The following is a 72,089-nucleotide window of genomic DNA, read 5'->3' on the forward strand; positions in this document are numbered from 1 at the left end:
CTCCTTCATCAATACACACCCCAATCTGACGCACGAAGCATCGTAATATACCGTATACACCCCTGAGCTAGAAGGCAACACAATAACTGGTGTTGTAGTCAAGGCTATCTTGAGCTTCTGAAAGCTCGTCTCGCAATCATCAGACCAACAGAAGGGAGAACCCTTCTGGGTCATTCTAGTAAGAGGTGATGCAATATATAAAAAGGCCTGCACAAATCGTCTGTAATAACCTGCTAACCCCAGGAAACTCCTGATCTCGGTCACCAAATTAGGATGTGGCCAACTCTGAACTACCTCAATCTTCTTGGGGTCCACCTTAATACCCTCTCCTGACATAATATGCCCCAAGAATGCCACTAACTCTAGCCAACACTCACACTTGGTGAACTTAACATGCTACTCGTACTCCCCCAGGCTACGGGAGTATATCAAGATGTTGTCAATGAAGACGACGACAAATGAATCAATGTAAGGCCTGACTAACCTGTTCATCAAGTCCATGAATGCTGCTGGGGAATTAGTCAAGCCAAAGGACATCACCAGGAACTCATAATGGCCATATCTAGTCCAGATTGCAGTCTTCGGAACATCCGAGTCCCAAATCTTCAGCTGATGATATCCTGACCTCAAGTCAATCTTGGAGAATAACCTAGCACCCTGCAAATGGTAAAAAATGTCATCGATACGAGGCAATAGATACTTGTTCTTGATGGTGACTTTGTTCAACTGGCGATAATCAATGCACATCTGCATAGTCCCATCCTTCTTCTTCTTCACAAATTACACTGGTGCACCCCAAGGAGATACACTGGGTCTAACAAACCCCTTTGCTAACAACTCCTCAAGGTGCTCCTTCAACTCCTTCGGAGCCACACAGTACGGTGGGATAGATATAGGTAGGGTGCCTGGAGCTAAATCAATACAGAAATCAATATCACGATCCGGTGGCATGCCAAAAAGATCAGAAGAAAGCACATCGGTTAACTCTTGAACTACTGGAACAGAATCAATCATCGGAGACACTGCAGTAGTGTCTCGAACATTAGCCAAATAAGCGAAACACCCCTTCTTGACCATTTTCCGAGCCTTCAGGAAAGAGATAACCCGACTAGATGTATCAACTGTGGAACCCTTCCACTCCAACCTCGGCAACCCTGGCATTGCTAATGAAACAGTCTTGGAATGACAATCTAGGACAGTGTGATATGGAGATAACCAATCCATGCCCAGGATGAGCTCAAAATCGATTATATCAAGCAATAGGAGATCCACTCTAGTCTTGAAACCACAGAATGTGACCACGTAGGACCGGTAGATCCGATCCACAACTATAGAATCGTCCATAGGAGTGGATACATGAATATGAGTGCCCAAAGGCTCAGGAGAAATAACTAGGAAACGAGCAAACAAAGATGATACATATGAATAAGTAGACCCTGGATCAAATAATACCGAGGCATCTCTACCGCCGATGGAAATAATACCCGTGATGACGACAACTGAGGCAAATGCAACTGGCCTAGCTGGAAGGGCATAGAATCTGAAAGGAGCACCCTGAGCAGGTGGTGGTGCTGAATATGGGGGCCTACTGGGCTGACCCCTCCGTAACTGACCTCTACCCTAAACCGGGGCACCTCTGAACTCTTCGGAGAATCTAGCCCTCTTGTCCTGCCGCATCTTCTCTCTACCTCTCAGACGGTAGCCCTTAATCCTCCGAGCAATCTCCACCACTAGCTGATAAGGAGTCCCAATATCCACCTCTAGGGCCATTTTGTCCCTAATGCCAGAATGCAAACCTACAATGAACCTCCGTACCCTCTCTGCATCAGTAGGATGTATCATTAATGCATGGCGGGATAACTTAGAAAACCTTGCCTTATAGTCGTTCACCGACATCTGACCATACTCCTGCTGCTCAAACTAATATCGTAGCTCTTCCCTATCAGAGGGTGGAATATACCTGTCCAGGAATAACTGTGTGAACTGACTCTAAGTGATAGGAGGAGAACATGCTGGCCTGCCAAGAACATACGACTGCCACCATCTACGGGCCCTGCCCTCAAGTTGAAAAGTAGTGAAGTCAACCCCATGCGACTCCAATATCCTCATGTTATGCAGTCTGTCCATGCACATATCTATGAGGTCCTGGGCATCCTCATGACGCTCACCCCCGAAGATAGGAGGGTGAAGTCTAGTCCATCTGTCCAATAACTTCTGCGGGTCACTGTCCGCAGCTGATCTAGGCTGGGGCGCCACTGCAGCAACTGGCTGGGCCCTATCTACGGGTAGTGCACCCGGAGTCTGATACACTGTAGCTGCATGTCCAAGAGCCTAAGTAGTAGAGCTCTGTGCTGCCCCTCCTGCCTGTGATGTAGCTGGATCCGTTGGAAATAAACCAGCCTGAGTCATAGAATCCATGAACCGCAGCATACGGCTCATGACCTCCTGAAAACCCGGTGCTGTCATAAAGTCTGCCGAGGTAGGCTCAGCTGTGGGCACCTTGCCCTGCTCCTCAACGATAGGATCTTTCGCAGGATCTGCTGGTGGTACTACTAGGATAACTTTGGGACGTCCTCGTCCCCTACCTCAGGCCAGTGCCCTCCCTTGGCCTCTGCCTCGGCCTCTTGCAATGGGGGGGGGAGCAGCTCCTCCGGGGTCTGGAACATCAGCCATGCGTGTCCTCACCATCTGTGAGAGAATAGAAGAGGGAAATTTAGTATACCAACTACTGCATGATAGAAAATGAATAAAGAGTAATTTTCCTAACACCCTATAGTCTCCGTACCGATCCGCAAGACTCTATTTGGTTTGCCCGTGACCTGTGAGACCTACGTGAACTTAGTGCTCTGATACCATGTTGTCACGACCCATTTCCATAATAGATCGTAATGGCGCCCAACACCGTTGTCAGGCAAGCCAACGCGGAAGTATTAGTAAATTCTTATTTTACTTACCCAAAACAGTTACAACATTTTCTTAATTTGCAATTAAAAACAGGTGATAATATGCAACATTCGATAATAATTATACAACCCAAAAGAAACGTCTACCAATGTGTGTGCCAAGACCTAGTGTCACAAGTTGTGGGCAACTAGTAGAATATACAAAAGAATAAATCCATCTTACTATCCGAAATAGAATAGACATCAAAAATAAATAAAGAGAGACTCCATCAAGCTGCTGAACGGCACAGGAAGGGGCATCTCACCGTGGAAGTCTAGGACTATGAATCAGGGGCGCGCACCAGATAGATAGCCAGATGTACCTGTCTCAGATCCTGTACAATTAAGTACAGAAGTGTAGTATGAGTACATAAACAATATGTACCCCGTAAGTATCCCGTCTAATCTCGAAGAAGTAGAGACGAGAGGTCGACTTGATACTTACTAAGATCAAATAATATATTGAAGTGTTATGCTAAGCATAGGAGTCACAAATAATCAACAGTTTGTAGCAAGAGGTAATAAGTCATGTTCTTAACAATTTTACAATTAGCCATTTACATTCCAAATATTTAGCAAATCAAGTCATGGATAAGATTTCATATAGATATCATGCGCACATTATGCCGAGGTCGACGGCCCGATCCAACAGGAAATAAACTGTGCACTGCCAGAGGGTCGAATGGCACAAACCATAGATGCATCTATTTCTACCGAGGCGATCAGCCTGATCCACAAATATCAATTAATATCAAGAAAACACATGAATGCGCATTTATTTTCAAACAAATCCATACAAGTGTCCAGCAAGGGTATACATCCGCTTATATTCCTTTCCAAGTCTGTAGCGTACCCTAAGTGATCACATTAGCAAGAAAATATAAAAACATTCACAAATATAGTATGGTACGTGTCCTAGACTACCCGGACAATTAACATAATAGTAGCTACGCACGGACTCTCGTCACCTAGTGCGTACGCAGCCCCCATATTTAGTAGCAATTATTCAATTATTACACCTATGGGGACAATTCCCTCTTACAAGGTTAGAAAGGAGACTCACCTTGCTCCACAGTGCACTTCCAATACCAAGAACGAGCCCAGACTCTCAATTTGGAGCCGAACGATCCAAAACTAGTTAAATGAGGTAGGAACTAGTCAATATAAGCTCACATGATCATATTCTAGCTATTTAAGCAATTTCCCAACCCTTAACACAAGTTTCCCAAAGTCCAACCCCGGGCCCACGTGCCCGGATTCCGAAATTGTTCGAAGGAAGTTGTTATCCATAACCTAAGGATCAATAATATATGATTTCTAATTCATTTCGTAACAAATTTCGTGGTTAAATCTAACTTTTGTCAAAACCCTAGGTTTTGCTCTAACCCATTGATTTCACCTTAATTCTAGTGTTTAATCTACCTAAGACACATGTATTAAACTAAGAATAGGTGGAATAAGCTTACCTCAAAATGCTAGGTGGAAGTCTTCTCTCAAAAGCTCCCAAAATAAATGGAGGAGTCAAAAGTGGCAAAAAGAGACTTAGAACCCGTATTAAATGAAGCTCACTACTTCAGCGATTTCCGCATCTGCGGTTAGAGGACCGCATCTGCGGTCCCGCTTCTGCGAGAGAGCAAACGCATCTATGGAACTGGCCAAATGGACTGCGACCGCGTCTGCGGAGCCGCTTATGCGGTTTGGGCTTGGCCTGCCCTGGGCCACATCTGCGATAGGCGGACTGCTTCTATGGTCTTGCACATATGGCCGACCAATCGTAGGTGTGGTTATGATAGAAGCATATGCTTCAGCACTTCTCAAAAATTCTAACTTCACTCGCGCCTCTTCCGATTGACGCTCGGGGCTCCCGCCCCCACCCGAATATACCGACAAGTCTGAAATCATGAAACGGACCTAGTCGAACTTTTGGAACGCCCGAAACAACGGTAAATCTAAGAATCACCCCCTAAAACCAATTGAATCAAACTTATGAACTTCAAGTTTTTAATTTTCCTCTAACGAGCCGAAACACCCTTAAACTACTCAGATTGACACCAAATTTTGCGGGCAAGTCTTAAATGTTATTTCGGACCTGTACCGGGGTCCGAAACCAACATACGAGCCCGATACCCATGGGATCAATCATTAATTAGTTTCTTTAAATCCTTAGAATTTCAGTTTAACAATTTTCAATAAAAATTCATTACTCGGGCTGGAGACCACAGAATTCGATTCCAGGCATACGCCTAGGTTCCATATTTTCCTACGGACCCTCCGGGATCGTCACAACATGAATCCGGGTCCGTTTGCTGAAAATGTTGACCAAAGTCAAACTTAGCCTTTTTAGAAAATCCTAAGCAGTCAAATGAGCATATTTCAACCCAAACTCTTCCAAATCTTGAACCAACCATTCCCGCAGATCGTAAATTAGTTAAAGCAAGCGTGAAAAATTTTATTTAAGGGAATGGGGTTCTAAAAAGCAAAACGACCAGTCGGGTCGTTACAGTTAAAATAGGACGGATGAAATACATTCCCTTCGTTCCAAAAGAAAAATGAGGTCTTCGAAGTACAAAGGTCAAACTTTTTCATTTTCAGATTCAATTCAAAAATTAATTTTTGAATATTTTTATTAATGTAAATCTCCATAATTAAAAACTACATAAAAATAATATAACTACATCTTCTTATAATTAAAATATAAATAAGTAATTGCTCGAATTTACGGTAAATATGGTGGTAACAATACTTTGTCTTGTTATTTTTTATAATTTTGCTTCTACTTAATAATTCCATTATTTCTATTGTACATCAATCCAAAATATTTGTCATTATTTTAATTCTATACAACATTCACACTATTTAAGAATTTTAATTCATTAAATTATACATAGCCTTTTATATGTTTTCTCTACCATTTAAGTTTCCAACTATTATCTCAATATGTATCTTGTATTGTTTCTGACATAATATATGAATCAAATTAACATCTTAAACAACTAGGGAAAAAAATCATAGATAAACAAAGGTACTAATAGATGTTTTATTCATTGAGTGGTTTCATTCATTAATCTAATTGACATCAAACATTTTTTTTCCAATGACATGATGAAAACCAAGCACTAACAAAGCAGGCAATTTAGGGAAACAAATCTGGTTAAAGAATGAAATAGTTGTTTCCATATTGGAACAACGTCTTATTGTTTTAAATCAGGGTGAAAGAAGAGAAATTCTAGAGAAATTTATATTGTTACATCTAAGTTTCAATGATGACAATAGTGCAAAACTAATCATATCTATTTTATTGTAGGAATCAAGGAACCACTTCAAGGAAAATCCTTCTGGTAAGGACATCAACAAAAGGAAATAAGACCGAAGAGAATTTGACGATACTAAATCAAAGGAAGTCAAGCCATCAAAAAGGAAACCAAATAAGTCTCTCCATCTCAGTCTCAATCAAAGGACATCGAGGATGTGTAACAAAGGAAACATATCAAGTACAATTCGAGAATATCATGCCTATCCTCAAGGACTATATTAGAAGATTGGCCAATCAAATCAAATCCTCAATTCACTCCGTGAAATGAGGACATGAAAGAGGAAGGACATAAAGGAATCCAGCCCATCTCAAGTGCAGGATTCAGAGGCACCCCTTGGGTCAAATCTCTTAGAGGATTTAGTACCTCAATCAAGATCAATCTGCAACGGCTCCCAGACTCTCCTATAAGAAGTCTGCCAATCTCAAGAAGAAGAATTACTCAACTACACAAACTGTTTTCTAAGCCTTTCTAGTTCTTAGTACAAACACTGTATTCTTGAGTCAATAAGTATCACAAAAGAAAAAAAGAGTTAGAACACAAAAGAGAGTTGTGTCAACATTACAAAATCACTGTTGCTGAATATCGTTGATGGTGAACGTACTAAAACCATCACTATTGTAATCCTTTATCAAAGATCTAAGAGAACCATTATGACCTAAGGGAATTGGATGTGACGACCCGACCGGTCGTCTCATGAGTTACCGCTCCATTTCTGCCATTTCTGCATCTTATTGTTGTGGTTATTGGTATTATGTGTTATCGGGTTGGTTGGCTTGGGTTAGGAAAGGTTTTGGTGAGGTTTGAGACACTTAGTCTCTTTTGATTGAGCTTAAGTTGGAAAAGTCAATCGGATGTTGATTTATGTGAAATAGAGCTCAGATGTGAATTTCGATGGTTCGAATGGCTTCGAGAGATGAGTTGGGACTTAGGAGCTTGATCGAAATGTGTTTTGGAGGTCCGGAGTAGATTTAGGCTTGAATTGGTGAAAATGAAATTTTGGCATTTTCCGGTTGGTAGGTGAGATTTTGATATAGGGGACGGAATGGAATTCTGAGAGTTCCAGTAGGTCCATAGTGTCATTTGGGATGTGTGTGTAAAATTTAGGTCATTCGGACGTGGTTTGGTAGACTTTTTGATCAAAACCGGAAATTGGAAGATTTTGGAACCTTAGGTTTGAATTCGATGTGATTTGGTTAATTCGATGTTATTTAAGGTGTTTTGAAGATTTGTATAAGTTTGGATATTGGTATGTGACTTGTTTGTGCTTTTGGTTGAGGTACTGGGGCCTCAGGGTGATTTCAGATGGTTGGCGGAAACTTTGGAATATGGAAGTTGCAGCTGAAGCTAAGTCTGTTGTCATAACCGCACTTGTAGCTAGGGGACCGCAGGCGCGGGCTCGTAGAAGCGGAGATAGAGCCGCAGATGCGACCAAATAGGGGATCAACTAGAACCGTAGAAGTGGCTAAAGGAGCGCACCTACGGTAGCGCAGTTGTGAGAATGTGATCACAGATGCAGAAATGAACCTTTACGTGGAAACCGCAGATGCAGTTGGTTGGATCGCAGAAGCGGTACCGTAGAAGCGGAAGTACGACCGCAGGTGCGGAATCCCTGGGTCAGAAGGTATATATTTCATCCTTCGCGATGTTTTAGCTATTTTTCACCATTTTCATGTGGGTTTGAGCTTGAGGGAGCTTTTTGAAGAGGGATTTCAAGGAGATTTCATAGAGGTAAGGTTTTTGGACCCTAAACTCATTCCTATGGTGTTATTTCACTTATTTGGCTTGAAACTAATGGAAATTAAGGGTTAAAAATTGGGAATTAGAGCTTGGTGTTGGAGACTTTTGAGTAAGGGTTTGAGGGGCCATTTGTGGTCGGATTTTGGTACTTTTAATATGAATGAACTCATGGAGTGATAAGGATTTCATTGATGTAAATTTTATCGGATTACGAACGTGGGCTCGGTGGTCGGGTTTGGCCAATTTCGGGATTTTTGGTATAATTTGATTATTTTTGCATGGGCTTCATTCCCTTCACATATTCTAATGTTATGATTCTGATTGTGGGTATATTCGACGCGAGTTGAGGCTGAGGCGAGAGGCAAAGGCATCGCGGAGTAGTATTTCATCCGGTTTGAAGTAAGTAACCATTGTAAATCTGGAATTGAGGGTACAAACCCCGGTATTTCGTATTGTTTTGATAAATAAGGTGACACACATATTAGGTGACGAGCGTGTGGGCGTGCACCGGTAGGGATTGTGACTTGGTCCGTCCCGTAGCGACTATTAAGCCGCGTATTTGATTTGGAATATTATGATATCCCCTATTATGGGTTGTCTGCCATGTTTGGGGCCTTGTGCCGACCTGTTGAGACCCTTAGGGTCATTTTTACTGTTTTCCTCACTCTATCCGTTTGAAAGCATATCTTCTGTCATGTTTTACCTGTTTATTTTTTAAACCTGGTTTTTATCACTCTACTTTTTAAAATGTGAAAACTGTTTGGGCTGAGTTTCCCTGATTTCCACTGTTATGCCCGAGTGGCTGTGAGGTTAATGATTGAGAGAGGTTGAGGACCTAATGGTGAAGGTTATATATATATATATATTACGGATCGGTCTGTATGCCGCATCAATATTATATGTATATATCATGGATCGGGCTGCACACCGCAGTGATATATATATATATATATATATATATATATATATATATATATATATATAGAGAGAGAGAGAGAGGATCGGGCCGCGCGCCACAGCGATATGACGATTTGGCTGTAGGAGCCCCTCCGGAGTCTGTACACCCCCAGTGAGCGTAGTCGACTGTGAACTATGGATCGGGCTGCACGCCGCAACGGTTATTATGATTATTACTATTATGAGATATTATTGAGCCTGAGTACTGAGTGACGAGAGCTGAGTCACGAGTGACTGAGAGGCTGCCCGAGAGGCCATATTTATGAGTGATACCTTGCCCGAGGGGCCCATTTATGATATCTTTACTGATTTCACTCTTCTTTTATAATGAGTCTCTGTTGAAAGCTGCTAAGCAAATGATTTCAAAGTATTTCAATTGAAACTGAAGTTTTTACGAAGTAACTGACTTTTAAACTATTGAGTTTGATTTGATACTCTGTTGTGTACTCTTATATATGATTTTTAACTACTCCTCACTGCACTCAAACCTTATTTACTTTAGTTACTTACTGAGTTGGCGTACTCACGTTACTCTTTGCTCCTTGTGTGCAGATATAGGTGCCCGAGCAGCAGAGTGAGGGTCCCCAGTATTTTTGGAGCTTAATGGAGACTGCAAGGTAGCTGCATGACGTCCACAACCCTGCTTTCCTCCTTCCTATCCTTGTTTTTCCGCATTTTTTGACTTATTATGTAATAGACAGTCGGACTAGTTATATTTAGAGGCTCTAGACTAGTGACACCAGATTGTTGGGCTGTGTTGGTTTGATGTTTTACTATTTTCCGCACATTTCAGTGATTGAAATATTTCTTATGAAAAATTGAAACTTAATTCATGTTAGAAAAATATTTTTATTAAAAGAGATTTACTGTGGATATTTGATTGGATTGGCTTGTCTAGTATTGTGATACGTGCCATCACGACCGTGTAATTAGGGTCGTGACATTGGATGTAGGTACCACACCAGTACTGAACCAGTATAAAAACTGTTGTGCCTTCTTTACCTTTCTGTTCCTTTATTTCATTCCTACTGAAATTGTTTACTGTGAAAAACCTAATCGACTAAACTCACACTTAGTCAACTAGAATTTTAATTGGCTACAATTCACCCCCCTCTTGTACTTTCAATTGGTATTAGAGCGAGACTCACAAAGTTGCTTAACATCTAGTGAGGAAAATATATAAGAGTACACAACAGAGTATCAAATCAAACTCAATAGTTTAAAAGTCAGTTACTTCGTAAAAACTTCAGTTTCAATTGAAATACTTTGAAATCATTTGCTTAGCAGCTTTCAACAGAGACTCATTATAAAAGAAGAGTGAAATCAGTAAAGATATCATAAATGGGCCCCTCGGGCAAGGTATCACTCATAAATATGGCCTCTCGGGCAGCCTCTCAGTCACTCGTGACTCAGCTCTCGTCACTCAGTACTCAGGCTCAATAATATCTCATAATAGTAATAATCATAATAACCGCTGCGGCGTGCAGCCCGATCCATAGTTCATAGTCGACTACGCTCACTGGGGGTGTGCAGACTCCTGGAGGGGCTCCTACAGCCCAAGCGCTATAACAAGCTATCTCATGGCATAATCGAACTGGCCCTCGGCCTCAATACAAGCCACCTCGTGGCGTAACAGATCAGTACAACACTTTTGCGGAGCGTAGCCCGATCCCATAGTATCCTCACAACACAGGCCCTCGGCCTCACTAAGTCAAAAATCTCTCAGGCCACTCGGGCAACAGTAAAACATAATGCTCAGCCCAAAATATCATTTAAAATATCAAAACGGAGTAAATATGGCTGAGTTATGAAAATAGTAGAATACAACATGACTGAGTACAAATATGAAGTCAAAACAGTGAGGAATAGTAGCAAAAATCCCCTAAGGGTCCAAAATAGTTGGCACGAGGCCCAAATATGGCATTCATCCCAAAACATGATAATACTTTCCAAAACACAATGATATCAAAAAGTTTCCAATCAAATACGCGACTTAACAGTCATACGGGACAGACTAAGTCACAATTCCCAACGGTGCACGACCCCACGCTCGTCATCTAGCGTGTGCGTCACCTCAAAGTAGCACAACAATGTGAAATCCGTGGTTTTATACCCTCAGGACAGCATTTACAATCATTACTCACCTCTATCCAGTCCAAACTCTAGCCCGCGATGCCTTTGCCTCTCGACTCGGCCTTTAGATGCTCCAAATCTAACCAAAAACAGATTTATACCATCATAATATGCTAAGGGAGTAAAGCCCACTCGAAAATAAGCAATGTACATCAAAAATCCTGAAATTGTCCAAACCCGACCCCCGGGCCCACGTCTCGGATTCTAATAAAAATCACAAAACTAGAATTCTTACACTCCCACGAGTTCATACATATCAGGACCTCCAAGTATCGAGTATTAACTCCATAAATCTTACCTCCAAGTGTTTCCCTTTGATTCCCTCTTCAATCCTTCTCAAAAAGCTCCAAAATCACTCAAAAATGGTGAAAGTTCGACCCAAAATCGCGGACAATGGCTATTTAATCATTCTGCCTAGGTGACCCTTTCCTTCTTCACAAACGCGGTCAAAGCCTCGCGTTCGCGAAGCACAAAAATGGTTGACCACTTAAATCCTTTTTTGCAAACACAACCTCCTGAACGCGAACGCGAAGCTTCATCTTCTCAAACCATCGCGAACGTGACCCCCTTAATGCGAACGGAAGCACAATTGACCAGGACCCTCAGCTGTTCCCATCTACTCTACGCGAACGCAGGAATCTCATTGCGTTCGCGATGAGCACTAAACCTAACCCTTCATGAACGTGGGACCAACATTGCGAACGTGAAGGAAAAACGTCCTACCACACACCACATCCCTTCGCGACCGCGAGAGCCCTCTCGTGAACGCGAAGGCCAAAAGTCTGCAACACCAACAACAGATTTTCTGCAACTTCCCATAATAAGATTTGATCCGTTCAACCACCCCAAACTCACCCGAGGCCCTCGGGACCTCATCCAAACATAACAACATATGCCATAACATCATTCAAACTTGTTCCAACCCTCGGAACGCTCAAAACAATATCAAAACACCAAATCATTATCGGATTCAAGCCTAAGAATTCCAAAAAACTTCCAAATTCCGGTTTTGATCAAAATATTTATCAAACCTCATCCGAATGACCTGAAATTTTGCACACATGTCACAAATGACAGAATGGACCTACTCCTACTTCCAGAATTCCATCCGACCCCTATATCAAAATATCCATTATCAATCGGAAAACGCCAAAATTCTAATTTCGCCAATTCAAGCCTAAATCTACTCCGGGCCTCCAAAACATATTCCGATCACGCTCCTAAGTCCCAAATCACCTCACAAAGCTATCCAAACCATCATAATTTACATCCGAGCCCTTTTTCACATAAGTCAACATCCGGTTGACTTTTTCAACCTAAGTTTAATTAAAAGAGACTAAGTGTCTCATTCCTTTCTAAAACCTCTCCGAATCCGAACCAACCAACCTGATATCACATAATACAGCTGAACAAGACAATAAGAAGCATAAATGGGGGAAACAGAGCGGTAACGCATGAAACGACCGGCCATGTCCTTACATCTTTCCCCTATTAAACAAATGTTCGTCCTCAAACGGGTCAAGAAACATACCTGAAGTCTCAAGTAGGTGAGGTTATCTGCTTCGCATCTCCCGCTCGATCTCCCAGGTAGCCTCCTCTATGGGCCGACCTCTCCACTACACTTTTACTGAAGCTATATCCTTTGACCTCAACTTTCGAACCTGACGCTCCAAAATAGCTACTGGCTCCACATCATAAGTCAAATCATCATCTAACTGAACCGTGCTAAAATCCAAAATATGAAACGAATTGCCAATATACTTCTGGAGCATAGAAATATGAAATACGGATGCACACTCGATAAGCTGGTTGGAAAAGCAAGTTCATAAGCCACCTCCCCAATCCTCCGAAGCACCTCAAAAGGCACAATGAACCGAGGACTCAATTTACCCTTCTTCCCAAATCTCATAACACCCTTCATGGGTGAAACCTTCAATATAACCTTCTCACCAACCATGTAAGATACATCCCGAACCTTCCTGTCAGCATAACTCTTTTGTCTCGACTGCACTGTGCGAAGCCGCTCCTAGATCACCTTCACATTGTCTAAAGCATCCTGCACCAAGTCTGTACACAAAAGCCTAGCCTCACCCGGCTCAAACCAACCGACCGGAGATCTACACAGTCTCCCATACAAAGCCTTATATAGAGCCATCTGAATATTTGACTGATAACTGTTATTATAAGCAAACTCTGCGAGCGGTAGAAATTGATCCCATGACCCTCCAAAATCAATGACACAAGCGCGCAACATGTCCTCCAATATCTGAATAGTGCACTCAGACTGCCCGTTCGTCTAAGGGTGAAAACCTGTGCTCAACTCAACCTGAGTACCCAACTCCCTGTGCACGGCTCTCTAAAACTGTGAAGTAAACTGAGTACCTCTATCTGAAATGATAGAAATTGGGACACCATACAAATGAACAATCTCTAGGATATATATATCTCTGCCAACCACTCTAAAGAATAGGTACTACATACAAGAATGAAGTGCGCAGACTTGGTCAGCCGATCAACAATCACCCAAATAGCATCGAACTTCTTCAAAGTCCGTGGGAGCCCAACTACAAAGTCCATGGTGATCCACTCCCACTTCCACTCTAGAATATCCATTTGCTGAAGCAAGCCACCCGGTCTCTGATGCTCATATTTCACCTGCTGACAATTGAGACACCGAGCTACAAATCCTACAATGCCCCTCTTCATTCTCCTCCACCAATAATGCTGTCTCAGATCCTGATACATCTTCGCGACACCCGGATGAATAGAATACCGCGAGCTATGAGCCTCATCAAGAATCAACTCCCGAAGCCCATCTACACTAGGCACGAATATCCGGCCCTGCATCCTCAATACCCCATCATCACCAATAGTCACATCTCTGGCATCGTCGTGGTGAACTTTGTCCTTAAGGACAAGCAAATAGAGATCATCATACTACCGCTCTTTGATGCGATCAAATAAGGAAGGCCGAGAATTACACAAGCCAATACCCGACTGGGTTCGGAAATATCTAACCTCACGAACTGATTAGCCAAGGCCTAGACATCAACTGCAAGAGGTCTCTCCCCAATAGGAATATACGCCAAACTCCCCATACCCACTGCCTTCCTACTCAAGGCATCGGACACCACATTAGCCTTCCCCGGATGGTACAAAATAGTGATATCATAATCCTTTAGCAACTCCAACCATCTCCGCCGCCTCAAATTGAGATTCTTCTGCTTGAACAAGTGCTGGAGGCTACAATAATCAGTAAACACCTCACAAGACACACTATACAAATAATGTCTCTAGATCTTCAATGCGTGAACAATGGCAGCCAACTCCAAATCATAAAAAGGGTAGTTCTTCTCATGGGGCTTCAACTGATGAGAAACACAAGCAATAACTCTACCCTCCTATATCAACACACACCCAATACAAACTCTCGAAACATCACAATACACGGTATATAAACCTGAAGCTGATGGCAAAACTAACATGGAGCTGTGGTTAAGGCAGTCTTGAGCTTATGAAAGCTCTCCTCACACTCATCCGACCACCTGAATGGAGAACCCTTTTAAGTCAACTTGGTTAAGGGTGATGCGATAGATAAAAATCCCTGAACAAACCAACGGTATAACCCGCCAAACCAAGAAAGCTATGAATCTTTGTGGCTGAGGACGGTCTGGGCCAACTTTGAACCACCTCTATCTTCTTCGGATCAACCTGAATACCCTCATTGGACACCACGTGCCCCAAGAAAGCCACTGAACTGAGCCAAAACTCACACTTGGAGAACTTTGCATAAAGCTTCTCCTCCCTCAATCTCTGCAACACAACTCTCAAATGCTTTGCGTGCTCCTTCTTACTACGCGAGTATACCAGAATATCATCAACGAAAACAATCATGAACGAGTTGAAATAAGGCCTAAACACGATGTTCATCAAATGCATGAACGCTGCAGGGGCATTGGTCAGCCCAAAAGACATCACTAGGAACTCATAATGACCATATCGGGTCCTAAAAGCTGTCTTAAGAATATCCGAGTCCCCGATCTTCAACTGGTGATACCCTGAACGAAGATCAATCTTGGAAAACACTCTCTCTCCCTGAAGCTGGTCAAATAAATTATCGATACGAGGCAAATGATACTTTTTCTTGATTGTTACTTTGTTCAATTGCCTGTAATCAATGCACATCCTTATCGTGCCATCCTTCTTCTTCACAAATAGAACAGGCACACCCCAAGGCGACATACTAGGCCGAATATACCCCTTATTAAGGAGTTCCTGAAGCTGCTCTTTCAACTCCTTCAACTATGCTAGTGCCATATGATACGGTGGAATAGAAATGGGCTGAGTGCCCGGCATCAGATCAATACCAAAATCAATATCCCTGTCCGGTGGCATGCCCGATAGGTCTATAGGAAACACATCAGGAAAATTCCTCACAACAGGAATAGAATCAATAATAGGAGTCTCTGCACTGACATCCCTCAGAAAGGATAAGTATGAAAGACAATCATTCCCAACCATCGACTAGGTCTTCAAGAACGAAATCACCCTACTGGGGACAAAATCAGTCGAACCTCACCACTCAATCTGTGGCACACCCGGCATAGCCAACGTCACTGTCTTAGCATGACAGTCCAAAATAGCACAATACAAAGATAGCCAATCCATGCCCAATATCACGTCGAAGTCCACCATACAATGCAATAACAGGTCCACTCGGGTCTCCAGACCCCCAATAGTCACCACACACGACCGGTACACACGGTCTACAACAATAATATCACCCACAAGAGTAGATACACAAATAGCTGAAACAAGAGACTCACGGATCATATCCATATAACGAGCAAAATATGATGACACATATGAAAAAGTGGAACTGGGATCAAATAACACAGAGGCATCTCTGTGGCAGACTAAGACAATACCTGTAATCATAGCATTTGAAGCAATAACATCGGGTCTAGCTGGGAGTGCATAGAAACGGGCTTGACCACCACCTGATCAACCTCCCCCTCTGGGGCAACCCCTAGGTGACTGACCTCTACCCCTAGCTGGGTGGGTGGGTATTGGTGAAGTAACTGGCACTGAAGCTGATGGCTGACTCCTTTGCTGAGACGAACCCCCCAAGACGACGAGGACACTGCCTCCACATATGACCCAACTCTCCACACTCATAACTCCCTGGTGCTGGAGATGGGGACTGAAGGGAACCCCTAGCAAAGGAATGACTAGCAGATGCACCTGACATAGAGGAGCCCTGAATTGATGGAGCACGGGATGAACTCTAGGTTGGAAGGGCACTGAGTGATGAATGGCCCTGATGAGAACTGTGAGAACCATGACCCGATGATACCCCACGATAACTTGGGCGAGCTGACTGAGCATGTCTAAATAGACAGCCTCTACCGTGCTGAAACTGACCCCTCGAAGGAGCACTACCAAAACTACCAGATCCCTAAGGCCTCTTGGCCTCCCTCTCATCTCGCTCCTGGCGATGAACTGACTCAATCATATGAGCAATGTCAACAACCTCCTCAAAAGTAGCACCAGACCCCCTCTCCCTGGTCATAAGAATCCGAAGCTGATACGTGAGGCCATCAACGAACCTCTTAATCCTCTCTTTATTCGTAGGAACCAACCAAATAGCATGATGAGCTAACTTTGAGAACCTCATCTCATACCGAGTCACAGTCATATCTCCCTGACGCAACTGCTCGAACTGCCTGTGCAGCTCCTCTCTACAAGACTATGGCACATACTTCTCCAAAAATAGAACGGAGAACTGCTGTCAAGTAAGGGGCGTTGCACCAATAGGCCTACACCTCTCATAAGCCTCCCACCAAGTGAAGGCAACTCCAGAAAACTGAAAAGTAGTAAATTCTACCTCGCTGGTCTCCAGAATACCTGTTGTACAAAGAATCCTCTGACGCTTATCCAAGAAACCCTAGGCATCCTCGCCCTTTGTACCACTGAAAGTCGGAGGCTGTAGTCTACCAACCTCTCCAACCTGCGTTGCTCATCCTCTGGCATAACAGGAGCTACATAGTCCTGAGCAGCTGCAACCGGCTGGGCTAGAGGTGCCCCTGGTGTCTGAAGTCCCTGGAAGACCTACTCAGGTGTGTGGCGGCGGGAGTTTGAGTACCTCCCCCGGCTTGAGAAGTAGCGACAGCTGTGGTAACTAAGACTGCCTGAGCTAGGATAGACAACATAGTTTGAATCAAACAAATACAAAATGGAATAAAGATAGGAAGGAGAAGCACTGGGCTGCGAACGCCAAGCAGCTACCTAGTTAACTCCGAAAGCCTAGTAGATGACAAATCAGCACTCGCTAGCGTGACCCGAGACTATTGGATCTGCGCACAGAGTGTAGGGAGTAATGTGAGTATGCCAACTCAGTAAGTAATAAAAGTAAAGGCAGCTGAACAGTAAGAAAACACGTAAGCCACAACATAATGCTACAACAAAACAATATAAATCCAGAATAATGCAGTAAAGCAATAAAACTCTTAAAAACGTCTCAGTTCAGTAAAAACCATTTTAAAACATCTTTCAGTAGTTCAAATGAGTAATGAAATAGTGAGAAAAGTATAGTAACATAAATCAGCCCCTCAGGCAAAACAAGTACCATAACCGCCCCTCGGGCTACCTCACAATCACTCGTACCAGCCCCTCGGGCAATAACATGAAACAACAACATCCCCTCCGGTAATATCTCATCTCACACTGGGTACCCGCGCTCACTGGGGGTGTGCAGACTCCTGGAGGGGCTTCTACAGCCCAAGCACTATAACAAGCCATCTCGTGGCATAATCAAACTGGCCCTCGGCCTCATAACATGCCACCTCGTGGCGTAACAAATTAGTACAACACTACTGTGGCGCGCAAGCCGATCCCATAATATCCTTAAAACACAGGCCCTCAGCCTCACTCAGTCAGAAATCTCTCAAGTGACTCGGACAACAGTAAAACATAATGCTCAGCCCAAAATATCATTTAAAATATCAAAACGAAGTAAATATGGCTGAGTTATGAAAACAATAGAATACAATATGACTGAGTGCAAATATGAAGTCAAAAAAGTGAGGAATAGTAGTAAAAATCCCTTAAGGGTCCAAAACGGTTGGCACGAGGCCCAAATATGGCATTCAGCCCAAAACATGATAATACTTTCCAAAACACAATGATATCAAATAGTTTTCAATCAAATACGCGACTTAACAGTCATACGGGACGGACAAAGTCACAATCCCCAATGGTGCACGACCCCACGCTCATCATCTAGCATGTGTGTCACCTCAAAGTAGCACAACGATGTGAAATCCGGGGTTTCATACCCTCAGAACAACATTTACAATCATTACTTACCTCTATCTGGTCGAAACTCTAGCCCACGATACCTTTGCCTCTCGACTCGGCCTCCGAATGCTCCAAATCTAATAAAAAAACATTTATACCATCAAAATATGCTAAGGGAACAAAGCCCACTCGAAAATAACCAATTTACATCAAAAATTCCGAAATTGGCCTAACCCGACCCCCGGGCCCATGTCTCGGATTGCAATAAAAATCCCAAAACTAGAATCCTTACACTCCCACGAGTTCATACAAATCAAATACATCAAAATCGGATCACAAATGACCCCTCAAATCCTCAAATCAAAGTCTCAAATTCCAAGCCCTAACTCTCCAATTTTAGGCATTAGATTCCACAAATTTCATGTTCAATTAGGTAGAAATCACAATAGGATCAAGTATTAAGTCCATAAATCTTACCTCCAAGTGTTTCCCTTTGATTCCCTCTTCCTCAAAACTGATGAAAGTTAGACCCAAAATTACGGACAATGGCTATTTATACATTCTGCCTAGGTGACCCATTCCTTCTTTGAGGACGCAGTTAAAGCCTCGCATTCGCAAAGCACAAAAATCATTGACCACTTAAATCCTTCTTCACGAACGCGACCTCCTGAATGGGAACGTGAAGCTTCAGCTTCTCAAACCATCGCGAACGCGACCCCCTTAACGTGAACGGAAGCACAATTGACTAGGACCCCCAGCTGCTCCCATCTACTCTACGCGAACACGGGAACCTCATCGTGTTCGCGATGAGCACTGAACCTAACCCTTCATGAATGTGGGACCAACATTGTGAACGTGAAGGCAAAATTTCCTGCCACACACCATATCCCTTCGCGAACGCGAGAGCCCTCTCGCGAATGCGAAGGCCAAAAGTTTGCAATACCAACAACAGATTTTCTCCAACTTCCCACAACAAGATTTGATCCGTTCAATCACCCGAAACTCACTCGAGGCCCTCGGGAGCTCAACCAAACATGACAAAATTTCACATGGTATCATTCAAACTTGTTCCAACCCTCGGAACGCTCAAAACAATATCAAAACACCAAATCATCATCGAATTGAAGCCTAAGAATTCCAAAAACTCTCAAATTCCGTTTTCGTTCAAAAAGTCTATCAAACCTTGTCTGAATGACCGAAAATTTTACACACACGTCACAAATGACACAACGGATCTACTCTAACTTCCGAAATTCCATTCCAACCCCTATATCAAAATCTCCCCTATCAATCGGAAAATGCCAAAATTCCAATTTTGCCAATTCAAGCCTAAATCTACTACGGACCTCCAAAACACATTCTGATCATGCTCCTAAGTCCCAAATCACTTCCCAAAGCTATCCAAATCATCAAAATTTACATCTGAGCCCTTTTTCACATAACTCAACATCTGATTGACTTTTCCAACTTAAGCTTACTCAAAGGAGACTAAGTGTCTCATTCCTTTCCAAAACCTCTCCGAATCTGAACCAACCAACCTGATATCACATAATACAGCTGAATAAGACAATAAGAAGTAGAAATGGGGGAAACCGAGCGGTAACTCATGAAACGACCAGCCGGGTTGTTACAATGTGTAAGGTTTCAGTAGGCTCCAAAGAAATCCAATCTTACTGCAGTTAAACACATTATTAGATATCTTATAAAGAACCTTTGAATTAGGATTATGGTATCCTAACTCTAACAATTTTGTTTTAAAAGGTTTTTTAGATGCAGATTTTGCAGGTGACAAGATCGACAAGAAAAGTACTAGGGCACATACCAATTGTTGGGAAATGCACTAGTTTCCTGGCATAGCAAAAAACAAAATTGTGTTTCCTTGTCAACAACTTAAGCAGAATATTTAGCTGTTGCAAGTTGTTGCACACAAGTTCTTTGAATCATACATCAACTTCTTGACTATGATTTATCTCTTACCTCTACTCCTATATTTTGTGATAATACTAGTGTGATATGTTGTCAAAAAAAATTTGTGCATCACTCTAGAGCAAAGAATATAGAAATCAAGCATTATTTTATCTTTAATCATGTTGCAAAAGGTGATATTGTATTAAAATTCATTAGTACTGAATCTCAACTTGCTGATACTTTTATAAAATCTCTTTTAGAAGAAATATTTTGTTTACTGCGGAAGAAGATTGGCATTATGCCTATTTTGTAAAGAAAATCTTTCGTATTTGTGTAAAATATTTTATATCCTTTCTTAAGTTTGCTTAATTATTGTAACGACTTGGCTGGTCATTTTGAGAATTGTAGCCCTATTTCCCCATTTACTACTCCTTTTGTATTCTATAGCTATTATATGACTTATCGGTCTAGTTTTCGGGTTCTGAGTGATTTCAGAGTGAATTAAGACATTTACTCTCTTAATTGAAAGCTTAAGTTGGAAAAGTTAACTGGAAATTGACGTATGTGTAAAAGGCCTCGGATTTGAATTTTGATGGTTCCGTTAGCTCTGTTAGGTGATTTTGGACTTAGGAGCACGCCCGGATTGTGATTTGGAAGGTCCGTAGTAGAATTAGGCTTGAAATGCTTAAAGTTGGAATTTTGAAAAGTTTGACCGAGAGTAGTCTTTTTGATATCGAGGTCGGATTGGGTTTTCGGAAGTTGGAGTAGGTTCGTGGTATCATTTATTGACCTGTGTGCAAAATTTGAGGTCAATCAGACGTGATTTGATAGGTTTTGACGGTGTTCGTAGAATTTGGAAATTTCGAAGTTCATTAGGATTGAATCCGTGCATAATTCATGATTTTGATGTTGTTTGAGGTGATTTGATGATTCTACCAAGTTTGTATCATGTTTTGAGGCTTGACAGTATATTTGGTGATGTCTCGGGGGCCTTGGGATGATTTCGGGTAGTTAACGGATTTGAAGTTTGATGTTGAAGGATGGCTGAAGTTTTACTGCTACTGGTGTAACCATACCTGTGGAGTGGTCATCGCAGGTGTGTGCCCGTAGAAGCGGGAAGAGGGACGCAACAGCGAGCTAGTTGGAGATGGCAGTGGTCATAGCTGCAATGTTCCTTCCGCACCTACGAGGACACAGATGCAGTGAGAAAGGCATAAGTGCGAAGTTTGAAGGTTTGGTTGTTTCCACAGAAGCGGACAAAGGGCCGTAGGAGTGCCTCCGCATGTGCGAGACCTGGAGCGTAGGTGTGGGACCTAGGGGACTTAAGTGGCTTCCGCAGAAGCAGAGTATTGACCGCAAAAGTGATTCTGCATGTGCGGATAAGTGGCCACGGGTGCGAAAAGCCTGGGCAGAATGTTTAAAAATAAGGGTTCGCAATTTTAGTCTCATTTCAACATCTTGAACTCGGACTTAGGCGATTTGGGAGAGAATATTTGAGGGGATTATTCAGGTAAGCTTCTTGTACTCATTTTTTATCAATAATCTTGTTTTCCCATTGTTTTCTCACTTAAATTGTGTGATGTTGAGGTGAAATTTGGGGGTTTGAGGCTAGGGATTTAGAGAATGAATTTTGGGGATTGAATGCCCATTTGGTGTCAGACTTTAGTAAATTTGGTATGGTTAGACTCGTAAGTGAATGGGCTTTCAGGTTTAGTGATTTTTGTCGGATTTTGAGAGGTGGGCCCGGGGGGCAGGGTTTGAGCTGATTTCGGATTTTTGGCTATAATTTAGTACTTTTCTTGTGGAATTGATCCCTTTAGCCTATATTGATTGTGTTATACTACTTGTGGCTAGATTTGGGATGTTTAGAGACTGATTTAAGAGACAAAAGCATTTTAGAGTAGAGTTTTGCTCGGATTGAGGTAAGTAACACATTCAAACTTGGTTTTGAGGGTTCGATACCCCGAATTATGTGTTATGTGATTGGTATTGAGGTAACGCACATGCCAAGTGATGGGCGTCCCGACGTAAACCATGAGAATTATGACCTGGTTGATTTTATGGCATTGTATAGTGAATCTACCTTGTTGATATCTGTGATTTTATTATGTGATAAAGTAACTGAGTTGTCAATCATGCTAGATATCATGTTTAGGCTTTATTCCGGTACTGTTGGGACCCATAGTGGTCATTTCTTGCTGTCACCTTACTAATTTCATTAATATTTCATACTCACTCATATTCATTCATTTCATATCATATCTCAGTCTGAGTTGTTATTTATTGATATATCATATCATTGTGTCGGGCTAGTTTTCATGACATAGTTAGCCCGTGAATGAGACTGGAGAGACTGACGACTGAGTGAGGTCGAGAGCCTGATTATGAGTGACAGTTATGGGATCGAGCTGCACGCCACAACGGTTATACTGATTTGTGATAGCGCTTGGGCTGTAGGAGCCCCTATGGAGTCTATACACACCCCCAGTAAGAATAGTTGATATTATTGAGGAATGGATCTTCCCTGGACATGGATCTTGTCCTAAGCACTTGATACCTAGAGATGGATCTTCTCCATAGGGTTGGATTGGTCTCCTCGGTACTGGGTGACTGATGGTCAGTGAAGTATATATTTTGGGATGGATCTTCCCTGGGCGTATGGGCCATATGTAGTAGTACCGAGTGGTTGAGCATTTGAGAGCATGAGCACTAAGGCTGTCAGCATGATGCATCACATACAACATGTATATTCGCATGTAGAAGTAGAAGAGTTATATTCTTCACATTATTCAGTTTTGATCAATTTTATTGTTTGAACCATCTATTTAACTTGAAAGCATGCCTACGTTTCTGCACAGTTATTTCTATTTTAACTGTACCGGTTGAGTTCATCACTACCTTTTAGTCCAAAGGTTGGACTTGTTACTTACTGAGTTGGTTGTACTCACGTTACTCCCTATACCTCGTGTGCAGATCCAAGCGCTTATGGTCGCAGCGGCTGTTGATTGATGAGCCAGGTCTCGGAGACTATCGAGGTAGTTACATGGCATTCACATGCCATGACTCTCATTCTTTATCTTTATATGTATTTCAGTTTTTATTCTCTAGACACTGTAGAGTACTATATTCTAGTTTAGATGCTCATGTACTCTATGACACCCAGATTTTGGGATGGATTGTATCATATTTTGGATTATTTCTATTTTCAAAAAGGCTTTTCTTAAATATTAAATTGCTTTCGTCTTTATGTTCAAATATTTTACTGTGTTGAGTTGTTAAGTTGTGGCTTGACTAGTTCCACGATAGGCATCCTCACGATGGTTAGATTTTGGGTCGTGACAATTACTGAAGTGTATTTATTTTGATCTGAGTATAATTATTACACTTCCATCAGTACCACTGAAACATCTCCTCAGAAGTGTCACTTCCTTCTGAATCAGCCATTTCCCTTAACCAATGCAACCTTTCAACCTTCCAGAAGCCTAGATAAGAACCTTCTTCACCCTCTCATTCTTCATCTCCTCTAAACAAATTCCTTCACCATGGCGAAAAGAAACCTCTCCTCTTCCACTGCTACCAAACAAAGTAGACGTTTTCAGAAAAACCACAACCCTGAGGAAACCGTAGACTTGGAATCATCCATCAACTCAGACTTCCTCAAAACCGATAATGAAAACAGTGAATCTTCGGAGGATATACCCATTAGTCAGAAAAAGGTAGGAAAGAGGCCCATGGAGCAAACCCCCCAAAAAGCCTCCAGGCAAGAAAGGGAAAGTGAAGAGTACAGAATTTGGCTAGAGAACAAACTAATCTTCTATGGACTAAGTGAGAAATCAAGGTGTGAGTCCTATAAGTCAAAATCTATGGCTTATAGACGCTCTGTGAGTTTTTCTCTTATGAAAAATCTGCACTATGATGTGATTGCTATCTTTGATTTTCAATGCCCTTCTTCTCTGTTCAATACTATTGGGAACTCTGTGTATGAAGAGTTAGTGAGAATGTTCTATGCAAATCTATTTGTTAATGATAAATTTGACTTGGAGTCCATGGTTTTAGGCAATTGAATTGTTCTTGAGTCTTATCAATTTGAGAATATTTTTTCTGCTTAGTTTAACAAGTATGATGTTTTTGTGCAAAATTCCTGGCAAAAAGATTTTGAAATTTCCTTAGAAGAAGAAAAAACCTTTCTATCTGATAATCTTCCTGACATTGGTCCCAAAAATCTAAAGTTTGAACACCGTATTTTGGCCCACATGATAGCCACACTTTACTTCCAAGAACTGGGTCCCTCAGCACTTTGTCTACTAGTGATATTTTTGTTCTTTACTGTCTTGTGAACAATAAAAGACTTGACTGGTTTGTGTGGATTCGTAGTATATGCTTGAGAGTATCAGGGATATATCCTCTTTTGCTTCTTGTCTACCCTATGTTATGCTTATCTCGCATATTCTTGAAGTTGTGAAGGTTTATTTGGCACCTTTATCTCCCAAGCACATTACCAGTACCTATGATAAGACAGTTTTCGCTATGATGGGTTACACTTTATGTACAGCTCGCACAACAACTAGGGCAACACCTGTAGATCCACCAGTTACCCCAGTTCAGGATCAAGTCCCAGTGGTGGATGCTCCAGTGGGACTAGCTCAGGCACCAACTGTGCCCATTATGATTCCAGGCCTTCAGGAGTCCTTAGCTCAGATTTTGACCGTGTGCACCAGTCTTGCTCATGTGGTCTTTGTTCCGGCCGCAACAGCCACTTCTCAGGTCGGGGGAGGTAATCAAACTACTGCCACTCATACACTTGAGCAGGTGATGCAGGGACTCTAGGGGATACTACTATCCCAGCCGGTGGCAGCTGCTCAGGCCCATGTGGTTCCTGCTATGACTGGCGATGAGCAGCGGAGACTAGAGAGGTTTGGTTCCCAGGGTATCTTGGACAGATGATCCTCCATACATCAGGTATTCTAGAGACCAATGGGGTCTCGTTCACTACTTTTCAATTTACTGGATGTGCCTTCACCTGGTGGGAGGCTTATGAGAGACTTGGCTGGTTGGTGTAGTGCCACTTACATGGCAGGAGTTCTCTGCTTTCTTCTTGGAGAAGTAAGTGTCGCAGTCTTGCAGAGAGGAGCTGCGCAGACAGTTTGAGCAGTTGTGTCAAGATGATATGATTATGACATAGTACGAAATGAGGTTTTCTGAGTTGGCCCGTCATGCTGTTTGGTTAGTTCCCACTGATAGGGAGAGGATCAGGAGGTTCATTAATGGCCTTACATTTTAGCTGCGAGTGCTTATGACTAGAGAGAGGGTGTCTGGTGCTACTTTTGATGAGGTTGTTGACATTGCTCGACAGATAGAGTTGGTCCGCATTTAGGAGCGGGTTGACATGGAGGCCAAGAGGTCTTGTTAATCAGGTAGTTTTTGTGGTGTTCCTTTTGGAAGTTAGTTCCACCATGGCAGAGGTTGTCACTATAGGCATGCTCAGACAGCTCGTCCAGTTCATCGTGGTGCATCATTTGGCCATGGTTCTCATAGTTCTCAGTAGGGTCACCTCATCTCTCAATGCCCTTCCAGCTTAGAGTTCGTCTTAGCTCAGGGTTCATCTATATTAGGTTCTTCTAGCAGTTATCCCTATGCTTGGGGCTCCCTTTAGTCCCCACCACCATTTGCAGGGAGAGGTTGTTTTGAGTGTGGAGATTTGGTTCATATCAAGAGGCATTGTCCCCACCTTTCGGGAGGTTCATCTCAGTAGAGGAGTCAGCATTCGACTTCAGCACCACTTACTTCACTACCCACCCAGCCAGCTCGGGGTCGCCCTAGAGGGGGAGACCGATCAGGTAGCAGTCAGACCTATTTCTATGCACTCCCTGCAAGACCAAATGTTATTACTTCAGACACAGTGATCACAAGTATTGTCTCAGTATGTCACCGAGATGCTTCTGTATTATTTGACCCTGGTTCCAGCTATTCATATGTATCATCGTATTATTATTTGGATATGCCCTGTGAGTTCTTAGCTTCATCTGTTCATGTATCTATGCCGGTGAGCAATACTATTATTGTGGACCTTGTGTAGTGACTATTGGGGGATTAGATAGTAGAGTTTATATCTTCTGCTTAGTATGGTTGATTTTGATGTGATATTGGGTATGGATTGGTTGTCTCCATGTCATGCTATTTTGGACTGTCACACTAAGACTCTGACGTTGGCGATATCGGGATTACCACATATTGAGTGGCAAGGTTCTTTAGACTATGTTCGTAGTAGAGTGATTTCATACTTGAAGGCCCGTCGGATGGTTGGGAAGGGTTGTTTATCTTATTTGGCCTTTCTGAGGGATGTTAGTAATAAGACCTCTACTATTGATTCTATTCCGGTGGTGCGAGCTTTTTTGGATGTGTTTCCTGTAGACCTGTCGGGTATGTCGCCCAATAGAGATATTGACTTTGGTATTGACTTGGTGCAGGGAAATCAGCCCATTTCTATTCCTCTGTACCGTATGGCACCAGCTGAGTTGAAGGAGTTGAGGGAGCAGCTTCAGGAACTCCTTGAGAAGGGGTTTATTAGGCCTAGTATGTCACCTTGGGGTGCACTAGTTTTGTTTGTAAAGAAGAAGGATGGCTCTATGAGAATGTGCATTGATTATACGCAGTTGAACAAAGTCACAATCAAGAACAAGTATCCTTTGCCACATATTGATGATCTATTTGACCAGCTTCAGGGAGCGAGGGTGTTCTCCAAGATTAATTTGAGGTCAAGGTATCACCAGTTGAAGATTCGGTACTCGGACATTCTTAAGACAACTTTCAGGAACCATTATGGTCATTAAGAGTTCCTTGTGATGTCTTTTAGGCTGACCAATACCCCAACAATGTTCATGCATCTAATGAACAGTGTATTACAGCCTTATCTCGACTCGTTTATTATTGTATTCATTGATGATATCCTAGTGTAATCTCATAGCCAGGAAGATCATGTCCAACATTTGTGGATTGTGTTACATCGGTTGAGGGAGGAGAAGATTTATGTCAAGTTCTCCGAGTGTGAGTTTTTGCTCAGTTCATGTCACGACCCAAACCGATGGGCCGCGACGGGCACATGGTACCTTATTCAACCGAGTACCAACGTAACGTATCTTCTTAATACATCATCATATACACGTGACATGTATGCTTAATAGGGCAACATGATCTTTTATAAACTCAAAACATAGGCCGACAAGGCCGTACAATCTTTCACATACACGACATACGTCTACAAGCCTCTAAGAATACATAAATATCATAATGGTCGGGATAGAGTCCCGCCATACCAAACAATACACGTCTAAATCATACTAACCAAACAAGCAACTCCGAAGCAAATGGAGCACACCAACACCTTTCGCTGAGCTGATAGCCTACTTGGAGGGCTCTCGACCTATCTATCGGGACCTGTGGGCATGAAACGCAGCGTCCCCAGGCAAAAGGGACATCAGTACAAATAATGTACCGAGTATGTAAGGCATATAAATAAGTACATAAGAGACATGGAAGAAATATAGAGTACATGACTCATCCTGTAAGTCGGAATAACTTTGTAAATCATAAATTACTTTTAGCGTCATGCATATGCGTATGAATGTCATGTCGTGCATAGGTACATGTTTCATAACATTATCAGCCTCTGAGGGCATCCCATCATATCATATCAGCCACTGTGGGCAAAATCATCATCGTATACCAGTTGATCAGGTGGTGGTGCGTATATAATGCCATAACCTTTCCCATATCCCATATACATATATATACATACATATATACGCATATATAACGTCGTTTGAATACATACATATATATGCGTATATAACTCCATTTGAATACATACCCATATATGTGTATATAACGCCGTTTGAATCATATTTTAGCCATTGGGGGCAACATCATCATCATATACCAGCTGATTAGGTGGTGGTGCGTATATAACTCTATAACCTTTTCCCATATCCCATATACATATATTTACATATATACACGTATATAACTCCATCTGGTCATGGGTCAATGCACGTGGATGCAATGCATGAAATGTACGTCAAAACAATTATTCAGAATGTCATAAGACCATTTTGCCCCTTGAGCAATATCATAATGTAACATCCTTTCAACTTTCGTATTTTTCTGAGACCCATGAACAGATGATAAAATATTATGACACCTGGAAATTAAAGAACATAGATATTTCTATTACTTCTATGAGTAGAGTCACTTTTGGAATTTGTGCATTTGCACGTTTCGTTCATATCGTAGGGATCATGCCAAAAGAAAGAAGGGATAGCCTTAACATACCTGGAATAGGAACAACTCTGTAAAATTATCCCGTTGAAAACCTTGGTGGATTGAATTTAGAACCAATAATCAGATTTAAGATTCTGCGTTTGAACTTGAGGAACAAAATTATTTTGTTTCAATAGCGCTTGGCTTCAAAGTAACGAATTGTATTTTCTTTCAATAGTTCTTGGCTAACTAACAGATTTTTTTTGTTTCAAACCCAAGGATACAAAATGATGCTAATGTGGTTTCTTTGAGAATTTGAAAGGAAAATGTTTCTGGTTTTCTTAAGTTTGTAAGGAAACGTCCTTATTTGAATTCCTTGATTCATTGACAAGAATGAGTGATATAAGTTATTATCCTAATTAGGTAGGATTGCTAGGTTACATTATTAATGTGATCTTACATAGCCACATGGCATAATGACTTATGAGTCATGTTTAGCCATTGTGGCTTTAGGCCACGTGGGGGCATAATTTTTAATAATTTTTATTTTTATCCACTTAATAGTTAATCGGGTAATGTCCTGTTACCCGGTATTACCCGCATAATTGAGAATTATATCCACTTACTTAAAATACTACTCTCTTTACACATACCTTATACACCCTATTATCATGGTCATGTAGTACCTTGTATGGCACTAGTCCATAAATGACGAGTATTTTAGCTCGGGCCGTATTTTATCCCAAAATGCCAAACTTTGACAAAATTCATTTTCTTAGACTTGCTCCCCCTTTCACCTTCATGAATTTACTAATCACTTATAATTCTTATAGTCCCCAAATAATATTTTCCATGGACTGATGTCAATTACTTTACGACAAATTCAACGTACATTACTGCAGGGTGTAACATCATCGTAACTTATTATTGAGAAGCGTAACATCAACATAATGTAATATTGTTGGCATTACATTGTCTTAATATAATACTGTCGAACGTAATATCGACGTAATAGTGCGGGGCGTAACAGTTCAGTGGCGTTCTTGGGGCACGTGGCATCCAGTGAGGGTATTCAAGTAGAACCGAAGAAGATAGAGGCGGTTCAGAGTTGGCCCAAACCATCCTCAGCTATAAAGTTTCGAAGCTTTTTTGGTTTGGCTGATTATTACCGTCGGTTCGTGCAGGGTTTCTCGTCTATTTCATCGCCCTTGACCAAATTGACCCAAAAGGGTGCTTTTTTTAGGTGGTCAGATAAGTGTGAGGAGAGCTTTCAGAAGCTCAAGACTGCCTTGACCACAACTCTAGTTCTAGTTCTACCATTAACTTTTGGTTCTTATACAGTATATTGTGATGCTTCTCGGATCGGTATTGGGTGTGTTTTGATGTAGGAGGGTGAAGTTATTGCTTATGCTTCGCGCCAGTTGAAGCCCCATGAGAAGAACTACCCTGTTCATGATTTGGAGTTGGCTGCCATTGTTCATGTGTTGAAGATTTTGAGGCACTATCTCTATAGTGTGTCTTGTGAGGTATTCACTAATCATTGTAGCCTTCATCACTTGTTCAAATAGAAGGATCTCAATTTGATGCAGCAGATATGGTTGGATCTACTAAAGGACTATGATATTACTATTCTGTATCATCTAGGAAAGGCCAATAAGGTGGCCGATGCCTTGAGTATGAAGGCAGTGATTATGGGTAGTCTTGCATTCATTCCTATTGGTGAGAGACCTCTTCAGTTGATGTTCAGGCCTTGACCAACCAATTCGTGAGATTGGATATTTTGGAGCCCAGTTAGGTTCTAGCTTGTGTGGTTTTCGATCTTTCTTATTTGATCGCATCAGAGAGCACTAGTATGATGGTCCTTATTTACTTGTCCTCAAGGACAAGGTTCAGTACGATGATGCCTGAGATGTGACTATTGGATATAATGGGGTGTTGATGATGCATGGCCAGATATATGTGCTCAATACAGATGGGCTATGGGAGTTGATTCTTGAGGAGGCACACAGTGTCAAGCCCCAAACCTGGGGAGACGTGGCTGGCATCCGGTGTCGTATTGGCCCGAGCAAACCACTCTGTAACTCTTTTTTTTGTAACTATCATGGGCCAACATGGTCACAACTCGTAATGTATAACTATAAGTGGGCAAACACTGTATCAATGAACCATCGTTCTTAAAACATGAATACATATGGGCCATCAAGTCCTCCGACATACTGTACAAAATGAACTTATGTCTACAAAGCCCCTAAGATTATTCGACATCAAATGGGACAGGGCCCTTGATTAACATTAAGTCTGTAGCAAAACTCTGACACGATGACTTACAGACTCGGTTGCACTCCGAATGAAGTGGAGTCTTACTGATCCTTCGCTAAATGCTAACCTTGTCTAGTATGAGGGCTCATCAAACTGATTACATATACCTGCAGGAATGAATGCAGCGTCCATAACAAAAGGATGTCAATACGAATAATGTACCAAGTATGTAAGGCAGAACAGAAATATAATGATAACTCAACATTAATGAAAGAGATATAAGAATCATTTGAACCTCTGAAGTGCTACTATATATGCATACTTAATATACTTATTTGTATAATAGTTCTCTTTGAGACTATTATCCATATCATATGATGCATGACTGCCCAACTGATAAGGGGTAACTGCCCGACCGGCCATAGCTCGGTGATAAATACATAACTGTCCAACCGATAGTAAATAATGATACATAACTATCCAACCGGTGGTAACGACCGTAACAAGGTGGTAAATGAAGATGCATGTCTGCCAACCGGTCGTAGCATGGTGGTAAATGAAGATGCATGTATCACTATATTATAAACATTAAAATCTTTATCAAATACCTCAATAGAGACTTAGGAACATACTTAGACATGCTTGAATATCATTTTACAAGAAGGAATAACATATACATCCTCAACTACTAAGAGTAGAAAAACTTAAGGAATAGCATTACGTTTAAGTAATTGTTACTTGGATCATGCCAAAGGAAAGAAGGGATAGCCTTCACATACCTGAGCCGATTCTCTTGACAATCCCTCTAACACACGTAAGTTGCAACAAATCTTGTAATGATGGATCGAAGTAGGGAAAATCCGTATGATATTCTTGAAAAAGATTGCACCGTACTTCCTTAGAATTGCAAATTTCACGCTTTATCGCATTAGGAAGCTTCAAACGAATTCTTGGAGTTCCATCTGTCACTTAACAAGCTTAACATCCAACCTTAATGAGGTAAGGACATTTCTTTAAAATTGTTGGTTAGTGGACCCCACTTTGTGGCTCAGTTGGCCAAAGAATTCCCTCTAAATATGCCACCTTCCAATGTAAGTTAAGAGTCATAAATGGGGCATAGCTTGCTGCCGCATTGGGGGGGATTAAGCTTATCCAAAGCTTATAATTAATTATCTAATCTCACACCAAAAATCATTGATTACCCAATTATCTACATAATTAAGAATTATCTCAAATTACTTAAAATATTACTCACTTTTAACATACTTTATACACCTTACTATCATGGTCATGTGGTACCTTGTATGATACTACTCGATAAATACAGGGTATTATAGCTTGGTCCATATTTTATCCCAAATTGTCAAACTCCGATGAAACTCATTTCCTTCGATTCGCTTACCCTCTCACCTTCACGAATTTGCTTATCACTTGTTTGACATATCATAAATACTTATAACCTCAAAAATAGTCTTGTCCTCATCCTAAAGTACTACTATTAAATTATTAAAATATTAATAAATTATGGTACCATATAAAACCAATATATACACTATTATTTCATCAAACAATCGATGTAAAAAAACATATGTTTCTCAACTTCTAATTTTCTTAATCTCATATAAAGAGTACAAATTTTTGTACGCTTAATTCTTAAAAGGGTAAAAAGATAATCTTCTTTTCTTGTGAGAAAATAATTTCTATCTTTACAATAGAGAAAATCTCATAAACTTTCTCATACTATGTGTATAGTTTAAAGCATATTCGAAAGTAGTAATATTAATAACTAGGAAGAATGGCCTAAATGGCACCTATATGTCACGACCCAATTTTCTAACCCGGTCATGATGGCGCCTCTCGTGAAGACAAGGCCAGCCAACTAACCTAAATCGTATCTTTAACAATTATTAAACATAAATGAATAAATAAATACAGCTTAACGACAATAATAACCAGTGTTTAAAGCCCAACATAACCCGACCGGGGTGTCACAAGTCACGAGCATCTAAAGAAATCCTGAACACAACTACAGGGTCAATAATATACAAAATTAAATTCTGAAATTCTAAAGACAATGTCCGGTGCCGCGAACACTGGCGGTAACCTTGCTCAGCTACAATAGTAATACCTTCAATGAGCTAATATCCCGCTACCGGGTGATCAATACCTGCAGCTGCACGCGAGGTGCAGGGAGTAAAGTAAGTACTCCGACCCAGTGAGTAATAAAAGTAACTACAGTCCGAAGATAAGAAAATCCAGTAAATACACAAAGTAAGCTAAAATCCAAATATACAGCAATATATGGAACTGAGCAGCTAAACAACAGTATAAATACAAATACATGAATGCAATGCAATACATATGATGGTACATCCCAGCACCCACTGCGGCGTGCAGCCCGAGCCATCCATATTTATTTATCGTCGACGACGCTCACTGGGGGTGTGTACAGACTCCGGAGGGGCTCCTATAGCCCAAGCGCAATATCTTGGTCAGTCATTGTTACCTGACCAGTCAACCCATTGTTACCTGACCAATTTACATCATACAGTGCCATTATTACCACTGTTTCAAGTATATCATACAGTGTCATTGTTACCACTATTTCAAGTATATCATACAGTGTCATCGTTACCACTGTTTCAAGTATATCATACAGTGTCATTGGACTCCGGAGGGGCTCCTACAGCCCAAGCGCAATATCTTGGTCAGTCATTGTTACCTGACCGGTCAGCCCATTGTTACCTGACCAATTTACATAATACAGTGCCATTGTTACCACTGTTTCAAGTATATCATACAGTGTCATTGTTACCACTGTTTCGAGTATATCATACAGTGTCATTGTTACCACTATTTCAAGTCACTTTATAATCAGTCCAGAAAATAATATAATAAGCCCCTTGGGCATTTACAAAATAGAAGTTTCCAGCCCGAAATACATTTAAAATGTCATTTGAGTTTTCAACATTTAGAATTACGGCTAAGTTTGCAAAACGGTAATTAAAACCTTGGACTGAAATTAAATGATATTAATCCTCGAAGGATTTTACAAGTCGGCACAAGGCCCCCAAACGTGCCATTAAGCCCAAATATCATCAATACATGTGCGTATCAGTCGCCAACATATTATAAGTATCAATACAATGTGCGAATCAGTCGCCAATATACTATAATTATCACTCGGGATGGACGAAGTCACAATCTCCAATCATATACGACCCCGCACCTGCCATGGGATGCGTGTCACGCCTCAATATAATGTTACAATGTGAAAGTCCGGGGTTTCAAACCCTCAGAACAACAGTTGCATCAATTACTCACCTCGAACCGGCTACTTCTTTAGCTCGCGATGCCTTTGCCCCTCGAATTGGCCTCCACGTGCGTCGAATCTGCCCAAAATCGCAACGAATATGTCGCATTATGCTAAAGGGACAATACCCAATCGAAAGTAATCGAAAAATATCGAAATTCACGAAATTTGCAAAACCCGAGCCCCGGGCCCACTTCTCAAAATCCAGAAATTTTTACATCAAAATGTTCCTTATAGCGCCACGAGTCTATACATACCAAATTCACAAGAATCAGAGTCCATTTGACCCCTCAAATCCCAAATTTAGAATTTCAATTTCAAGCCCTATTTTCTTACAATTTGGCTATATTTTCATGAATTTCAAGGATGATTGCACAATATAATCATGTATTTAGTTCATAGGACTTACCTCCAATCACTTCCCATCAAAACCCCTTCAATTCCTGTCCAAAAGCTCTCAAGGTTGCTCAAAAATGGTGGAAAAATGGGTTGGGTTCGCGGATGAAATGTTAATATTTCGGAAGTACTGCTCACGGGTCACTATTTACGACACTGTTCACCCGTCACTGTTCACGGGTCACTATTCACGGGTCACTATTCACGACACTGTTCGCTGGTCACTGTTCACCCGCGCGGTTACTGTTCACTGCTGCAGAAAATACAGCAGCTTTTTATGAAATTTGCAGCACAACCATTTTTTTACTAAAATGGCTCTAACTCCATCATACAAACTCGTAATTAGACTATTCTTATTCCTGTGAGTCACAAATAATAATACGAATACAACCCTTCAATCGAAACTCAATTCGGAGCTCGTTTGACCAGTTCAATACCCATTTCGCTCATTAAACAATTAACTCACATTTCACGTCAAAAACTCAATCGCGACTTGATGAAATTAAACCAAAATTTTCAGATCAGTCCTATAATTCATGATTTAAATTTTGGAAGTCTCGAAATCAAATTTGGATCTATAGAACTACAAATGAATCTTTAGATCTTTACATTTATGCTCAAAACGGCAAAAATCTACCAAAAATGACCCGTTGGGCATCCGAAACACACCCGAGGCCAGTGGGACCTCAACCAATCATGCCCACATAATTCATAACATTATTAAAACCTGATCCAATCATCAAAACACCTCAAACAATATCAAATTATCCAAAACTCATCGAATTCAAGCCTAAGTTTCCAAAAACTTCCGAAAATACACTTTCGATCAAAAACCCGACCAAACGATGTCCGAATAACCTGAAATTTTTCACACACATCAAAAATAACATAAACAAGCTACAGCAACTCTCGGAATTCCATTCCGACTCCCGGATAAAAATCTCACCTATCAACCGGAATTCGCCAAAATACTAACTTTGCCAATTCAAGCTTAATTCTACCCCGGTCATCACAAAAATATTCCGGGCACACTCCTAAGTCCAAATCATCTAACGAAGCTATCCGAACCATAAAATTTGCATTTCGAGCCCTCTAACACATAAGTCAATATCCGGTTGACTTTTCCAACTTAAACTTCCTTAAAGGAGACTAAGTGTCTCAAACCTTACCAAAACTAGTCCGAATGACTTCAAATTTTGCACACAAGTCACATTCAATATTACGGACTTGCACCAACTTTCAGAATCGCATTCCGATCCCGATATCAAAATTTTCACTTCCGGTCGAATTTTCTCAAAAACCTTCAAATTCCTATATTTAGCCAAATGACTTCAAAATGACCTCCGGACATCCGAATTCACTTCCGATCGCGCTCCCAACTCCAGCATCACCATACAGAGCTATTCCCAAACTCGGAATCCCAAACGGACATCTATAACTCTGAAATGCCTTCCAACCCAAGTTTATGATATTCTTCTAAAATACTAACTTCCACAATACACGCCGAAATGCTCACGGGTTATCCAAAACCAAATCCGAACATACGCCCAAGTCCGAAATCATCATTCGAACATGCTGGAACTTTCAGATCCCAATTCCGAGGTCGTTTACTCAAAATTCCAATCTTAGCCATTTTCTTCAACTTAAGGTTGCCGCAACGAAAAGTTTCTTTCCAATTTGACTCCGAATTTCTTGAAATTCAATTCTGACCATACGTACAAGTCAATATACCTAAAATGAAGCTGTTCATGACTTCCAACTGCTGAACGATGCGCTAGAGCTTAAAACGACCGGTCGGTCGTTACATTCTCCCCCACTTAAATAGACGTTCGTCCTCGAACGTTCCAAGAACTTCTCTTAAGTTATCTGAAATCAATATTTAACACCTCATGCACCTGTCCGTGCTACCACAACTCATATGGACACATTAATTTGATCAAATCTGCATATATCCTCTTTTATCCATACAATAAGCTCAGAACCCAATTCCAACACCTGAAATTATCTGCCAGACCTGTTCCCTGTATATAAACACTGTATCAACTACCACACGAGGTACCAGAACACGACTGCGTACCTTTGTTGAATTAGCACCATGCATCGCATAATTCACTATCTAACCACAATGACACTCCATGAACCTTAATAGCCAAAATTCCACGACTCTGATGCTCCCAATGCATATGATGATATACCTATACATTCTGTTATAATGCAGACGATACAACCACAATGGAGGAGATGTGCAGAAATTTCTAACCAATTGCACAGTTAACCAAACATTAATTCTCTCCTTTTTTACTAAAATCATCACCTCATTACTACCCAAATACTGGTAACTTCCTTGTAATATACCTCACATAATCCCACTGCAATGGTCCCCGATATCAATAGTCTCGCATCACCTAGTACGAGTTGCTCAGACAACCAATCACCACAGACAATGACCAACGGTCTCATATGATGCAAAAATGCGCCAATAGGCCATAATGCGAACAAGATACATAAGGAAATGATTCAGGAATGGACTGCTCAACTCACACAACTAATATGGACTTTTCCCCAGAGAATAGGAATTTATCAAGTTGTTTCATAGCACACATGGCACAATCACAATATTACATGAGTTGACGAACACGGAACAATATATGATATTCCAACACCCCTCCTTGAGGAGCGCTATACTAAAATGAACACATTTGACTCACATGAAGCCCATAATACTATTTAAATCCATTCACCCACTTCAGGTCAATTCTGCTCGCACTAAACTAGGCTGATAGCCTTTCCTGGACCCGTAATAAGTCATTTCTTCTCATAACATAAAAGAACTACCACCATAGCCGGGACAACACCCCACAATCTACAACCAAATGAACCGAACGACATCATATAGATCTTAGATATTCTTCCAATATTTCAACTTTCTTAAGTCCCCAAATTTGACTAACTCCCAGATTTTTCAAATATTTCGGCAGAGTCTCCCTTGTAATTGGGCCTATACCTGTCAGAGTAACACCAAAACAACTCCTAACAGCATGTCCACAACCCAACAAGTACCACAAGTATATCAATAACACTAATCTCCGCATTACAAGCCCGACATTATCACAATGATATTTTGACATGAAACGCATCATTTGTATGATCATAACCACATTTCTGGTCTTAATAGTTGTTCATAAATAATTCCATCATTATCAATAAATCTCATATTAACCACCACCTCATTTCAAATTTTCACAATACTGACAACAGAATGTGAGGCATGAAGACCTCATTATTACTTACTCAGATTAATGAGTCACATTTAACTTCCCCTGGGAACACATCTCATAAGCTAAAACTCAATAATTACAATACAATTTGGCAAATTATGCACAGAGATATTCGTATAAGAATTTTCAAATAAGCCTCATAGGCATGACTCCCTATAAGTACTATAGTACAAATTTTTAATTTTCACAAGGGAGAATTTTAAACACATAACCTTTTTTTTTCACCACAATGACCTCGTCCTTATATAACATCCTCCGCAGCTTGTAGCCCGGTTTAAATATTTCATATCATATAAAAATGTGAGGATCTCATCCTCAACTCTGAATCACAAGTATTTTGCAAAATGTGCCAACTAAAATTTTTCATTTCCTTTCTTCCTTCTTTCAAATAATTTCGGTTAAACAAAATCACAACATACAATGATCCCTCTTACCGGTAGGGCATATAATTTTCAACTGAAATCAATTATTTAGAAATTACATCAAACTCATCGAATTGATTAACAAAGGTCACTTTTAGCCTCACAACTATTTTTAGTGACCAACACATAATGATAGACATAGCTATCTCCATATAATCTCCCCAACAGAAGTATTCACATATGTAGATTTAAGAATTACGAAGCTCACTCATAAGTGGAGCACAATAGGAGAACTTTCCTCGATTCTCAAAACCGAACCAAGTTAAGGAAATTTTGACTTTATAATAATTCTAGACCGTACTTATAACGATGTCGTCTGGTGTAGCAACCTCAGCCATACCATAGAAAATATATCACCGGACTGTGTCTCCACCTCTAAAGTCTCACCTCCACCTCTAACATCCTGACCTTTACCTGATTCATTAGGTGATCTCATGATACGTCTGCATCTTCCGTCGGAACCACAACTGGTCTAGTAAATACATTATCTTTCCACTACCTCTACTTGGCTCGAAGCCATAGATCAAGATACCCTCAATAGCTCATAACACTTTTACTCTATTGATGCCACAATACCATAGTGAGATTAAACTCAAATCATTTGTAAGCTTGTGAAAACTCGGATCATCTAGTACTGTAAATCTTCTACAAATCTCGCATTCATCCCCGTAACAGTTAAGCCCACTCTCTTAAGCGATCCTAAATTTTAAATTTTAACACGTACCTTTCATTTGCACATAAGATCTTCTGTCATTCACATGAGGATCACACCACCTCAACAAATTTCGCGGGAGATAACCCACTTGCTTCGCCTCAATATAATATTTTCGTATACCTTCCACCGCCATAAGCATTACGCAGTCATTTGATCTTCCTGAGTCTTTACTCATACTACAACATGAAATTTACTTCACTCCCAACAAGGAGTCCTGAAAAGATTCTTCACACGCCATTAACTCGGGCTATAACTTGAATCAAGATAGACTTCAAGCATCTACTAATTCTTCCATCATTCAACATACCCCTTCTCATCGATTCCAATTCATATGGATATGCCTCGTAGTACTAATATAATCCTCACATAGCCACAGCCGTCATTTCCACTAACGGGGACACTACCGAACATATAAGTTCAAAAACACTTGTTCACACAATCAGCACCTCGGCACTCCAGCCATAGGCAAAGATCTGGCCTCAAGTCCTTCAGACTAGCCCAACATCAACTCATAGAGATCATGTCTCGCCCCTCAATCAGGGAATCACAAGCCATCAAGGCACATCTCATACTGAGCACTCATGCGCGCAGCGTGGAAGGAATTTCAAGAGTTACTTTTCAAGATGAATCAAGAACGCACAATAAGAATTCAAGAATGTGAAGTTTTCCTAAAGGTTCTGCAGCCTCTCGAGGATAAATACAGACGTCTCTGTACCGATCCGCGAGACTCTACTAAACTTGCTCATGACTCGTGAGACCTATGTAACCTAGGCTCTGATACCATCTTGTCACGACCCAATTTTCTAACCCGGTCGTGATGGCGCCTCTCGTGAAGACAAGGCCAGCCAACTAACCCAAATCGTATCTTTAACAATTATTAAACATAAATGAATAAATAAATACAGCTTAACGACAATAATAACCAGTGTTTAAAGCCCAACATAACCCGACCGGGGTGTCACAAGTCACGAGCATCTAAAGAAATCCTGAACACAACTACAGGGCCAATAATATACAAAATTAAATTCTGAAATTCTAAAGACAATGTCCGGTGCCGCGAACGCTGGCGGTAACCTTGCTCAGCTACAATAGTAATACCTTCAATGAGCTAATATCCCGCTACCGGGTGATCAATACCTGCAGTTGCACACAAGGTGCAGGGAGTAAAGTGAGTACTCCGACCCAGTGAGTAATAAAAGTAACTACAGTCCGAAGATAAGAAAATCCAGTAAATACACAAAGTAAGCTAAAATCCAAATATACAGCAACATATGGAACTGAGCAGCTAAACAACAGTATAAATACAAATACATGAATGCAATGCAATGCATATGATGGTACATCCCAGCACCCACTGCGGCGTGCAGCCCGAGCCATCCATATTTATTTATTGTCGACGGCGCTCACTGGGGGTGTGTACAGACTCCGGAGGGGCTCCTATAGCCCAAGCGCAATATCTTGGTCAGTCATTGTTACCTGACCAGTCAGCCCATTGTTACCTGACCAATTTACATCATACAATGCCATTGTTACCACTGTTTCAAGTATATCATACAATGCCATTGTTACCACTATTTCAAGTATATCATACAGTGTCATCGTTACCACTGTTTCAAGTATATCATACAGTGTCATCGGACTCCGGAGGGGCTCCTACAGCTCAAGCGCAATATCTTGGTCAGTCATTGTTACCTGACCGGTCAGCCCATTGTTACCGGACCAATTTACATAATACAGTGCCATTGTTACCACTGTTTCAAGTATATCATACAGTGTCATTGTTACCACTGTTTCAAGTATATCATACAGTGTCATTGTTACCACTGTTTCGAGTATATCATACAGTGTCATTGTTACCACTATTTCAAGTCACTTTATAATCAGTCCAGAAAATAATATAATAAGCCCCTTGGGCATTTACAAAATAGAAGTTTCCAGCCCGAAATACATTTAAAATGTCATTTGAGTTTTCAACACTTAGAATTACGGCTAAGTTTGCAAAACAATAATTAAAACCTTGGACTGAAATTAAATGATATTAATCCCCGAAGGATTCTACAAGTCGACACAAGGCCCCCAAACGTGCCATTAAGCCCAAATATCATCAATACATGTGCGTATCAATCGCCAACATATTATAAGTATCAATACAATGTGCGAATCAGTCGCCAATATACTATAATTATCACTCGGGATGGACGAAGTCACAATCTCCAATCATATACGACCCCGCACCTGCCATGGGATGCGTGTCACGCCTCAATATAATGTTACAATGTGAAAGTCCGGGGTTTCAAACCCTCAGAACAACAGTTGCATCAATTACTCACCTCGAACCGGCTACTTCTTTAGCTCGCGATGCCTTTGCCCCTCGAATTGGCCTCCACGTGCGTCGAATCTGCCCAAAATCGCAACGAATATGTCGCATTATGCTAAAGGAACAATACCCAATCGAAAAATATCGAAATTCACGAAATTTGCAAAACCCGAGCCCCGGGCCCACTTCTCAAAATCCAGAAATTTTTACATAAAAATGTTCCTTATAGCTCCACGAGTCTATACATACCAAATTCACAAGAATCGGAGTCCATTTGACCCCTCAAATCCCAAATTTAGAATTTCAATTTCAAGCCCTATTTTCTTACAATTTGGCTATATTTTCATGAATTTCAAGGATGATTGCACAATATAATCATGTATTTAGTTCATAGGACTTACCTCCAATCACTTCCTATCAAAACCCCTTCAATTCCCGTCCAAAAGCTCTAAAGGTTGCTCAAAAATGGTGGAAAAATGGGTTGGGTTCGCGGATGAAATGTTAATATTTCGGAAGTACGGCTCACGGGTCACTATTTACGACACTGTTCACCCGTCACTGTTCATGGGTCACTATTCACGGTTCACTATTCACGACACTATTCACTGGTCACTGTTCACCCGCGCGGTTACTGTTCACTGCTGCAGAAAATACAGCAGCTTTTTATGAAATTTGCAGCACAGCCATTTTTTACTAAAATGGCTCTAACTCCATCATACAAACTCGTAATTAGACGATTCTTATTCCTATGAGTCACAAATAATAATACAAATACAACCCTTCAATCAAAACTCAATTCGGAGCTTGTTTGACCAGTTCAATACCCATTTCGCTCGTTAAACAATTAACTCACATTTCACGTCAAAAACCCAATCGCGACTTGATGAAATTAAACCAAAATTTTCAGATCAGTCCTATAATTCATGATTTAAATTTTGGAAGTCTCGAAATCAAATTTGGATCTATAGAACTACAAATGAACCTTTAGATCGTTACATTTATGCTCAAAACGGCAAAAATCTACCAGAAATGACCCGTTGGGCATCTGAAACACACCCGAAGCCAGTGGGACCTCAACCAATCATGCCCACATAATTCATAACATTATCAAAACCTGCTCCAATCATCAAAATACCTCAAACAATATCAAATTATCCAAAACTCATCGAATTCAAGCCTAAGTTTCCAAAAACTTCAGAAAATACACTTTCGATCAAAAACCCGACCAAACGATGTCCGAATAACCTGAAATTTTTCACACACATCAAAAATAAGATAAAAAAGCTACAGCAACTCTCAGAATTCCATTCTGACTCCCGGATCAAAATCTCACCTATCAACCGGAATTCGCCAAAATACTAACTTTGCCAATTCAAGCTTAATTCTACCCCGGTCATCACAAAAATATTCCGGGCACACTCCTAAGTCCAAATCACCCAACGAAGCTATCCGAACCATAAAATTTGCATTTCGAGCCCTCTAACACATAAGTCAATATCCGGTTGACTTTTCCAACTTAAGCTTCCTTAAAAGAGACTAAGTGTCTCAAACCTTACCAAAACTAGTCCGAATGACTTCAAATTTTGCACACAAGTCACATTTGATATTACGGACTTGCACCAACTTTCAGAATCGCATTCCGACCCCGATATCAAAATTTTCACTTCCGGTTGTATTTTCTCAAAAACCTTCAAATTCCTATATTTAGCCAAATGACTTCAAAATGACCTCCTGACATCCGAATTCACTTCCGATCGCGCTCCCAACTCCAGAATCACCATACAGAGCTATTCCCAAACTCGGAATCCCAAACGGACATCTATAACTCTGAAATGCCTTCCAACCCAAGTTTATGAAATTCTTCTAAAATACTAACTTCCACAATACACGCCGAAATGCTCACGGGTTATCCAAAACCAAATCCGGACATACGCCCAAGTCCGAAATTATCATTCGAACATGCTGGAACTTTCAGATCCCAATTCCGAGGTCGTTTACTCAAAATTCCAATCTTAGCCATTTTCTTCAACTTAAGGTTGCCGCAACGAAAAGTTTCTTTCCACTTTGACTCCGAATTTCTTGACATTTAATTCTGACCATACGTACAAGTCAATATACGTAAAATGAAGTTGTTCATGACTTCCAACTGCTGAACGATGCGCTAGAGCTTATAACGACCGGTCGGGTCGTTACACTATACGTGTGCCACTTTGTCATGGCGGTCCTCCTACTTCACTTTGTTTCATCCAGACACTTTAACTTGTTCAAAATTAATACTTTAAACCCCTCTGACCGTTGACCAAGTACATGTGGCAAAATAATGATTGAGCTGGACAAAGTGGGTGTAATTCACGCGAATAACGAGCGTGAATATGAATATTTTGAACCATAAATAATTAAAATAAAAATAAAAAAAATCATTAAAATAAGAATAAAAAATAAATAAGAAAAAAAGAAGCAAAAGGGATATTCTGTTCCTCCCTCTTCGTCCCCCCCTTTCTCCTGTGCGCTTTTTATTCTTCTTTCCCACTCCCGTCCCCCCCCCCCACACACACACACATACAACAACCCCTTTTCGTCTCCCCCCTTGTACGCTAACAATAGGCTTGCTAATTGTATATAACGGTATCAATGTTGTTAAACTTACGGTGTCTTACAATAACATAGTCACAAATCATCTATAACCTCATGAATGGTCTTAATCCCTTCAAGCTCATATGGATTACCATGACTCATCATAATATTAAAGTACGGGATGTAACATCCTTCCCCCCTTTTAAAATATTCGTCGTCGAATGTTAACTACTAGATATTTACAAAAAAATTTCTAGGGTCTCCTTTGTAAACTAAACTAAAACCCAACCTCTATCTGAAGTCTAGACTATTCACAACCTTTTGTACTTGAATATCTCGTATCTTCTTCACCTTTACCTTACTTACCTTACTTACCTTTCAATCTCGCATCGTATCTTCTGTTTCTTTCATAACTTCCCTTCCACATAGGTGAAAATTATGACTTAAAGCTCTACTGTGATACCTGCACCTTTGGAGCATACAAAATCTAGCGAAAGTTTCATACTGACTTCTTACGACTCAACTCTATGGCACGATCTGGAAACAAAAGAAGGGTAACATTTCTTAAATGCCCTATATCCTCACGATTATAAGTGTGGTGTGCAACACAACAATAAGTGAGACTCTACTAGGCACGATTTTGTAGACTTCCTAGGACACGACCTGCTCTAATACCACTTTGTCACACCCAAAACCTGGGGAAGCATGGCTGGCACCTGGTGACGTACTAGCCCGAGCGAACCACTCTATAACTCTTTTTCTGTAACTATCGTGGGCGAACATGGCCATAACTCGTAATGTATAACTATAAGTGGGCAAACGCTGTATCAATGAACCATCGTTCTTAAAACATGAATACATATGGGCCGTCAAGGCCTCTAACATACTGTACAAAATGAACCTCAATCTACGAAGCATCTAAGATTATTTGACATCAAATGGGACCGGGCCTCTGACAAATAATAAGTCTGTAGCAAAACTCTGACACGATGACTTATAGACACGACTGCACTCTGAATGAAATGGAGTCTTACCGATCCTTCGCTGAATGCCAACCTCATCTACTATGGGGGCTCATCAAACTGATTACCTAGTACGAATAATGTACTGAGTATGTAAGGCAGAACTAAAACATAATAATAAGTCAACATTAATGAAAGAGATATAAGAATCACCTGAACCTCTGAAGTGCTACCGTATATGCATACTTAATGTACTTATATGTATAATGCTTCTCTTTGAGACTATTATCCATATCGTATAATGCATGACTGCCCAACTGATCAGTGATAACTGCCCGACCGGCCATAGCTTGATGGTAAATACATAACTGCCCAACCGGTGGTAACTTCCCAACAAGCCGTAGCCGGATGGTAAATGCATGACTGCCCGACCGACTGTAGCACGGTAGTAAATAAAGATGCATGTCTACCCAATCGGCCGTAGCACGATGGTAAATGAAGATGCATGTCTGCCAACCGGCCATAGCACGGTGGTAAATGAAGATGCATGTATCATTATATTATAAACATTAACATCTTTATCAACTACCTCATCAGAGACTTAGGAACATACTTACATATGCTTGAATATCACTTTACAGGAAGGAATAACATAGACATCCTCAACCGCTAAGAGTAGAACCAGTTATGGAATAACATTACGTTTACGTATCATTACTTGGATCATGCCAAAAGAAAAAAAGAGATAGCCTTAACATACCTAAGCCGATTCTCTTGGCAATCCCTCTAACACATGCCAGTTGCGACAAATCACGTAACGTCGGATTGAAGTAGGGAAAAATCTGTATGATATTCTTGAGGAAGTTTCAAATGAATTCTTGGAGTTCCATCCGTCACTTAACAGGTTTAACATCCAACCTTAATGAGGTAAGGACATTTCTTTAAAATAGTTGGTTGGTGGGCCCCACTTTGTAGCATTGTTGGCCAAAGAATTCCCTCTAAATATGCCACTTTGCAATGTAAGTTAAGTAGTCATAAATGGGGCATAAGGGTGTGTGGGGGGGGGAGATTAAGCTCATACAAAGCTTATAATTAATTATCTAATCTCTCACCTAAAGCCATTAATTACCCAATTATTCACATAATTAAGTTATCTCAAATTACATAAAATACTACTCACTTTTAACATACTTTATACACCTTACTATTATGGAAAGTATTACCTTTTATGGCATTAGTCCATAAATACCGGGTATTATAGCTTGGTCCGTATTTTATTCCAAATTATCAAACTTCGACGAAACTCATTTTCTTCGATTCACTTACCCTCTTACCTTCACGAATTTATTTATCACTTGTTTGACGTATCATAAATACTTATAACCTCGAAAATAGTCTTGTCCACATCCTAAAGTACTAATATTAAAATATTAAAATATTAATAAATCATGGTACCATATAAAATCAATACATACACTATTATTTCATCAAAACAACGATGTAAAAATACATATATTTTCTCAACTTCTAATTTTCTTAATATCATAGAAAGAGTACAAATTTTTGTACGCTTAATTCTTAAAAGGGTAAAAAGATAACCTTCTTTTCTTGTGAGAAAATAATTTTTATCTTTATAATAAAGAAAATCTCATAAATGTTTTACATATTATGTGTATAATTTAAAGCATATTTGGAAGTAGTAATATTAATAACTATTTTAAATTATGTTTTCAAACATTTTACAAAAACTTTTCACTCAAAATACCATATCAAATGTATATAACTGTATCAATATCGTTAAACTTACGGGGTCTTACAATAACATAGTCACAAATCCTCTATAACCGCATGAATGGTTTTAATCACTTCAAGCTCATATGGATTACTACGACTAGTCCTAATATTAAAGTACCTGATGTAACACATAGCTCGCGGTATTTCATCCATTCGGGTGCCGCAAAGATGTACCAGGACCTGAGGTAGCACTATTGGTGGAGGAGAATGAAGAAAGATATAGTTGGGTTTGTAGCTCGGTGTCTCAACTGTCAGCACACTACACCAAAATAGACTTTTAGCGGCAATTATTTAGTGGAAATATACTAATTGCCGGTAATTCATTAAATGAATATCAATGTTAGTAGTAATCATATATTTGCTGGGAATAAATAGATTTTTACTGGCAACAGAAAAGAATAGCCACTAATAATAGTATATTTTTTAGTACTCTTATTATTTTAGATCTTCCCTCCATTTTTTCCCTAAATATATGTTCCCTCCAAAGACTATTTTATTTCTCTTTGGAATCAATTTACTTGGTTCTCCTCTCGCCGAAGACCATCATTAGGGCAAAAGTTTCAGCGGAATAAGATTTGACCCTAGCAAGCTAATCATTTCCTTCCGCCCAAGGTCTGACCGACATAGTCTCTTTCTCTACCAAGCATGCCGTCTATTTCTTCGTAGAAGATGACTTTCTTTATTAACTATCCGCCTACTCTTTCTTGATGCAATTAATCAGGGGCGGATCTACCTTATAGGATTGGAGTGGTATGCCACTCGCACGCTGCGACAGAAATTCTAAATAAATCTGTTGATTTCTATGTAAAATGAGTTATATATAAAAAAAAAACGGCGCCATAATTGCAAAAACTCCGTGGGGGTGCCATAGTTCGGTGTTGGTGCTGAAGTTTCTCATTAACCGTACGTGTTTGGGTTCAATTCCCTACAGCAGTCTGTTCCTCCTCTTTCATTTTACCCTTTTTTTTCTTCTCGTTTTCTTCTTCTTCTTGTTATTTGCTAGTAAATCTTCCATCTTCTTTCTTTTTTTAAATTTCTTTACATTAGCCTATATTTTGTTTCCTACAATTATATTATTTCATAAGCAATTTCTTTCAATGCATAATTTTGAAATTTTAAGTAATATATAGTTTCTCTTTTTAGTGATACAATATTATTAATTTATATATTGGAGTATAATTTGAACAGTATCATTTGTTGATTTTTGAAAAAAAGTCATGATTAAAAGAAGTTTTAAGTTGATTCTCATAGATTGATAATTTTAAAATTTTGGCTTTGAATATAGTTGTGATATAACTCAATAATTAAATTAAAAATATTAATCCAATAATAATAATCAATTAATAAAATCAAACAAAAATTATATACTAGTAATTAAGCTACTCTTTAAGAAAACTTTCTATATGGAGGCGTACTTTCATAAAATATTTTTTTTTGGTGATTTTATCCTAGAAAATAGTAAACAAAACGTAAAAATTGAACTTAAATCGAACTTCTTTGCCATTTTTAAAATAAAAGACCTAATTGGAATAACCAAAAAATAACTGAATCATCTAGTCGTCCTATTCTATCTTTCTGGCTAGTGGTAGGTGTGTGAATCATACATATATATATATATAATGACACCCGTAACTTCCAAATCCTAGATTCGCCTCTGCAATTAGTAGAGTATTTCGTGATATTAACATCTCTTTATCTCGTCTGTGATATAAACTTGATGCTTATGCAATTTCAATCGTCTCTATATGTAATTCTTCTTTATTTTTTCGCAGGCTCAAGGTTAGTTAAGATATTGGGTTAGAAATTTCAATTTTCAGGTTTTTTAGGACCCAAAAACTCAATATTTGCTTTAAGGGCGTGTATATTGTTTGTTGGAACTGTTGATAAAACCGGATATATCTTGTCCCGATAGTGATAGTATTACCATTTTTTTTTATTTTCTATATGTTGATCTTAGGTTTGAAATTGGTTTAAGCTATTTAAACTAACTTTATTGTTTGTCTCTGGCTAAAATTCACCGTACAATTTTTGGAGTGGTTATGCGAGTGCGGAACCATAGTATGGTTTATTTTTACTAAAAATACTCAAATAAATGTAAAAAAAAAAAAGTTACCAAAGTATATATAACGCCACTAATAGTAACGTTAACTGTACCGTTACTGTATAGCGCCACTATTAGTGGCGTTATACTGACAAACTTACATAGCGCCATTAATAGTGGCGCTATATGCCTTATTACCTGACCCCACCAATAATGTCTGGGTTCAATAATTTAAATGCGTATAAAACCACTTTTTGTGGCGCTATATACAAAAAAAAAAATAACCCGGCTAGCCATTTTCTATAGAAACATCGTAGAATCGCCCCAACTTCATTCAAAATTTTTTTTAACTCTTGTTGGTTTCTATTGTTGTTAAATTCTCCAGCATTTTTTCATTATGTCTGAAGAACGTAGAATAAGAGTATCATTATATTGGGGGGTGAGGTTGTGATGGAGAATAACTCTGTGGGCTACAGTTTACCTGCTAAGTGTAATGTTAAATTGCCACTTTCAATGGAGTACGAAACATTGATATCGTTGTTATGCAAAAAAATGAGTGTGAGAAAACGTTCAGTGATACTCAAAGTAACCGGAAGATATCCGTATTCCGTTACGCCGCAAGGGGTTGCTTTTTACTCAGAGTTTAACATCGACGATGATGACACTTTGAGTGATTTCTTGAGGACTCCGGACGAATGCCGGGAATTTCTTGTAATCACAATGTTGGAGATGTACGTGAAGGTCGAAGACGTTCCAAAAAATGAGGTTGTGCGTAGTAGAGAAGATGGAAAGTGTGCGTCTCCGGTCGCCACCGCTCAATCACCGCCGTGATCAAAGCATAGTCGAGCTGTATCCGGCCAATGCTAATGATCCTATATAATCCCATCTCCTCCAGGTGATGGACCACACGGGGATGTAGAACGCGGGGAGGAGTCAAAAACTCCCACAATAAATCCACTCTCCTGCCCCGAAAAGTCTGCGTAAGCAACTCTCCCCCCCATATATGCTCGGATCTATGCTGGGGCTGTAGGGGTAGTAGCTCCGACGTCCGAGGGCCGGGATGTATAGGTGCATCCATGTCGTCAACTGCAAATTCATAATTTTTAATAACTATCATTAAAATTTATGTGTGTTTTTTATAATTTAAATTCATATTTTTTAACAACTTAATTGTAAAAATTATATATATACTTATGGGTTTCGTGCCCAGTGGTACCAAACTATCATTAATAATTTTATGTTTTTTTAATAATTTTTATTCATATTTTTTAATAACTTAATTGTAAAAATTATATATATATATATATATATATATATATATATATATATATATATATATAATTTTTATAATTATGGGTTTCGTGCTAGATTTTCTGAAGCTCAGTGGTACCAAACTATCATTAATAATTTTATGTTTTTTTAATAATTTTTATTCATATTTATTTAATAACTAAATTGTAAAAATAATATATATATATTTATAATTATGGGTTTCGTGCTAGATTTTCTGAGGCCCAGTGGTACCAAACTATCATTAATAATTTTATGTTTTTTTAATAATTTTTATTCATATTTTTTAATAACTTAATTGTAAAAATTATATATATATATATATATATATATATATTTTATAATTATGGGTTTCGTGCTAGATTTTCTGAAGCTCAGTGTTACCAAACTATCATTAATAATTTTTTTTTTTTAATAATTTTTATTCATATTTATTTAATAACTAAATTGTAAAAATAATATATATATATATATATATATATATATATATATATATAATTATGGGTTTCGTGCTAGAATATAAGATAATTAAACAATTACTACACAATACTATGCTACAAGGCTCTACATTTTACTACGCTAAAGGGGTCTACGTTTTACTACGCTAAAAAGGTCTACGTTTTACTACGCTAAAAAAGTATACATTTTACTACGCTAAACAATAATCTAAACTAAACGGCATAAAAACACATAAATATACATGAGGATATTATCAAACACATTTTTAGACTAATTTACATATTTTTATACAACACTAAAATTAAATCCGGATAAAATTTAACATGCTAGTTTCGGAAAAAATAAACACAAACCGAAATAGAACACATACAAATCAAGTAATATGCATTGTTATAAAAGTTTCAACTTAAAATAAATCGAAATACCTCGATTTAGAATTTTCGAAATGTAGATAGATCGAAATTTTGACTCCGGAAGAGTGAATCCATAATAACACGAAGCTCTACTCGACAGTGGGACCACAAATATTAAACTTTTATGTGACGGGGGGACCCAAATTTTTTATTTTTTTTTTAAAATGGGGGCAGAATCGGTGGTGGTGGTGGTGGTGGGGGCAGAATCGGTGGTGGTGGTGGGGGGACCAGAAGTGAAAATGAGGGAGATGGAACGAAGAAGAAGAAGATGGGGGATTTGTATTAAGGGGTCTAGCGCCACTATTAATGGCGCTATGTCTTCAGGTATAAGGCATATAGCGCCACTATTAATGGCGCTATGTAAGTTTGTCAGTATAACGCCACTAATAGTGGCGCTATACAGTAATGGTACAATTAACGTAACTGTATAGCGCCACTATTAGTGGCGTTATATATACTTTGGTAATTCTTTTTTTTTTTACACTTATTTGAGTATTTTTAGTAAAAATAAACCATACTTTGGTTCCGCATTCGTGGTTATACTCTTACATAGTTTTTTATAGATGCTCCTTTAGTAGAATAATTTATATTATCTTTTCTATCATATTAAGGATATATAAAATTTTATGGTAAATATAAAAAACTCATTAAGATGATCATTAGGTATTGCATATTTAGGATGAAGTTAGAGTGATACACCTACGCATTTATCTTTTTCCGTCGCATTACAGTTACAAGACTCCTCATCTATGAATCATTCGTTAACTTGGTAGTGTCATTAAAGGTTATATGGTATATTACTTGTGGCATATTAGAGAAAATTCCATTTCCTCTATAAAAATCTGAAATTGTTTATGTCATCTATTTAATAGTTTGAGATTTTATCTTCTTATTGCTGGAATTGTCTTTTTGATGCTGTGATTTTTAAACTTTTGCTAATATAAATAAATTTGATTTAATGACCCATAGGTTTCAACCTTGGATGTTATGTTTTATCATTTCTACATAATAGAAAAGGTATGTCATTCAAAACCTCAAACGGGGTGGATTGCTTTAGAGGATAGAGATTCCGGAGTGGAAGTAGGAGCGGATCACCATAGATTTCGTAGTTGGGCTCCCATGGACTTCGAGGAAGTTCGATGCTATTTGGTTGATTGTGGATTGGCTGACCAAGTCCGCGCACTTCATTCCAGTGAGTACTTACTCTTCAGATTGGTTGGCTGAGATCTTCATTAGAGAGATTGTTCGCCTTCATAGTGTGCCAGTTTCTATCATTTCAGATAGAGACACGCAATTTACATCGCAATTTTAGAGAGCCATGCAGCGAAAGTTAGGCACCCAGGTTGAATTGAGCACAACATGTTACCCTTAGACGAATGGACAGTCCGAGAGCACTATTCAGATATTGGAGGACATGTTACGCGCTTGTGTCATTGATTTTGGGGGTGCATGGGATCAGTTTCTGTCGTTCATAGAGTTTACTTATAACAACAATTATTAGTCGAGTATTCAGATGGCTCCGTATGAGACTTTATATGGAAGGCAATGTAGATCTCCAGTGGGTTGGTTAGAGCCGGGCGAGGCTAGGCTATTGGGTACTGACTTGGTTCAAGATGCTTTGGACAAGGTTAAATTGATTTTGGAGCGGCTTCGCACGGCGCAGTCGAGGTAGAAAAGTTATGCCGACAGGAAAATCCGTGAAGTGTCTTATATGGTTGGGGAGAAGGTTCTAGTGAAGGTTTCACCCATGAAGGGTGTTATGAGGTTCGGGAAGAAGGGCAAGTTAATTAAGCCCTCGGTTTACTAGGCCTTTTGAGGTACTTTAGAGGATTGGAGTGGTGGCTTACAAGCTCGCCTTGCCACCTATCTTGTTGAGTGTTCATCCAGTATTCCGTGTTTTTATGCTCCGGACGAATATCACCATTCCGTCTCATATTTTGGATTTCAGCACGGTTCAGTTGGATGGTGATTTGACTTATGATGTGGAGCCGGTGGCCATTTTGGAGTGGCAGATATGAAAGTTTAAGTCAAAGGATATAGCTTAAGTGAAAGTGCAGTGGAGAGGTTAGCCCGTGGAGGAGGCTACTTGGGAGACCGAGCGGGAGATGCGGAGTAGATATTCACACCTAGTTGAGACTTCAGGTATATTTTTAGACCCGTTTGAGGACGAACGTTTGTTTAAGAGGGGAAGGATGTAACGACCTGGCCAGGTCCCCAGAAAATAAAAGTTGGGGCAATTTGTTTTGAAATAAAAAAAAAGCGAAAAAAAGAAAAAAAAGAGAAAAAAACACAAAAACAGAGGAACAGAAAGAAAAGTTATAGTTAGGTTAGATGTTTGAACTACGTTTGACCTAATTCCTTAAAAAAAAGATACGTAGGTAGCCTCACGGTTCGGTCCAACCAAATAAGAATTCATAAAAACAAATTCCAAAAAAATTCCCAATAGTTGAAACTGGGGCGAATATTTTATTTCACTTTTGAAAGAGTCGATTCCAAGAGTTGTAAGTCCACAACCCCCTTTACTTTTGTCACGACCCGAATTTCCCACCCTCGGGAGTTGTGATGGAGCCTAATCGTAGAAGCTAGGCAAGCGACTAAACATAGAAAATTTCTAACACTTTCATTTTTAACCCTTTTTAACAATCTGAATTAACAGGTATCCAATATTTAGATATTAACGATAAATGAAATCAAGCGGAAGACTTAATCTAATATAATAACCAAGACCAGTACGATAATGACAACACACATCTCTACCCGAAATCCGGTGTCACAATATCACGGACGGACTAAGATTACTACAACAAATGTCTGAAAGAAATACAATTTGTCTCAAAATCTAATGAAAACAGAGTACATAATAAAGTAGAAGAGAACGCCGGGCCTGCGGACGCCTGCAGGACTACCTCAGGATCTCTGGCTGGACTGAAGGCAGGCTCCTCAAGTGCTACTATCTAAAAGTTGCTCTGGAATCTGCACATATTGCAGAGTGTAGCATCAGCACAACCGACCCCATGTGCTGGTAAGTGCCTGGCCTAACCCCGGTGAGGTAGTGACGAGGTTAGGATCAGACTCCAGATAAACATGTGCAGTTATATAATATAGAGCGGAAAATAAACAGGAATAAACAATTAACATAGGAGGGGTACATGCTATGGGGGAAATATCGAATCCAGCAGAAACTTAAGAGAAATATGAGAGAACAATTCAAGATTTACAACAAAACCTTAATAACACTGTTACGGCACGCAACCCGATCCCTATCATTTAACACTGTTGTGGCGTGCAACCTGATCCATTTATATCACTGTTGCGGTGTGCAACCCGATCCAGTATAACATTGTTGCAGCGTGCAACCCGATCCAACATAACATTGTTGCAGTGTACAACCTGTTCCATATATAGTATTGTTGCGGCGTGCAACCTGATCCAACATAACATTGATGCGTCGAGCAACCCGTTCCATATATAGTATTGTTGCGGCGTGCAACCCGATCCAACATAACATTTATATACCTTTAACAACAACAATACCAAGAGTACCGGTAAGGGATCAACAATAAGCTACACTGTTCCGGCAAAGGATTCGACAGTAAAATTAAATACGTCCCAGCAAGGGAGAAACAACTATAACCAATCTTAACCCAACTTCTACTCTTCTTAGCTAACACCAATACTCAATCATAAGTAATTTCCACAAAAACAAACTTAAACCTTGCTCAATATCGAGAATCATAAATTAAAGCATCTGTAGTACTATTTAAGAACATAAAATAAATTGCAATTTAAGACTCACAGTCATGCTCGACACCAACGTATAGATACTCATCACCATGCTATACGTCGTACTCAACAAGAAGCAAATAGCAAATAGGACACAACTTCTAATCCCTAAAGCTAAGGTTAGACCGAACACTTACCTCGAACTTCCACGGCCAACTCAAGCCTCAAACACTGCCTTTCCTTCTGAATTTGACTCCAAATAAATTGTATCTAGACATAATCGACTTAATAGCATCAATAAACGCTAAAGAATCCAATTCTAATGCTTAATTATAGCTTTCCCAAAAGGTCAAAAATTGACCCCGGGCCTGCTTGGTCAAGACACAAGGTTTGGACCAAAACCCGATCACCCATTCACCCACGAGCCCGAATATATAATTAGTTCCAAAATTCAACCCCAAAACGAGATCTAAATCACAATTATACAAAAAGACCTAACTCTACCCAAATCCCTAATTTTCTACCCTTAAGAACATGATTTTAAGCCTAGAAATCTAATGGGTGTTAATGAAAATTGAAGAAAATGAGTCTAAGATTACATACCTATGAATTGGTGGTGAAATCCTCTTTGAAAAATCACCCAATTTTGAGTTTGGAAGAAGAAGTTATGAAATTTTGATTAAATCCTGATTTGGCTTCTGTTTTAAAATCACTGGAGAGGCCTTCATCGCGTTCGCGATAGGCCTGTCGCGTTCGCGAAGAGTTGGGCATAAGGGACCTTCGCGTTTGCGATATTGGGCTCGCGTTCGCAGAGCTTTGACTCCTTGAGCCTTCGTGTTCGTGGGACAGTTGTCGCGTTCACGTAGCACAAAATTCCCTTCCCCCTCCCTAAGCCCCAAGGCCTTCACGTTCGCGAAAGCAGGTCTGCGTTCGAGAAGGGAAAGACCCCAAGGCTTCGCATTCGCGTCCTGTGTCTCGCGTTTGCGTAGAAGGAGATTTCCTTCAGCCTGACTAAACCTTCGCGTTCGTGAGAGTCCTTCCGCGAAAGCGAAGAAGAACACACCAGCACACCAGAAAACTGAAAACCTGCAATCTTTTCCAATTTCAAAACCTTTCGAAACTCACCCGAGCGTTCGGGGCTCAAAACCAAACATGTACACAATCTCAAAAATATCATACGAACTTATCCGTGCGATCAAATCGCCAAAAGAACCTCTTCAACAACGAATTTAGCATAGAAATCTAAGAAAATTTTCAAAGTAGGAATTTTCACAAGTACAGGTCCGAATTACCTCAAATGACTTCCGTTTCTTACCAAATTTCACAAACTCATCTTATTTCACATATAAGACCTGTTCCGGGCTCTGGAACTAGAATACGGGCCCGATACTATCAAATTCCAAAGGCATTTTATTTCCAAAACTCATAGATATTTCCAGAAAACAATATTCTTTAAAAATACATTTATCGGGCTCGGGACCTCGGAATTCGATTTCGGGCATACGTCCAAGTCCCATATTTTCCTACAGACCCTCTGGAACCGTCAAATCATGGGTCCGGGTCCATTTACCCAATACATTGACCAAAGACAAATTAATTTATTTTATAGTCAAAATTTATTATTTTTCACAGATTTTCACATATAAGCTTTCCGGCTACGCGCCCAGACTGCGCACGCAAATTGAGGTGATGCTAAAAGAGGTTTTTAAGGCCTCGGAATGCAGAATTCAATTTAAAAACAAGTGATGACATTTTGGGTCATCACATTCTCCACCTCTAAAACAACCGTTCATCCTCGAATGGACAGAAGAAGGAAGTACCTGAGTCGGAGAAAAAATGGGGATAACGGCTCCGCATATCGGACTCGGACTCCTGGGTCGATGCCTCAGCAGGCTGACCTCTCCACTGAACATAAACAGAAGAAAAACTCTTCGATCTCAACTGACGAACCTGTCGGTCTAGAATAGCTACCGGCTCCTCCTCATAAGACAAGTCCTTGTCCAACTGGACAGTGCTGAAATCTAACACATGGGATGGATCGCCGTGATATATCTGAAGCATGGACACATGAAACACTAAATGTACGGCTGATAAGCTCGGCGGCAATGCAAGACTATAAGCCATCTCTCCCACTCGATCAAGGATCTCAAACGGGCCAATGAACCTAGGGCTAAGCTTTCCCTTCTTCCCAAATCTCCTCACGCCCTTCATAGGCGACACTCGAAGAAAAACTCGCTCACCGACCATAAATGCTAAATCACGAACCTTGCGGTTGGCATAACTCTTTTGCATGGACTAAGCTGTACGAAGCCTATCCTGAATGATCTTGACCTTGTCCAAGGCTTCCTGAACCAAATCCGCACCCAACATCCAAGCCTCTCCTAGCTCAAACCATCCAACTAGAGACTAACATTGCCTACAATATAAAGCCTCATAAGGAGCCATCTAGATACTCGACTGGTAGGTGTTGTTGTAGGCAAACTCCGCTAAAGGCAAAAACTGATACCACGAGCCTCCAAAGTCAATGACACAAGCTCGGAGCATATCCTCCAAAATCTGAATGGTCCACTCGGACTGCACGTCCGTCTGAGGATGAAATATTGTGCTCAACTCAACCCACGTGCCCAACTCTCGCTGAACTTCTCTCTAGAAGCGTGAGGTAAACTGCGTACCTTAGTCCGAAATGATAGGCACGGGCACACCATGAAGGCGAACAATCTCTTGGATATAGATCTCAGCTAACCTCTCAGAAAAATTGGAGACTGCCACAGGAATGAAATGTACTGACTTGGTCAGCCTATCAACAATAATCCACACTGTGTCGAACTTCCTCCGAGTCTACGGGAGTCCAACAACGAAATCCATAGTGATCCGCTCCCACTTCCACTCAAAAAGCTCAATCCTCTGAAATGAACCATCGGGCCTCTAATGCTCGTACTTAACCTGCTGACAATTCAAACACCGAGCAACATATGCAACAATATCCTTCTTCATTCCCTGCCACCAATAATGCTCCTGCAAATCCTGATACATCTTCACGGCGCCCGGATAAATAGAGTACTGGGAGCTATGGGCCTCATCTAAAATCAACTCTCGGATTCCATCCACATTAGGCACACAAAATCGACTCTGCAATCTCAAAACTCCATCATCACCTAGGGTAACCTGCTTGGCACCTCCGTGCTGCACTGTGTCTCTAAGGACACACAAATGGGGATCATCATACTGTCGGTCATGGATACGCTCCAATAATGAAGAAAGAGCGACTATGCAAGCTAACACATGGCTAGGCTCAGAGACATCCAACCTCACAAACTGATTGGCCAAAGTTTGAATATCCAAAGCAAGCGCTCTCTCACTGACCAAAATATAAGCAAGACTACCCATACTGGCTGACTTCCTACTCAAAGCATCAACTACCACATTGGCGTTTCCCGGATGATATAAGATGGTGATATCTTACTCTTTCAACAACTCCAACCAACTCCTCTACCTCAAATTCAACTCCTTTTGCTTGAACAAATACTGAAAACTCTTATGATCCGTGAACACCTCACATACCATGCCATACAGATAATGCCTCCAAATCTTCAATGCGTGAACAATGGCTGCCAACTCAAAATCATGAACCAGGTAGTTCTTCTCATGAATCTTCAACTGCCGCAAAGCATAGGCAATAACCTTGCCATCATACATCAATAAACTATATAAGGCCCTGAACTTGTGAGCATAACCAACACCGGTGCCGTAGTTAGAGCTATCTTGAGCTTCTGAAAGCTCGCCTCACACTCATCCGACCATCTGAACTGGGCACCCTTCTGGGTCAAACTAGTCATCGGGGCTGCAATAGATGAGAACCCCTCCACGAACCGACGATAGTAGCCTATCAATCCCAAGAAACTCCGAATTTCAGTAGGTGATGTTGGTCTAGGCCAGTTCTTGACTGCCTCAGTCTTCTTCGGATCAACCTGAATACCCTCTGCTAATACAACATGACCCAGGAATGCAACTAAACTCAACCAGAACTCACACTTTGAGAACTTAGCATATAACTGACTATCTCTCAAGGTCTGAAGAACTACTCTAAGATGCTGCTCGTGCTCCTCCCTGCTGCGGGAATATATCAAAATATCATCAATGAAGACTATCACGAACGAATCCAAGTAAGGCCTGAACACTCGGTTCATCAAATACATAAAAGTTGTTGGGGCATTTGCCAACCCGAATGACATCACAAAGAACTCATAGTGCCCATATCGAATGCGAAAAGCTATCTTAGGGATATCAGATGCCCTAATCCTCAGCTGATGGTAGCTAGATCTCAAATTAATCTTAGAAAATACCTTAGCACCCTGAAGCTGATCAAACATATCATCAATCCTCGGCAATGGATACTTATTCTTGATCGTAACCTTGTTCAACTGCCAGTAATCAATACACATTCTCATCGATCCGTAAGAACAAACAACACTGGCGCACCCCAAGGCGAAACACTCGGCCTAATGAAACCCTTCTCAAGCAAGTCTTGCAACTGCTCCTTCAACTCTTTCAACTCAGACGGGGCCATACGATACGGCGCGATAGAAATGGGTTGAGTGCCCGGAGCCAAATCAATGCAAAAGTCAATATCCATATCGGGTGGCATACCCAGCAGGTCTGAAGGGAAAACCTCAGGAAACTCACAAACAATGGGCACAAAATCAATAGAAGGAACCTCAGCACTAGAATCACAAACATATGCCAAATAGGCTAAACACCGCTTCTCGACCATACACCGAGCCTTCACATAAGAAATAACACTACGGGTAGAATGACCAGGAGTCCCTCTCTACTATAAACGAGGTAAACCTAGTAAGGCTAAGGTCATAGTCTTGGCATGACAGTCCAAGATAGCGTGGTAAGGTGATAACCAGTCCATCCCTAGTATGACATCAAAATCAACCATGTCCAAAAGAAGCAAATCTACACGAGTCTCAAGACCTCCAATCACAACTATACAAGAATGATGGACCCGATATACCACAATAGAGTCACCCATCAGTGTAGACACATATACAGGGGCACTCAAGGAATAACTAGGCATGACCAGATACAATGCAAAATAAGATGACACATAGGAGTACGTAGACCCTGGATCAAATAAAACGGAAGCATCTCTGCCACAAACCAGAACAATACCTGTGATAACTGCATCGGAAGCCTTAGCCTCAGGCCTGGATTGAAGAGCATAACATTGGGGCTGGGCCCCACCACCCTGGACTACCTCTCTAGGACGGCCTGCAGCTGGATGGCCTCGACCTCTAGCACCTCTACCTCCATCTCTAGCACCTCTAGCCCCACCTCTAGCTTGCTGGATGGTCTGTGGAACACCTGGTGCCTGAACCATAACATGGGAACCCTTATGCTGCGACTGAGTACCCACCAATCTTGGACAAGCCCTTCTAATATTACCATACTCACCACACTCAAAACATCCACCTGACTGCTGTGGCTGAGGAAACAGAGACTGCCCCTGGCGACCTGAATGACCACCCCAAAAAATCTAGAGCGGTGGTGCATTGATAGGAGATAGTGGTGCACTATAGGGCTGATGATTAGAATACTGCATGTGAGAACCACGGCCACCTGAAGCACCGTGAGAAACCTGAAGTGCTGACTGAAAGGGCCTAGGAGGATGGCCTCTACCATACGAATCCCTACCTCCAAACGAGGCACTACTGAATCTGCCTGAATGACGGGGCCTCTTGTTTGACCCATGACCACCTCCCTGTGACAGAACCATCTCTACTCTCCTGGCCACATTTGCCACCTCCTGGAAAGTAATCTCACTCCTAGTCTCCCTAGCCATCTGAAGACGAATCGGCTGAATAAATCCATCAATGAACCTCCTCACCCTCTCTCTCTCTCTCGGTGGGAAGTATGATAAAAACATGACGAGCCAAGTCGATGAATCTAGTCTCATACTGGGTAACAGTCATGGAACCCTGCTAGAGACGCTCAAACTGCCTCCGATAGGCCTCTCTCTGAGTGATGGGGAGAACTTCTCCAGAAATAGCTGAGTAAACTGCTCCCAAGTCAAAGCTGGCGATCCGGCTGGTCTAGCCAAATAGAAATCTCTCCACCAAATCTTGGTGGATCCAGACAAGCAAAAAGTGGCAAAATCAACCCTATTGATCTCAATTATCCCCATGTTCCTGAGAACCTCATAACAGTTGTCTAGATAATCCTGGGGATCCTCAATGGATGCACCGCTGAAAGTAGTAGTAAAGAGCTTGGTGAACCTATCCAACCTCCACAAGGTATCGGTAGACATAGCTGCTCCAAGGTGCGAGTAGTAGGAGTCTGGGCTCCTCCTCCAGCCTGAGAGACGGCTGGTGCTACAAGAAGCAACCCTGCCCGGGTGACACTCTCCATAAGGCCCACTAGACTGACTAGAGCATCCTGAAGTACTGGGGTAGCAATAAATCCCTATGGGACCTGAGCTGGGCCCACCGGAACTGCTGGGGCTGGAAACTCATCATCAAAGTCAACCTAAGGCTCTACTGCAGGTGCTGCTGCACTGGGCGGAGCTCTGCCCCTACCTCGGCCTCTAGCACGGCTCAGCCTCGCCCTTTGCCTCTCGTGGGAGCTGTTGCTAGGGGCTCAGGCTGCTGGTCAGTGGATGAGGAAGCGCATGTTCTCGCCATTTGCAAAAGAACATAGTAGAATTTCAATTAGCATTGAGAAACCAATTCGCACGACAGGAAAGAATAAATGTTCAATGTTTCCTAACTCTGTAGCCTCTGGGGATAAATACAGATGTCTCCGTACCGATCCCTCAGACTCTACTAAGCTTGTTCATGAATTGTGAGACCTATGTAACCTAGAGCTCTGATACCAACTTGTCACGACCCAGATTTTCCACCCTCGAGAGTCGTGATGGCGCCTACTCATAGAAGCTAGGCAAGCCATTAAACATAGAAAATTTCTAACTGTTTCATTTTTAACCCTTTTTAAAAATCTGAATTAATAGGTATCCAACATTTAGATATTAACGATAAATGAAATCAAGTGGAAGACTTAATCTAATATAATAACCAAGACCAGTACAATAATGACAACAAGCATCTCTACACGGAATCTGGTGTCACAATATTACAGACAGACTAAGATTACTACAACAAGTGTCTGAAAGAAATACAATCTGTCTCAAAATCTAATGAAAATAGAGTACATAATAAAGTAGAAGAGAACGTCGGGCCTGCGGACTCCTGCAGAACTACCTCGGGATCTCTAGCTGGACTGAAGGTAGGCTCCCCAAGTGCTACTGTCCAAAAGCTACTCCGGAATCTGCACATAGTGCAGAGTGTAGCATCAGCATAATCGATCCCATGTGATGGTAAGTGTCTGGCCTAACCCCGGCGAGGTAGTGACAATGCTAGGACAAGACTCCAAATAAACCTGTGCAGTTATATAATATACAACGAAAAATAAATAGGAATAAACAATTAACATAGGAGGGGTGCATGTTGTAGGGAAATATCGAATCCAGCAGAAACATAAGGGAAATATGAGAAAACAATTCAATATTTACAACAAAACCATAATAACAATGTTGCGGCGCGCAACCCGATCCTTATCATTTAACACTGTTGCGGTGTGCAACCTGATCCATTTATATAACTGTTGCGGCGTGCAACCCGGTCCAATATAACATTGTTGCGGCGTGCAACCCGGTCCAACATAACATTGTTGCAGTGTGCAACCCGATCCAATATAACATTGATGCGTCGAGCAACCCGTTCCATATATAGTATTGTTGCGGCGTGCAACCCGATCCAACATAACATTTATATACCTTTAACAACAACAATACCAAGAGTACTGGCAAGGGATCAACAATAAGCTACACTGTCCCGGCAAAGGATTCAGCAGTAAAATTAAATACGTCCCAGCAAGGGAGAAACAACTATATTCAATCTTAACCCAACTTCTACTCATCTCAGCTAACACTAATACTCAATCATAAGTAATTTCCATGAAAACATACTTAAACCTTGCTCAATATTGAGAATCATCAATTAAAGCATCCGTAGTACTATTTACGAACACAAAATAAAGTGCAATTTAAGACTCACGGTCATGCTCGACACTAATGTATAGATACTCGTCACCATGCCTATATGTCGTACTTAACAAGAAACAAATAGCAAATAGGACACAACTCCTAATCCCTAAAGCTAAGGTTAGACCGAACACTTAACTCGAACATCCACGGACAACTCAAGCCTTAAACACCACATTTCCTTTTGAATTTGACTCCAAATCAATTTTATCTAGACATAATCGACTTAATAACATCAATAAATGCTAAACAATCCAATTCCAATGTTTAATTATAGCTTTCCCATCATTCTTCCCAAAAAGTCAAAAATTGACCCCGAGACTGCTTGGTCAAAACACGAGGTTCGGACCAAAACCTGATCACCCATTCACCCACGAGCCCGAATATATAATTAGTTCCAAAATTCGACCCCAAAACGAGGTCTAAATCACAATTATACAAAAAGCCCTAACTCTACCCAAACCCCTAATTTTCAATCCTTAAGAACATGATTTTAAGCCTATAAATCTAATGGGTGTTAATGGAAATTGAAGAAAATGAGTCTAACATTACATACCTGCGAATTGGTGGTGAAATCCTCTTTCAAAAATCGCCCAATTTGGAGTTTGGAAGAAGAAGTTATGAAATTTTGATTAAATTCCGATTTGGCTTTTGTTTTAAAATCACTGGACAGGCCTTCATCGCGTTTGTGATAGTGCTGTCGCGTTCGCGAAAAGTTGGGACTAAGTGACCTTCGTGTTTGCGACATTTGGCTCGCGTTCGTGGAGCTTTGAATCCTCGAGCCTTCGCGTTCGCGGGCAAGTGGCCGCGTTCGCGTAGCACAAAATTCCCTTCCCCTTCCCTAGGCCCAAAGGCCTTCGTGTTTGCGATAGAAGGTTCTCGTTCACGAAGGGAAACACCCCCAAGGCTTCGCGTTCGTGTCTTGTGTCTCGTGTTCGCGTAGAAGGATATTTCCTTCATCCTGACTAACCCTTCGCGTTCGCAAGAGACCTTCCGCGAACGCGAAGAAGAACACACCAGTACACCAGAAAACTGAAAACCTACAATCTTTTCCAAGTTCAAGACCTTCCGAAACCAAACATTTACACTATCTCAAAAACATCATACAAAATTATCTGTGCAATCAAATCGCCAAAATAACCTCTTCAACAACGAATTTAGCATAGAAATATAAGAAAATCTTCAAAGATTTCAAAGTAGGAATTTTCATAAGTACGAGTCCGAATCACCTCAAACGACTTTCCGTTTCTTACCAAATTTCACAGACTCATTTTATTTCATATATAAGACCTCTACAAGGCTCCGGAACCAAAATACGGGCTCGATACAATCAAATTCCAAATGCATTTCCTTTCCAAAACTCATAAACATTTCCAGAAAAAAATTTTCTTTAAAAATGAGAGAGTGTTACTAGTGAAAACCTTCACGGGCACTGTAAGGCGATGGTAAGAAGAGACAAATAAATGACAGAGACTTGTTGGTGAAAACCCCTTGAGGCACCACTAGTCAAAGGTGAGTCGTGAAGCAGACGCAAAGATTTGGCATGAACAAACCCGACTTCAAAGGTCATAAGAATGGTAAAAGGGAAGATTGGATTAGTTTGATAGATCGGCCATTAAGTCCAAAATCCATGTCACGATCATTAAGGCTAGTTATTGAAAAAAAAACTCTCCCTTCTGTCCTTCTCGACAGGGGCATTTCTTGTTAATATTGGTAATCTTTTCCAACATAGGGTCCTATTCCTTAGTTGATGCCTGTATAACCTGGTAATCTTTCCAACTTAGGTCCTTAAATCACGAGATGATTTCATTTTAATATAGGGTCTCCACTCCCTAATCTCTTTTTCTCAAGGATACACATTCCTGATTTTATTGCTTTTAATAAAGAAGTAGTTTAAATTTTTCTTACAAAAACTCACGAAATTTTCCTAGTCAAAACTGGGGCAGAAAAATTTCGTTCGTTTGTTTGCTTTGGAGCCTGAGTAGGTTTTTACCTTGAGGCACAAGTTTCGAGACGACCAAAAGAAGGAGTCTCAACGCAGAATAAAAGAAAAAGAAGAAATAGAAAAAGAAGTGAACTCAAAGTGCAGAAGCGGAGAAAAGATGTGGACTGCTCAAGACGTAATTTAAGTCACAAGATTTTCATGTCACGCCTTGATCCAAGAAGTTGAAAAAGGAATGAACCAGCACCTGCAGCAAAGAAGCATCAAGATCCAGATCAGAGTTTGCATGAAGAACCAACCAAGACTCAAGATCAAGCTTCAGAAGACTCATACATAGGAATCTTGTAACTCGTACCTGATAGGCTTAGTTAGTCTTTTTAATTTTGATTTTGATGTAATAACAGGACCATGGACCGGAACCTTGACGGAACCTTACTCGACTCTCTCATTCTCTCCACACACTCCATCACTTGATCCACTTCTGAACTACACGTGGTCTGATTCTTTTATAGCCAAGGATATGTAGGCAGCTCAGATACCAAGGCTCGGTCACATCCTCTTTGCTTTTAGTTTTTGGTCTCTCTAATTAAGGGTCGGGTCAAAAAACCTGTCTCATCGTTCTTTGTCTGAAAACTCTTTGTGTTTCCATTCAAAGAGGGGTAGCTGTAGACATGTAATTTTTGACCCCCACGTCTTCACACTATATTAGCAGTTTCGCATATTTTATATATTTATTTGAGTTATTTGAATTTTTCTAGGATTCTAATACACTAACTTTATTGTTATTTAGTATTTAAAAAAAATCAAAAACACAAAAATAGTTTCAAGTCCATTTAATTTAAGGTTTATTAGTACTTAATGTAGTAATACTATTTTCACCTATTTTTATCTATTTTTATTTTTATATAATCTTTAAAAATACCAAAAATAGTTTTACAATATAATATTATTAATTTAATTAGTTAGAGTTAGTTATGTATTTTATAGTATAGATTTTACATTAATTGTAGAAAAGAATTAAGATTTTGGGTTGGAAAGGCCCAATTTCGGATAGCCCAAAAGCCCATACCCATTCCCTATTTGGCCTAACCTAATTCATACTCCCTATAAAAAGAAGGTTTAATTTCCTAAAGCTAAAAAACGAACTCCCATTCCCAAGGGAAACAACAAAAAGTTGTTGCCTTCTTCTACATTTCCTTCACTTCCAAATACTTCACTGATTCCCAACAAAACCCATTTTCACATTCACTTATTCTTCTGACTTTTCATCCTTCAACTCCACCTCACAGAAATCGGTCTTGTTCCACTTCGTCAATCAACTTTCAATCCTTCACATCGTCCCTTCTTCTCCCTACGTCTCCAAAACACCACCATCTTAGCTCAAAAATCCAGCAAGAGCAACCTCTGAATTGTAGCTCGAAACAGCACCCTTTCACCCAAAAGACTGGTTTCATGTCCTTCAAAAAATAGCAGCAAAAATCCTTAGAAAATGCTCCGAACCTAGCTCAAAACAGACCCATAATCGCACAAAATGATTAGCTCCAAAGTTGAGTGAAGCGAAGTCGTTGAGTCATCCGATCCATGTCTTTATTTGACGCCTATTCGAGAATTAGAAGTTGTTCCTATTTAAACAAGGTTCATTTCTTAAACTCTTAAGTTTTGGATATTTATTTTGGCATATGACTCTGTTTTATCCATTTCTTCCTCACTCTTATCATGTTAATTTATTTCTAGTATCATTTTTTTGTTTGGGAGCGTGATAGCTTAACAGCTTCTTTTTGTTATTGTTGTTTCCATTCTTAGTTTTCATAGCTAGTCTATAATTTAGTTATAAGTGTGTTATTACATTAATATGCATAGTGGGCACTTGGTTTTGGAATTTAGGAAGATAATAATTAAATTACACATATACGTAGTTACCTATGGCCCGCTGGAAGGGAGCTATTCAACTGTTAGACTAAATTCACATGAAATCTGAACTCAACAATTCGAGGTTAATCACTATGTTAAGCATTCAATAGTTTGACTAAGAATCACTCTTGTTATTATTCTCATAAAAACAATGAATAAGTTGAACGTATAGCAAATACAATAAAAGAAGAAACGAAATTTCGTTAAAACCATATTTTTCCACGTGAATTTGTTTTCCTTAATTCAATAGCTTCACCGGTAATCTCAAAGATTAGGAACATAATTTAAATGTGCTAGTGGATTTAGGCGTGATTAATATTAAATTATCACGGCTATAGGTATGGTTCCCGTGGCATAGTCGTGATACGTAATCCCCAATTCGGGTGTGCATTTCATGTGACCCGACTATAATTTTGAATAATAATAAAATCAACATGCTGCAAGTCGCGAGTGCGTTTCACGTGGCGCGATTCGCAATGTGTACATAAATAAAGGAGTGCGTCATCGTGACTAGTTCCAGAAATAACTCCATAAATAATTAAAAGCGGTATAAAAGATAAAATGCACAATAGGTTCTAAATATGTATTAAATCAGATAATTAGGCCAATTATTAATAGTTTAAGCGATCGTGCTAGAACCACGGAATCGGGGAATGCCTAACACCTTCTCCCAGGTTAACAGAATTCCTTACATAGAATTTCTGGTTCGCAGGCTTTTTAAATAAAGTCAAAATTTCCTCGATTTGGGATTTTAAAATAAACCGGTGACTTGGGACACCCAAATAAACTATTCCAAGTGGTGACTCTAAAAAATTAAATAAATAATCTCATTTTGATTAATGTCACTTAAATTAGAAAAACTCCCTTATATCCCCTCGGGTGATAAAAAGGAGGTGTGACACACTCAGTGACACCCCAATTTTGGGATAGATTGTATCTATTTATTAAAATTTCTTATGTTTCAGATAGTTCTTTAACTGTTAAAAGCTTCTGTAAATGTTTTCAAACTTATTATTATCATGTTGATTCTTGAGTTGAGGCTGGCCTAGTTTGACGATAGGCGCCATCACGATAGGTTAGAGTTTAGGGTCATGACACTGAGGCTCCACCGCTGGTGCTGCTACTCAAGCTCTGGACTGAGCCATGCCCCTTTTTCGGCCTCTAGCACTGCCTCGGCCTCGTCCTCTGCCCCTCGTAGGAGCTAACCTGGGGGATCGGGCTGCTGATCAACTGATGAAGCGATACGCGTCCTCGCCATCTGAGAAGGAATAGAGTAGAATGCTCAATTATCATTGGGAGATCAAATCGCACGACAGAGAAGAATAGAATTAAAATTGTTCCTAACTCTCGTAGCCTCTGGGGAATAAGCACAGACGTCTTTATACCGATCCCTCCGACTCTACTAAGCATGTTCATGAATTGTGAGACCTAGGCAACCTAGTGCTTTGATACCAATTATTCATGTCCCGGATTTCCCACCGTCGAAACCGTGATGGCGCCCAACATCGCACTTGCTAGGCAAGCCAATGTTAGAGTTATAATCACCTTCTTCCTTTACATTTTAATTCAAACAGAAATATATGCGGAAGTACATATTTAACTGATTATCCTTATACTATTAACAAAACCGAAACAATTACCACCCACAAACTAGTGTCACAACCTACGAACATGCTATGCTACAAGCATGGGTTTGAAGAAGAATACATATGTGTCGAAGGAAAATAAAACAGAAGTGAGGAAAATATAGGATGGGACACCAGGGCCAGCGGACGCCGGCAGGACTACCTTGGATCTCCTGGATGAATGCCTGCAACCGACCTTTCGATTAGCCACAACCAGCTCTGATATCTGCTCAGAAAGTGCAGAGTGCGGTATCAGTACAACCTACCCCATGTACTGGTAAGTGCCGAGCCTAACCTCGACAAGGTAGTGACGAGGCTAAGGTGGGGAATTTACAATATAACCTGCATATAGTTGATAATAAAGCAAAAGGAAATACAGAACGAAATGAAACAGTAACTTGTAGTAAATAAATATGGAACTCAGTTATCCTGCCAGTACTTAGTTACACCCAATCCTTAAAAGAATTTCAATGCTACAGAATAAAATTACAGTAGAAATAGAATACATAAACAAAAAAATGATGCGGCACGCATCCCGATCCTACCATATAATCAGTAACAATATGAACATTCACCCTTATTACTCTTTTTTGCGGCGTGCAACTTGATCTCTCCAGTCCACCCTTATTACTCCTCAATATATCACCCTTGTTGCGACGTGCAACCCGATCCCACCTATCCACCCTTATTACTCCTTATTGCGGCACACAGCCCGATCCCATCAATCACATTTCACCCTTATTCCTCATGTTGCGGCACACAACACGATCCCACCATATCAATCCAATCACACAATAAGAACAAGTATTTCACAATTTAGCTCAAACCCTCCACAACATTTATTCCTCAACCAAATCATACAGAAATCTATACAATTATGAAATCTCCTCAATTATTACTACACAGCGAGACCAACCAAAATGTATCTTGAAACACCAACAAACCAACTTAAACCAATAATGTAATACAATGAAACTACAGAACAATTACTACCTTCAATAAAGTAAACTACATCTAACAAGAAGCAATTAGACATGGAAGCATCAATAAGCATGTAGCAATTAAGATAGGAAGACAATATATTGGGAACGGGGAAGGGAACAAGCTAAACAAATAATTTGGCGGTGCATAGATACTCGTCTCTACACCTATACGCCACACACATGGAATTTCACATAGCAACTAAGTAGGGGATCCCTAATCCCTCGAGTCAAAGTTAGACCAAACACTTACCTCAATCCAACAGACAATTCAAAGGTCAATTACCGCTTTACCTCTCGATTCCACCTCTAATCCATTCGTATCTAGTCATAATTAACTTAAAACAACATTTAATGCTAAAAAAATCAATTCCAATACATAATTATAGGTTTTCCAACATTTTCCCGAAAAAGTCAAAACCGACCCCATGCCCGCTTAGTCAAAACCCGAAATTCAGAAAAAAACCTGAATACTCATTCACCCCCGAGTCCAGATATACAATTGGTTTTGGAATCCAACCTCTATTTGAGGTCTAAACCCCCAAATTTGGATATTCTTAAGTTCTACCCAAAAATCCCCAATTCCACCATGAAAAACCCTAGATTCTAGGATGAAATCTTGTGAAAAGAAGTAAATGATTGAAAGAAATGAGTTAAAAATCATTTACCTATGATTTGGGGAAGAACTAGCCTTTGAAAAATCGCCTCTTGAAGTTTAGGTTTTGAAAAATGGGAGAATGAATAAAAAATCCCGTCTAAGTCCAAAGTTATCAGCTGCAGATATCGCATTTGCAACCTGATCTTCGCAATTGCGAAGCTAGTAAATGCGAAGAACCATCTGTTACGCCCCGCAATATTACGTCGATATTACATCTCACAGTATTATATTACGATGATGTTATGCTTCGCAATACTAAATTACGACTATGTTGCACCATGTAGTATTGTACGTTGAATTTGTCTAAGGTAATTGACATCCGTCCAAGGAAAATATTATTTGGACATTATAAAGATTATGCTATTTCACAAGTGACAAGTAAATTCGTGAAGGTGAAAGGGGAAGCAAGTCAAAAAATTGAATTTTTGTCCATGTTTGGCATGTGGGGATAAAATATGGGCTGAGCGTTAATACCCGATATTTACGGACTAGTACCATATAAGTACCATATGACCATGATTGTGGGATATATAAAGTGTATTAAAAATAAGTAGAATTTTGAGTAATTTGAGATAATTCTTAATTATGCGGGTAATTGATTAATTACCAGGTAGCGGGATATTACCTAATTAAGTTAATTGAAAAAAAAACGTTGGATAAAGATGGGAAAGTTGACGTGGCAACAAGGCACAATCTGATCAAATGACTAAGACTCGTTTAAGAGTAGGTGGCAACCTAATTCAAGACACATCTCATTCTAAAGACCTTATGCATTGATTCCTAAAGACCTTGATTATAAAACCAACTTTCCACTCTTAAAATACAAAAATCAAGTCTAAAACATTACACAAAAAAAACGTGAAAGCTCTCTGTCCAAACTTTAAAGCCTATAAAACTTTACAGTGTCCAAACGTTAAAACCTTTGAACCTTTACAATGTCCAAACGTTAAAGCCTCTGAATTTTTACAATGTCCAAATGTGAAATTCTCTGAAATACTATAAGGTCCAGCATGAAATGCTAATTCAAAGAAAGCCCGATACAATCTTTCTCAAGAATATCATATGGATTTTTCCCTACTTCGATCCGCCTTTACGTGTTTTCGCAAAAGAGAATCAGTTCAGATATGTTAAGGCTATCCCTTCTTCCTTTTCGGCCTGATCCAAATTATATAAAAAAACGAGAAAACACACAGTTTTTATTAATTACTCTATTCATAAAAATACTAGGAGTATCTATATTCTTGGTTCCCCATGTAAATTATTATCATCTTCTGTTCACGGGTCTCCGAAAAATACATATTTGATAAAGTTTATCCGAAAAGCATATTGAGTTTTATGGCATTCCGAGAAAATCTTATTAATGTATTTCTTATGCATTTCATGCATTTATGCATGTACATTGACCTATGACTCAGACGGTATTATATAGGCGTATATATGTATATATATGTATATGGGATATGGGAAAAGGTTACGACGTTATATACGCACCACCACCTGATCAGCTGGTATACGCGATGATTTTGCCCACAGTGGCCGAGATGATATGATGGGATGCCCTTATAGGCTTGATGATGTTATGAATACATGTACCTATGCACGACATGACATTCATACATATATGCATGACACTATAATTATTTCATGATTTATAGAGTTATTCAGACTTACAGGTTGAGTCATTTACTCTATATTTCTTCCATGTATGTTATATACTTATTCATGTTCCTTACATACTTGGTGAATTTTTCGTACGGACGTCCCTTTTGCCTGGGGACGCTGTGTTTCATGTCCGCAGGTCCCGATTGACAGGTCGAGAGCCCTCCAAGTAGGCTATTAGCTCAGCGAAAGATGTTGCTGCGCTCTATTTGCTTCAGAGTTGCTTGTTTGGTTAGTATAATTTAGTCGTGTATTATTTGGTATGGCAAGACTTTGTCCCGACCTTTATAACATTTATGTACTCTTAGAGGTTTGTAGACAAATGTCGTGTACGTGAAAAAGTGTACGTCCTTGTCGGCCTATGACTTGAGTTTATAAATGATCATGTTGTCCTGTTAGGCCCGTATATCACGTGTATATGATGATGTAATAAGAAAGATACGTTACATTGGTACTCGGTTGAGTAAGGTACCGGGTTCCCGTCGCGGCCCATCGATTTGGGTCATGACAAAAGTGGTATCAGAGTAGTTCTGTCACAGGGAGTCTACAAGCCGTGTCTAGTAGAGTCTTGTTTATGGGTGTGTCGTGCACCACACTTATAAGCAGGAGGCTACATGGCATTTAGGATTGTCACTCTTTCTTCTTGCTCTAGATCGTGTGGTAGAGCTCACTTATAAGAATTCAAATTCTGAACTTCTATTTTTATTC

This window comes from Nicotiana sylvestris, chromosome 7, assembly GCF_000393655.2.
Source record: "Nicotiana sylvestris chromosome 7, ASM39365v2, whole genome shotgun sequence".
NCBI lineage: Eukaryota > Viridiplantae > Streptophyta > Magnoliopsida > Solanales > Solanaceae > Nicotiana > Nicotiana sylvestris.